The sequence below is a fragment of the Haliotis rufescens genome, unplaced genomic scaffold, assembly GCF_023055435.1.
Source record: "Haliotis rufescens isolate VD_foot unplaced genomic scaffold, xgHalRufe1.0.p SCAF_59, whole genome shotgun sequence".
Taxonomy (NCBI): Eukaryota; Metazoa; Mollusca; class Gastropoda; order Lepetellida; family Haliotidae; genus Haliotis; species Haliotis rufescens.
The window spans coordinates 1-64,650 of NW_025964323.1; the positions used below are offsets into that span (position 1 = coordinate 1).

The following is a 64,650-nucleotide window of genomic DNA, read 5'->3' on the forward strand; positions in this document are numbered from 1 at the left end:
GTAATGCCGAGCTCCAGGCAGGGAAATAACAGCTATCATATGTTAATGTCTTTTTTGTATATGTCGCGGCCGGGATCGAACACCGACCTTCCGCTCTGCAAATGTACGTACATGCATCGACAATGCTGTTGTTAAGTTATGTGCTTGTACACAGTGAATCACACCATATCATAATAACATACCACATGAAGAACAACAATAAGTTTGTCATTAAGGTCCTACCTGATATTCAGGATGTCCACAGCAGCAGGAAACCCTCCGAAGAAATATAGAACACCTTTCCTTGAAACCCATCTGTTTAAACACTCTCCGACGGGACATGTTCAACCAGATCTCCCCTGGAAAGAATAGAACATCTGCTTTCAATGACAGTTCACTGCGATATCAGTATCATGCAGTAAGTGTCCCATTCCTCGGTTACGTCAAGGGTCGCACTTCTCGGATTTACTTGAAATAGTTGTGACGTGTTACTATATATAGATACGTCGTGCATATCCTCTGTATGATCAGGCAAAAGTGTTCGACCACCCTCTAATGGTGAGGATGTGTGTCTGATAAACTGATAGTTACTTAAAATCAATCATTCATTAGCAATACTTAGTTTAAATGTATTTTCAATCGTCTGGGATTACAATTGTTAGTGTCACTGCTTATGAAAGCTTGGATGTCAACAGTTCATTGTGATATTGTTTAATATCAAACATGAACGGGATTTACTGTTTACGATGATAAGACACTACATTCATCTACGCAACGTGTTCAACACTACAAGCACATATGGACCTGATCTAGTTTATGAATGCTGTTGGGAAATACTTCCGGGTCTAATCTATTTTTACACACCTGTCCTCACGAGCTACAGCGTTGAAGAATCGATACACGCCTTTACTCCATTTAAAAGTAAATGTCTTCAATTAAATTTGTTTTTGGAATGTTCCAATGATCCATGTATCAGGAAGTGTTCAGTATTAATCTTTCAACCAATCATGACTATTCAAATTGGAAGTGAGTCGTTATTATCAACATATGTGAACGGGGATGTCAACAGTTCACTGACATATGTGTACTATCAAAATGCATGTTTCTTACTTTAATGAAGATAGGACAGCTAATAGTCCTTATTTCTTCTTCCACAAGCACTGAACGAACTTTCTATATACAATGCACGTGTGTTTAACAGTGTCACTTTTCAACCTGACCGCCTTTGTGGTCTTGTGAACAGAGCTCGACATCCAGGTGATTAAACAAGGACTGATCGGCTCGGATTATGTATACTGTGTCTGAGTGGGGTACCCATGTTAAACTGAATGTTATCAAAGTGGACTAGCACTATAAAACAGGCACCAGCAGCCGCTTTACACATCCACTTTTATGCAAATTGTGTGAGTGGCGGTTGCTAGGGCATGCTTATCCCTTTCACACATCTGATGTCATCACTGTTTTTCAGTGTTCCATTCATACAATTTTCGCCTCTATTATACTTCTTGCGCCCAAAGAAAGCGTAGTTAACTGTACTCATGCACACACACACACACACGCACGCACGCACGCACGCACCCCCCCTCCCCCCCCCCCCCCCAAACACACACCATGCGCGCCCCCTCACCTCATCTTGAAGGAGAAGGATAATGTAAGAGGACAAAACTCGTTGCTTTAAATAAGCCTTGTTATTCTCTAGTATCCCTTCCTATATCTGACATAGATCATTAGAAACACTATTACATATGTCAATATTAAAACATCACATAGCTGCAACACATACCACCACTACGCTGATAACTGACAGCACCATCGATCTGATTCACGTGTAATGAGAGTTATCTCCCTTTCATCACTAATATATAATGATGACATGGTAGATTTCATGTCGGTTAGTATCATTGACTAACATGTAATCACACTGAAATAGAAATTACTGTATTATCCTTTAACTGTATAAAATTATAAATCACTTACGTATGATACGTCATGTGCCTTACTTATCGGATCTTCAGTGATCTTCAGTGATATACTCTCTCTGCTTTGGCCACTCTACCGATACATTGACGACCGTTACATTCATGCGTGTACAGAAGGCTGACATGAAGTTGACAATGGGTTGTATTATTTGGTATTGTAATAAAGGGAAATGACAGATATATCCTATATTTAGGATTTATTGATTTTCATTCAATCACTTTTAACTCAAAAACAAGAATAATTATTTCAAGCTGCTGTACAGTAGTATGTCGGGGATGTCACACAAGCGCCTCACTATTCGGATTTCGGTCTGTAGCATTGCGCAATATACCTGTTAACAGAGACAATGTTATCACTTTCTAACATGCTTCTGCGTTGTAGCTTGACAATCCACTTTAGATATAATACGCACACGGACACAACAACGCTTTATTATATTTTCACACTGCGAGGGATGCACACGGATCATATTGAAACTGTTTAAAATGCTATTCATTCTATTCTTATCACAGGTAAGATTGTCAATATTGTTAATGTGTAATATATTGGACTGCATAACTTTTTTAACCAGAGATTGATTCACAGTAATTCAATGTATGTATCCTGTGTTTAATAGTACATATTACAGATTTGGGTGTTCTCTCTTGCTCTTGGTGTTCAATTCGTCAAAGTCGCCGCAGTGCTCCGAGTGGTGTCAGGATGTCCTGATTGTGGTTCGAATTCCAAAATCGATATGCATGTTATCCTTAGTTTGTCATCACCATACTCATGGGTTCGGTGAATGGCGGTACATCGATAACCTTTATCACTACGGCCCCATATACCTATAAATAGATCCACGTTTGCCAATATCATTGACTAACATGTTTCGACTTTGTCATGTGACTATCTACTTTAGATATAATACGCACACGGAAACGGCAACACGTCATGTTACTTTCAACCGGGAAGGTATACATACGGATAATGTGGAGACGTTTTAAAAGTGTGGTATTCATTCGAAACTATTCAAAGGTAAGATTGTCAAAATGTGTAATATTTTGGTATGCATAATACTAATAAACAGAGGTTGATGCAACAGTAATTCCATGTATATATCTGATGTTTAATTGTACATTATATACATTTGGGAGTTCTCTCTTGCTCTTACTACTGAGTGCGCCGTTAAACAAACACAGAAAACAAATCTTACTCTAACGGTCTTTTCCATTCGTCTAAGGTGCTGCAGTGCTCTATTTGGTGTCAGGATTCCCTGATTGTGTTTCGAATTCCAGAAATCGACATGCATATTATCCATAGTTTGTCATCACCATACTCGTGGGTTTCACTGAATGGCAGAACGTCAATGACCTTTATCACTAAAAAATGGGTAAATGGATTACTGTCCAATTCGACGCTATAAACAATTTAATCAATCAATATTCTCACTGTAGCTTTATTCATTCGTCATCCAAAAGTCTGTAAATTTGTTTGTCACCCAAAGTCACACTTTCATATTTGACGCGCCTGATATGCTCACTTTAATATTAATGTACAGAAGATAAGCAAATGAATGAGTAATTTCATATGCTGTGCAAAACAAAACAAGTGACAAATACTTAAAGCATCAATTCGCCTTAAACTGGTAATCTACTTTCTTCTGGTGCGTTTCCATGGGGTTTCTTGAATAGGTTTGTAACGTTTGCTTGTCGACAATAAACGATGGGATGTTCAGGTTCGGTGCCTGATCTGATTGATGTCACTCTGTCCCGAAGACGTGGATCTTTGCTCATACTACCAGTCACTGGTTTATCTGATCCAGATTCGAATATTGATAACAATGCACTGGTCGTTAAACACCATCCACTGCTTCACTCACCCCTCTGGCCGTTACACCTATTCATATATAACAAGGAAACCTAACTTTTCGGGTCTTCTTTGCGACGACCATTACATTCACATTTGTATAGAAAGGTGACATGAAATGTAAGGGGTTTCAGTAAGAATATTGCAATATACACGTACAGTTGTCAGCGGTGTGTTATAACTGTTACATGGACAGCATCGGTTTAATTTCATTATGCTTCAAGTGGCGAACCTCTTTCAAGGTGTCAACAGAGTTGTTTTAAACAAGCGCCTCACTGTTCGGATTTCAGTCGAATGCATGACGCGACATATTTATTGATAGATCCACGTTTCTCGATACCATTGACTCTCTTGCTTCGGTGTTGTCACGTGACTATCCACTTCAGATATGAAACACAAACGGACACGACAAGACATATTTTCATCCAGGGAGGTATACATACGGCTAATAATGAAACTGTCTGCCCATAGGATATTCATTCGAACGTATTAACAGGTAAGAATGTCAAAAGTGTTTATGTGTAATGTATTCGACAGTGTGGTGTTTATAACTAGAGGTTGATGCAAAGAAATGTATTGAGTATATCCAAGTCTAATTACATGTTATCCTTTTCCAACGATTTAGATCTTTGCTCATACTCCCAGTCACAGGTTCATCTGATCCAGATTGGATTATTTAAGATAATGAGAGGGGTGTTAAACAACATCCACTCATTCCCTTGCCATTAAACCTATCTATACAAAACTAGGTAATGTAAGTTTTCGGATTTTCTTTTGACAACCATTACATTTTTGCTGGTGTAGAAAGGTGACATGAAACATATGGAGTTTCACTAAGAGTCTTGCAATATGCAGTTGTCTGTAGTGTGTAACTGTTACACGGACAGCATGAGTTTAATATCAATATGGTTCAAGTACAGTACACAGCCTTTTGGCAAGCCTCTTTCATCGTGTCATCAGATTTATTTTAAACAAGCGCCTCACTGCTCGGATTTCGGTTTGTAGTATAACGCGTAAAGACTATCAATAGATCCTTGCCTGTCCATATAATTGACTAACATGCTTCGGTGTTTTCACGTGACTTGCCTCTCTGGGTATGATACGCACACGGACACAGCAACATGTTATCATATTTTCACCCAGTTAGGTATACATGCGGATAATAATGAACCTGTTTGCAACTAAGATATTCATTCAAAACTATTCACAGGTAAGAGTATCAAAAGTGTTGATGTGTAATGTCTCGAACAGTGTGATGTTTATAACCAGAGGTTGACGCACAGAAAAGTGTTGGCGAGAAGGGGTCAAGGATACATACCTATATCTCAATAAAAAACAGACACTTGATAACTAAAGAAAGCACATGTTGTGTTGAATAGGGGAGGTATCTTTCTCCGAATTAAATGTTTCACGTATTCACGAACAGTAGTAAATAAAAGGATTCCTATGGAAACATGGCAGCTTTCAAGTACATCCATTCAGTAACTACACAACCTCACTTTTCGGATTTCAATTGACGCGTATTAATATCACGTGTGCCTTTTTTTAGATCAACGTCACTCGCTTAATTATTCACATCAGCTCGTAGTCAACGAAGAGGGTTGAAATATGATCATTTACTTGGATAATATTTCAAGTGTTTTCTACTGGTAAGCAAAGTGCATATTTTGTACCAGAACACTTGGACCTGAATTAGTTTATAAATGTATGTGTGAAACACTTACGGGTATAGACTGTTCCGTCACGCCTGTTATGATCCTGTACTATGTGGTCAAATCGATACGTTACACGACCATGCTCAATTCAATCGTAACTGTGCACATTTTGATTTGTTTTTGGAACACTTTGGTCCAAGTATCATTGGGTATATTATCCTTATTCCTATTCCCATTCTTGACTCGTCTTCATTAGAGATCCGTAAAGGTTCTTATCCAATGAGCGTTCGCCATCTGGATCAGGTGATGTAAATCATATCCTGATACTGTAGTCCATGTAATACATTTTCTACAATAGTGTTGGTGGAGCTGCATGTTCTTCGAGATTTATAAAGAGGCCACGAGTGCGGGTTCGTGGAGCTTGATTGGAATCAGTATGTGAAACACAAACAAGAGCTCGTATTCAACAGATGTGAATGAACATTTTTGCATTATTTTTTATTGTAAAACAAAAGCTAGCAGATGTATCCTATATTTAGCACGTTTTGATTTTCATTTAATTCCTAATCATTAGTTACTCAAAAAAAAAGAATTAATATTTGTTTTACTTTAAGCTGCTGTAGTATGTCGGTGATGTCACACAAGCGCCTCACTGTTCGGATTTCGGTCTGTAGCATTGCCCCATATACCTATTAATAGATCCACGTTTGCCAATATCATTGACTAACATGTTTCGACTTTGTCATGTGACTATCTACTTTAGATATAATACGCACACGGAAACGGCAACACGTCATGTTACTTTCAACCGGGAAGGTATACATACGGATAATGTGGAGACGTTTTAAAAGTGTGGTATTCATTCGAAACTATTCAAAGGTAAGATTGTCAAAATGTGTAATATTTTGGTATGCATAATACTAATAAACAGAGGTTGATGCAACAGTAATTCCATGTATATATCTGATGTTTAATTGTACATTATATACATTTGGGAGTTCTCTCTTGCTCTTACTACTGAGTGCGCCGTTAAACAAACACAGAAAACAAATCTTACTCTAACGGTCTTTTCCATTCGTCTAAGGTGCTGCAGTGCTCTATTTGGTGTCAGGATTCCCTGATTGTGTTTCGAATTCCAGAAATCGACATGCTTATTATCCATAGTTTGTCATCACCATACTCGTGGGTTTCACTGAATGGCAGAACGTCAATGACCTTTATCACTAAAAAATGGGTAAATGGATTACTGTCCAATTCGACGCTATAAACAATTTAATCAATCAATATTCTCACTGTAGCTTTGTTCATTCGTCATCCAAAAGTCTGTAAAAAAAATTGTTCCCCTAAGTCACAATTTCATATTTGACGTACCTGATATGCTCACTTTGATATCAATGTTAAAAAGATGAGCAAATGAATGAGTAATTTCACATACTGGGAAAAACAAAACAAGTGACAAATACTTAAAGCATCAATTCGCCTTAAACTGGTAATCTGTTTTCTTCTGGTGCGATTCCATGGGGTTTCTTGAATAGTTTGTAACGTTTGCTTGTCGACAATAAACGATGGGATGTTCAGGTTCGATGACTGATCTGATTGATGTCACTCTGTCCCGAAGTCGTGGATCTTTGCTCATACTACCAGTCACTGGTATATCTGATCCAGATTCGAATATTGATAAAAATGCACTGGTCGTTAAACACCATCCACTGCTTCACTCACCCCTCTGGCCGTTACACCTATTCATATCTAACAAGGAAACCTAACTTTTCGGATCTTCTTTTGACGACCATTACATTCATGTTTGTATAGAAAGGTGACATGAAATATAAGGGGTTTCAGTACGAATATTGCAATATACAGTTGTTAGGGGTGTGTTATAACTGTTATACGGACAGCATGGGTTCAATTTTATCATGCTTCAAGTACAAGACATAGCGTAGTGGCGAACCTCTTTCATGTTGTCATCAGAGTTGATTTAAACAAGCGCCTCACTGTTCGGATTTCAGTCGATAGCATGACGCGACATATCTATTGATAGATCCACGTTTCTCGATACCATTGACTAACTTGCTGCGGTGTTGTCATGTGACTATCCACTTCAGATATAAAACACACACGGACACGGCAAGACATATTATCATCCAGGGAGGTATACATACGACTAATAATGAAATTGTCTGCCCATAGGATATTCATTCAAAACTATTAACAGGTAAGAATGTCAAAAGTGTTTATGTGTAATGTATTCGACTGTGTGGTGTTTATAACTAGAGGTTGATGCAAAGAAATGTATTAAGTATATCCCAGTCTGATTGCATGTTATCCTGTTCCGACGATCTGTTCCTTTGCTCATACTCCCAGTCGCTGGCTTATCTGGTCGACATTCGATTATTTAAGATTACGAGTGGGTCGTTAAACAACATCCACCCATTCACACTCACCTCTTGCCAGTATACCTGTGTATACCCTAGGAGGTAACCTACATGTCCCTTTCCGGATATTCTTTTGACGACCATTACATTCATGCTTGTATGGAAAGGTGACATGAAAAATAGGGGGTTTCAGTAAGTGCGTTGCAACATACATTAGGGCCTTAAACAACATCTAATTTCTCTCTCTCTCTCTCTCTCTCTGTGTCTCTGTCTCTCTCTCTCTCTCTCTCCCTCTCTCTCTCTCTCTCTCTCCCCCTCTCTCTCTCTCTTCTTTGGCCATTCTATGCGTATATATACCCTACGAGATAGCCTTACTTTTCGGATCTTCCTGTGACGACCGTTACATTCATGCGTGTACAGAAGGGTGACATGAAGTTGACAATGGGTTGTATTATTTTGTATTGTAATAAAGGGAAATGACAGATATATCCTATATTTAGCACTTATTGATTTCCATTCAATTCCTAATCACTTTTAACTCAAAAACAAGAATAATTATTTGAAGCTGCTGTAGTATGTCGGTGATGTCACACAAACGCCTCACTATTCGGATTTCGGTCTGTAGCATTGCGCCACATACCTGTTGATAGATCAACGTTATCACTGACTGGCATGCGTCGGCGTTGTAGCGTGACAATCCTTTTTAGATATAATACGCACACGGACACAGCAACACTTTATTCTATTTTCACCCTGCGAGGGATGCACACGGATTATATCGAAACTGTTTAAAAATGTGGTATTCATTCAAACCTATTCACAGGTAAGATTGTCAATATTGTTAGTGTGTAATATATTGGACTGCATAATGTTTATAACCAGAGATTGATTCACAGTAATTCAATGTATATATCCCGTGTTTAATAGTACATTTTATAGATTTGGGTGTTCTCTCTTGCTCTTGGTGTTCCATTCGTCAAAGTCGCCGCAGCGTTCCGAGTGGTGTCAGGATGTCCTGATTGTGGTTCGAATTCCAAAATCGATATGCATGTTATCCTTAGTTTGTCATCACCATACTCATGGGTTTCACTGAATGGCAGTACATCGATGACCTTTATCACTACGGCCTTTACAACAATAAACTCTCTCCAATTCGACGCTATAAACAATTTAATCAATCAATATTCTCACTGTAGCTTTATTCATTCGCCATCCAAAAGTCTGTAAATTTGTTTGTTCCCCTAAGTCACACTTTCATGTTTGACGCACCTTGTATAAGGGGTTTCAGTAAGAATATTGCAATATACACGTACAGTTGTCAGCGGTGTGTTATAACTGTTACATGGACAGCATCGGTTTAATTTCATTATGCTTCAAGTGGCGAACCTCTTTCAAGGTGTCAACAGAGTTGTTTTAAACAAGCGCCTCACTGTTCGGATTTCAGTCGACTGCATGACGCGACATATTTATTGATAGATCCACGTTTCTCTATACCATTGACTATCTTGCTTCGGTGTTGTCACGTGACTATCCACTTCAGATATGAAACACACACGGACACGACAAGACATATTTTCATCCAGGGAGGTATACATACGACTAATAATGAAACTGTCTGCCCATTGGATATTCATTCAAAACTATTAACAGGTAAGAATGTCAAAAGTGTTTATGTGTAATGTATTCGACAGTGTGGTGTTTATAACTAGAGGTTGATGCAAAGAAATGTATTGAGTATATCCCAGTCTTAATACATGTTATCCTTTTCCGACGATGTAGATCCTTGCTCATACTTCCAGTCACAGGTTCATTTGATCCAGATTGGATTATTTAAGATAATGAGAGGGGTGTTAAACAACATCAACTCATTCCCTTGCCATTAAACCTGTCTATACTCAACTAGGTAACATAAGTTGTCGAATTTTCTTTTGACGACCATTACATTTTTGCTGGTGTAGAAAGGTGACATGAAATATATATAGAGTTTCACTAAGAGTCTTGCAATATGCAGTTGTCAGTGGTTGTAACTGTTACACGGACAGCATGAGTCTAATTTCAATATGGTTCAAGTACAGTACACAGCCTTTTGGCGAGCCTCTTTCATCGTGTCATCAGATTTGTTTTAAACAAGCGCCTCACTGCTCGGATTTCGGTTTGTAACATAACGCGTAAAGACTATCAATAGATCCATGTCTGTCGATATAACTGACGAACATGCTTCGGTGTTGTCACGTGACTTGCCTCTCTGGGTATAATACGCACGCGGACACAGCAACATGTTATCATATTTTCACCCAGTTAGGTATACATGCGGATAATAATGAACCTGTTTGCAACTAAGATATTCATTCAAAACTATTCACAGGTAAGAGTATCAAAAGTGTTGATGTGTAATGTCTCGAACAGTGTGATGTTAATAACCAGAGGTTGACGCACAGAAAAGTGTTGGCGAGAAGGGGTCAAGGATACATACCTATATCTCAATAAAAAACAGACACTTGATAACTAAAGAAAGCACATATTGTGTTGAATAGGGGAGGTATCTTTCCTCGAATTAAATGTTTCACGTATTCACGAACAGTAGTAAATAAAGGGATTCCTATGGGAACATGGTAGCTTTCAAGTACATCCATTCAGTAACTACACAACCTCACTTTTCGGATTTCAATTGACGCGTATTAATATCACATGGCGCCTATTTTTAGATCCACGTCACTCGCCTAATTATTCACATCAGCTCGTAGTCAACGAAGAGGGTTGAAATATGATCATTTACTTGGATAATATTTCAAGTGTTTTCTACTGGTAAGAAAAGTGCATATTTTGTACCAGAACACTTGAACCTGAATTTGTTAACTTTATAAATGTGTTTGTGTGTGTAACACTTCCGGGTGTAACTGTTCCGTCACTCCTGTCACGATCCTGTACTGTGTGGAAAAAATCGATACGTTACACGTCCATGCTCAATTCAAACGTAACTCTGTACATTTTGATTTGTTTTTTAGAACACTTTGGTCCACGTATCATTGGGTATATTACCCTTATTCCTATTCCTTTTCGTGACTCGTCTTCATTAGAGATCCGTAAAGGTTCTTATCCAATGAGCGTTCGCCATTTTGGTCAGGTGATGTAAATCATATCCTGATACTGTAGTCCATGTAATACATTTTCTACAATAGTGTTGCTGGAGCTGCATGTTCCTCGAGATTTACACAGAGGCCATGAGTGTGGGTTCGTGGAACTTGATTGAAACACAAACAAGAGCTCGTATTCAACAGATGTGAATCAGATTCTTGCATTATTGTTTATTGTAAAACAGAAAATGACAGATGTATCCTATATTTAGCACGTTTTGATTTTCATTTAATTCCTAATCATTAGTTACTCAAAAAAAAGAATCAATATTTGTTTTACTTTAAGCTGCTGTAGTATGTCCGTGATGTCACACAAGCGCCTCACTGTTCGGATTTCGGTCTGTAGCATTGCCCCATATACCTATTAATAGATCCACGTTTGCCGATATCATTGACTAACATGTTTCGACTTTGTCATGTGACTATCTACTTTAGATATAATACGCACACGGAAACGGCAACACGTCATGTTACTTTCAACCGGGAAGGTATACATACGGATAATGTGGAGACGTTTTAAAAGTGTGGTATTCATTCGAAACTATTCAAAGGTAAGATTGTCAAAATGTGTAATATATTAGTATGCATAATACTAATAAACAGAGGTTGATGCAACAGTAATTCCATGTATATATCTGATGTTTAATTGTACATTATATAAATTTGGGTGTTCTCTCTTGCTCTTACTACTGAGTGCGCCGTTAAACAAACACAGAAAACAAATCTTACTCTAACGGTCTTTTCCATTCGTCTAAGGTGCTGCAGTGCTCTATTTGGTGTCAGGATTCCCTGATTGTGTTTCGAATTCCAAAAATCGACATGCATATTATCCTTAGTTTGTCATCACCATACTCGTGGGTTTCACTGAATGGCAGAACGTCAATGACCTTTATCACTAAAAAATGGGTAAATGAATCACTGTCTGATTCGACGCTACAACAACTTAATCAATCAATATTCTCACTGTAGCTTTATTCATTCCTTATCCAAAAGTCTGTAAAATTGTTTGTACCCCTAAGTCACACTTTCATATTTGACGTACCTGATATGCTCACTTTGATATCAATGTTAAAAAGATGAGCAAATGAATGAGTAATTTTACAAACAAAACAAGTGACAAATACTTAAAGCATCAATTCGCCTTAAACTGGTAATCTGTTTTCTTCTGGTGCGATTCCATGGGGTTTCTTGAATAGGTATGTAACGTTTGCTTGTCGATAATAAACGATGGGATGTTAAGGTTCGATGACTGATCTGATTGATGTCACTCTGTCCCGAAGTCGTGGATCTTTGCTCATACTTCCAGTCACTGGTATATCTGATCCAGATTCGAATATTGATAATAATGCACTGGTCGTTAAACACCATCCACTGCTTCACTCACCCCTCTGGCCGTTACACCTATTCATATCTAACAAGGAAACCTAACTTTTCGGATCTTCTTTTGACGACCATTACATTCATGTTTGTATAGAAAGGTGACATGAAATATAAGGGGTTTCAGTACGAATATTGCAATATACAGTTGTTAGGGGTGTGTTATAACTGTTATACGGACAGCATGGGTTCAATTTTATCATGCTTCAAGTACAAGACATAGCCTAGTGGCGAACCTCTTTCATGTTGTCATCAGAGTTGATTTAAACAAGCGCCTCACTGTTCGGATTTCAGTCGATAGCATGACGCGACATATCTATTGATAGATCCACGTTTCTCGATACCATTGACTAACTTGCTGCGGTGTTGTCATGTGACTATCCACTTCAGATATAAAACACACACGGACACGGCAAGACACATTATCATGCAGGGAGATATACATACGACTAATAATGAAATTGTCTGCCCATAGGATATTCATTCAAAACTATTAACAGGTAAGAATGTCAAAAGTGTTTATGTGTAATGTATTCGACTGTGTGGTGTTAATAACTAGAGGTTGATGCAAAGAAATGTATTAAGTATATCCCAGTCTGATTGCATGTTATCCTGTTCCGACGATCTGTTCCTTTGCTCATACTCCCAGTCGCTGGCTTATCTGGTCGACATTCGATAATTTAAGATTACGAGTGGGTCGTTAAACAACATCCACCCATTCACACTCACCTCTTGCCAGTATACCTGTGTATACCCTAGGAGGTAACCTACATGTCCCTTTCCGGATTTTCTTTTGACGACCATTACATTCATGCTTGTATGGAAAGGTGACATGAAATATAGGGGGTTTCAGTAAGTGCGTTGCAACATACATTAGGGCCTTAAACAACATCTAATCATTCTCTCTCTCTCTCTCTCTCTCTCTCTCTCTCTCTCTCTCTCTCTCTCTCTCTCTCTCTTTCTCTCTCTCTGTGTCTCTGTCTCTCTCTCTCTCTCTCCCTCTCTCTCTCTCTCTCTCTCTCTCTCTCCCCCCCTCTCTCTCTCTTCTTTGGCCATTCTACGCGTATATATACCCTACGAGATAGCCTTACTTTTCAGATCTTCCTGTGACGACTGTTACATTCATGCGTGTATAGAAGGGTGACATGAAGTTGACAATGGGTTGTATTATTTTGTATTGTAATAAAGGGAAATGACAGATATATCCTATATTTAGCACTTATTGATTTTAATTCAATTCCTAATCACTTTTAACTCAAAAACAAGAATAATTATTTGAAGCTGCTGTAGTATGTCGGTGATGTCACACAAGCGCCTCACTATTCGGATTTCGGGCTGTAGCATTGCGCCACATACCTGTTGATAGATCAACGTTATCACTGACTGGCATGCGTCGGCGTTGTAGCGTGACAATCCTTTTTAGATATAATACGCACACGGACACAGCAACACTTTATTCTATTTTCACCCTGCGAGGGATGCACACGGATTATATCGAAACTGTTTAAAAATGTGGTCTTCATTCAAACCTATTCACAGGTAAGATTGTCAATATTGTTAGTGTGTAATATATTGGACTGCATAATGTTTATAACCAGAGATTGATTCACAGTAATTCAATGTATATATCCCGTGTTTAATAGTACATTTTATAGATTTGGGTGTTCTCTCTTGCTCTTGGTGTTCCATTCGTCAAAGTCGTCGCAGCGTTCCGAGTGGTGTCAGGATGTCCTGATTGTGGTTCGAATTCCAAAATCGATATGCATGTTATCCTTAGTTTGTCATCACCATACTCATGGGTTTCACTGAATGGCAGTACATCGATGACCTTTATCACTACGGCCTTTACAACAATAAACTCTCTCCAATTCGACGCTATAAACAATTTAATCAATCAATATTCTCACTGTAGCTTTATTCATTCGCCATCCAAAAGTCTGTAAATTTGTTTGTTCCCCTAAGTCACACTTTCATATTTGACGCACCTTGTATAAGGGGTTTCAGTAAGAATATTGCAATATACACGTACAGTTGTCAGCGGTGTGTTATAACTGTTACATGGACAGCATCGGTTTAATTTCATTATGCTTCAAGTGGCGAACCTCTTTCAAGGTGTCAACAGAGTTGTTTTAAACAAGCGCCTCACTGTTCGGATTTCAGTCGACTGCATGACGCGACATATCTATTGATAGATCCACGTTTCTCTATACCATTGACTATCTTGCTTCGGTGTTGTCACGTGACTATCCACTTCAGATATGAAACACACACGGACACGACAAGACATATTTTCATCCAGGGAGGTATACATACGACTAATAATGAAACTGTCTGCCCATTGGATATTCATTCAAAACTATTAACAGGTAAGAATGTCAAAAGTGTTTATGTGTAATGTATTCGACAGTGTGGTGTTTATAACTAGAGGTTGATGCAAAGAAATGTATTAAGTATATCCAAGTCTTAATACATGTTATCCTTTTCCGACGATGTAGATCCTTGCTCATACTTCCAGTCACAGGTTCATTTGATCCAGATTGGATTATTTAAGATAATGAGAGGGGTGTTAAACAACATCAACTCATTCCCTTGCCATTAAACCTGTCTATACTCAACTAGGTAACATAAGTTGTCGAATTTTCTTTTGACGACCATAACATTTTTGCTGGTGTAGAAAGGTGACATGAAATATATGGAGTTTCACTAAGAGTCTTGCAATATGCAGTTGTCAGTGGTTGTAACTGTTACACGGACAGCATGAGTCTAATTTCAATATGGTTCAAGTTCAGTACACAGCCTTGTGGCGAGCCTCTTTAATCGTGTCATCAGATTTGTTTTAAACAAGCGCCTCACTGCTCGGATTTCGGTTTGTATCATAACGCGTAAAGACTATCAATAGATCCATGTCTGTCGATATAACTGACGAACATGCTTCGGTGTTGTCACGTGACTTGCCTCTCTGGGTATAATACGCACGCGGACACAGCAACATGTTATCATATTTTCACCCAGTTAGGTATACATGCGGATAATAATGAACGTGTTTGCAACTAAGATATTCATTCAAAACTATTCACAGGTAAGAGTATCAAAAGTGTTGATGTGTAATGTCTCGGACAGTGTGATGTTAATAACCAGAGGTTGACGCACAGAAAAGTGTTGGCGAGAAGGGGTCAAGGATACATAGTTACCTATATCTCAATAAAAAACAGATACTTGATAACTAAAGAAAGCACATGTTGTGTTGAATAGGTGAGGTATCTTTCCTCGAATTAAGTGTTTCACGTATTCACGAACAGTAGTAAATAAAAGGATTCCTATGGGAACATGGCAGCTTTCAAGTACATCCATTCAGTAACTACACAACCTCACGTGTGCCTATTTTTAGATCCACGTCACTCGCTTAATTATTCACATCAGCTCGTAGTCAACGAAGAGGGTTGAAATATGATCATTTACGTGGATAATATTTTATAGTGTTTTCTACTGGTAAGCAAAGTGCATATTTTGTACCAGAACACTTGGACCTGAATTAGTTTATAAATGTATGTGTGAAACACTTCCGGGTATAGACTGTTCCGTCACGCCTGTTATGATCCTGTACTATGTGGACAAATCAATACATTACACGACCATGCTCAATTCAATCGTAACTGCACATTTTGATTTGTTTTGGAACACTTTGGTCCAAGTATCATTGGGTATATTATCCTTATTCCTATTCCCATTCTTGACTCGTCTTCATTAGAGATCCATAAAGGTTCTTATCCAATGAGCGTTCGCCATCTGGGTCAGGGGATGTAAATCATATCCTGATACTGTAGTCCCTGTAATACATTTTCTACAATAGTGTTGGTGGAGCTGCATGTTCTTCGAGATTTATACAGAGGCCACGAGTGTGGGTTCGTGGAGCTTGATTGGAATCAGTATGTGAAACACAAACAAGTCCTCGCATTCAACAGATGTGAATGAACATTTTTGCATTATTTTTTATTGTAAAACAAAATATAGCAGATGTATCCTATATTTAGCAAGTTTTGATTTTTATTTAATTCCTAATCACTAGTTACTCAAAAACAAGAATCAATATTTGTTTTAATTTAAGCTGCTGTAGTATGTTTGGTGATGTCACACAAGCGCCTCACTGTTCGGATTTCGGTCTGTAGCATTGCGCCATATACCTATTAATAGATCCACGTTTGCCGATATCATTGACTAACATGTTTCGACTTTGTCATGTGACTATCTACTTTAGATATAATACGCACACGGAAATGGCAACACGTCATGTTACTTTCAACCGGGAAGGTATACATGCGGATAATGTGGAGACGTTTTAAAAGTGTGGTATTCATTCGAAACTATTCAAAGGTAAGATTGTCAAAATGTGTAATATATTGGTATGCATAATACTAATAAACAGAGGTTGATGCAACAGTAATTCCATGTATATATCTGATGTTTAATTGTACGTTATATACATTTGGGTGTTCTCTCTTGCTCTTACTACTGAGTGCGCCGTTAAACAAACACAGAAAACAAATCTTACTCTAACGGTGTTCCATTCGTCTAAGGTGCTGCAGTGCTCTTTTTGGTGTCAGGATTCCCTGATTGTGTTTCGAATTCCAGAAATCGACATGCATATTATCCATAGTTTGTCATCACCATACTCGTGGGTTTCACTGAATGGCAGAACGTCAATGACCTTTATCACTAAAAAATAGGTAAATGAATTACTGTCTGATTCGACGCTACAACAACTTAATCAATCAATATTCTCACTATAGCATTATTCATTCCTTATCCAAAAGTCTGTAAAATTGTTTGTTCCCCTAAGTCACACTTCCATATTTGACGCACCTGATATGCTCACTTTGATATCAATGTTAAAAAGATGAGCAAATGAATAAGTAATTTCACATACTGGGAAAAACAAAACAAGTGACAAATACTTAAAGCATCAATTCGCCTTAAACTGGTAATCTTCTTTCTTCTGGTGCGATTCCATGGGGTTTCTTGAATAGGTTTGTAACGTTTGCTTGTCGACAATAAACGATGGGATGTTCAGGTTCGATGACTGATCTGATTGATGTCACTCTGTCCCGAAGTCGTGGATCTTTGCTCAAACTTCCAGTCACTGGTATATCTGATCCAGATTCGAATATTGATAAAAATGCACTGGTCGTTAAACACCATCCACTGCTTCACTCACCCCTCTGGCCGTTACACCTATTCATATCTAACAAGGAAACCTAACTTTTCGGATCTTCTTTTGACGACCATTACATTCATGTTTGTATAGAAAGGTGACATGAAATATAAGGGGTTTCAGTACGAATATTGCAATATACAGTTGTTAGGGGTGTGTTATAACTGTTACACGGACGGCATGGGTTCAATTTTATCATGCTTCAAGTACAAGACATAGCCTAGTGGCGAACCTCTTTCATGTTGTCATCAGGGTTGTTTTAAACAAGCGCCTCACTGTTCGGATTTCAGTCAATAGCATGACGCTATATATCTATTGATAGATCCACGTTTCTCGATACCATTGACTAACTTGCTGCGGTGTTGTCATGTGACTATCCACTTCAGATATAAACACACACGGACACGACAAGGCATATTATCATCCAGGGAGATATACATACGGCTAATAGTGAAATTGTCTGCCCATAGGATATTCATTCAAAACTATTAACAGGTAAGAATGTCAAAGTGTTTATGTGTAATGTATTCGGCTGTGTGGTGTTAATAACTAGAGGTTGATGCAAAGAAATGTATTAAGTATATCCCAGTCTGATTGCATGTTATCCTTTTCCGACTATGTGTTTCTTTGCCCATACTTCCTGTCGCTGGCTTATCTGGTCGACATTCGATTATTTAAGATTACGAGTGGGTCGTTAAACAACATCCACCCATTCACACTCACCTCTTGCCAGTATACCTGTGTATACCCTAGGAGGTAACCTACATGTCCCTTTCCGGATTTACTTTTGACGACCATTACATTCATGCTTGTATGGTAAGGTGACATGAAATATAGGGGGTTTCAGTAAGTGCGTTGCAATATACATTAGGGCGTTAAACAACATCTAATCATTCTCTCTCTCTCTCTCTCTCTCTCTCTCTCTCTCTCTCTCTCTCTCTCTCTCTCTTTCTCTCTCTCTCTCCCCCCCCCCCTCCCCCCCCCCTCTCTCTCTCTTCTTTGGCCATTCTACGCGTATATATACCCTACGAGATAGCCTTACTTTTCGGATCTTCCTGTGACGACCGTTACATTCATGCGTGTACAGAAGGGTGACATGAAGTTGACAATGGGTTGTATTATTTTGTATTGTAATAAAGGGAAATGGCAGATATATCCTATATTTAGCACTTATTGATTTCCATTCAATTCCTAATCACTTTTAACTCAAAAACAAGAATAATTATTTGAAGCTGCTGTAGTATGTCGGTGATGTCACACAAGCGCCTCACTATTCGGATTTCGGGCTGTAGCATTGCGCCACATACCTGTTGATAGATCAACGTTATCACTGACTGGCATGCGTCGGCGTTGTAGCGTGACAATCCACTTTAGATATAATACGCACACGGACACAGCAACACTTTATTCTATTTTCACCCTGCGAGGGATGCACACGGATTATATTGAAACTGTTTAAAAATGTGGTATTCATTCAAACCTATTCACAGGTAAGATTGTCAATATTGTTAGTGTGTAATATATTGGACTGCATAATGTTTATAACCAGAGATTGATTCACAGTAATTCAATGTATATATCCCGTGTTTAATAGTACATTTTATAGATTTGGGTGTTCTCTCTTGCTCTTGGTGTTCCATTCGTCAAAGTCGCCGCAGCGTTCCGAGTGGTGTCAGGATGTCCTGATTGTGGTTCGAATTCCAAAATCGATATGCATGTTATCCTTAGTTTGTCATCACCATACTCATGGGTTTCACTGAATGGCAGTACATCGATGACCTTTATCACTACGGCCTTTACAACAATAAACTCTCTCCAATTCGACGCTATAAACAATTTAATCAATCAATATTCTCACTGTAGCTTTATTCATTCGCCATCCAAAAGTCTGTAAATTTGTTTGTTCCCCTAAGTCACACTTTCATATTTGACGCACCTTGTATAAGGGGTTTCAGTAAGAATATTGCAATATACACGTACAGTTGTCAGCGGTGTGTTAAACCTGTTACATGGACAGCATCGGTTTAATTTCATTATGCTTCAAGTGGCGAACCTCTTTCAAGGTGTCAACAGAGTTGTTTTAAACAAGCGCCTCACTGTTCGGATTTCAGTCGACTGCATGACGCGACATATCTATTGATAGATCCACGTTTCTCTATACCATTTACTATCTTGCTTCGGTGTTGTCACGTGACTATCCACTTCAGATATGAAACACACACGGACACGACAAGACATATTTTCATCCAGGGAGATATACATACGACTAATAATGAAACTGTCTGCCCATTGGATATTCATTCAAAACTATTAACAGGTAAGAATGTCAAAAGTGTTTATGTGTAATGTATTCGACTGTGTGGTGTTAATAACTAGAGGTTGATGCAAATAAATGTATTGAGTATATCCAAGTCTAATTACATGTTATCCTTTTCCGACGATGTAGATCCTTGCTCATACTTCCAGTCACAGGTTCATTTGATCCAGATTGGATTATTTAAGATAATGAGAGGGGTGTTAAACAACATCCACCCATTCCCTTGCCATTAAACCTGTCTATACTCAACTAGGTAACCTAAGTTTTCGAATTTTCTTTTGACGACCATTACATTTTTGCTGGTGTAGAAAGGTGACATGAAATATATGGAGTTTCACTAAGAGTCTTGCAATATACAGTTGTCAGTGGTGTGTAACTGTTACACGGGCAGTATGAGTTTAATATCAATATGGTTCAAGTACAGTACACAGCCTTGTGGCGAGCCTCTTTCATCGTGTCATCAGATTTGTTTTAAACAAGCGCCTCACTGCTCGGATTTCGGTTTGTATCATAACGCGTAAAGACTATCAATAGATTCATGTCTGTCGATATAATTGACGAACATGCTTCGGTGTTTTCACGTGACTTGCCTCTCTGGGTATGATACGCACACGGACACAGCAACATGTTATCATATTTTCACCCAGTTAGGTATACATGCGGATAATAATGAACGTGTTTGCAACTAAGATATTCATTCAAAACTATTCACAGGTAAGAGTATCAAAAGTGTTGATGTGTAATGTCTCGGACAGTGTGATGTTAATAACCAGAGGTTGATGCACAGAAAAGTGTTGGCGAGAAGGGGTCAAGGATACATACCTATATCTCAATAAAAAACAGACACTTGATAACTAAAGAAAGCACATATTGTGTTGAATAGGGGAGGTATCTTTCTCCGAATTAAATGTTTCACGTATTCACGAACAGTAGTAAATAAAGGGATTCCTATGGAAACATGGCAGCTTTCAAGTACATCCATTCAGTAACTACACAACCTCACTTTTTGGATTTCAATTGACGCGTATTAATATCACGTGTGCCTTTTTTTAGATCAACGTCACTCGCTTAATTATTCACATCAGCTCGTAGTCAACGAAGAGGGTTGAAATATGATCATTTACGTGGATAATATTTCAAGTGTTTTCTACTGGCAAGCAAAGTGCATATTTTGTACCAGAACACTTGGACCTGAATTAGTTTATAAATGTATGTGTGAAACACTTACGGGTATAGACTGTTCCGTCACGCCTGTTATGATCCTGTACTATGTGGACAAATCGATACGTTACACGACCATGCTCAATTCAATCGTAACTGTGCACATTTTGATTTGTTTTTGGAACACTTTGGTCCAAGTATCATTGGGTATATTATCCTTATTCCTATTCCCATTCTTGACTCGTCTTCATTAGAGATCCGTAAAGGTTCTTATCCAATGAGCGTTCGCCATCTGGATCAGGTGATGTAAATCATATCCTGATACTGTAGTCCATGTAATACATTTTCTACAATTGTGTTGGTGGAGCTGCATGTTCTTCGAGATTTATACAGAGGCCACGAGTGCGGGTTCGTGGAGCTTGATTGGAATCAGTATGTGAAACACAAACAAGTCCTCGCATTCAACAGATGTGAATGAACATTTTTCCATTATTTTTTATTGTAAAACAAAAGCTAGCAGATGTATCCTATGTTTAGCACGTTTTGATTTTCATTTAATTCCTAATCACTAGTTACTCAAAAAAAATAATCAATATTCGTTTTACTTTAAGCTGCTGTAGTATGTCGGTGATGTCACACAAGCGCCTCACTGTTCGGATTTCGGTCTGTAGCATTGCGCCATATACCTCTTAATAGATCCACGTTTGCCGATATCATTGACTAACATGTTTCGACTTTGTCATGTGACTATCTACTTTAGATATAATACGCACACGGAAACGGCAACACGTCATGTTACTTTCAACCGGGAAGGTATACATGCGGATAATGTGGAGACGTTTTAAAAGTGTGGTATTCATTCGAAACTATTCAAAGGTAAGATTGTCAAAATGTGTAATATATTGGTATGCATAATACTAATAAACAGAGGTTGATGCAACAGTAATTCCATGTATATATCTGATGTTTAATTGTACATTATATAAATTTGGGTGTTCTCTCTTGCTCTTACTGCTGAGTGCGCCGTTAAACAAACACAGAAAACAAATCTTACTCTAACGGTGTTCCATTCGTCTAAGGTGCTGCAGTGCTCTATTTGGTGTCAGGATTCCCTGATTGTGTTTCGAATTCCAAAAATCGACATGCATATTATCCTTAGTTTGTCATCACCATACTCGAGGGTTTCACTGAATGGCAGAACGTCAATGACCTTTATCACTAAAAAATGGGTAAATGAATCACTGTCTGATTCGACGCTACAACAACTTAATCAATCAATATTCTCACTATAGCTTTATTCATTCCTTATCCAAAAGTCTGTAAAATTGTTTGTTCCCCTAAGTCACACTTTCATATTTGACGCACCTGATATGCTCACTTTGATATCAATGTTAAAGAGATGAGCAAATGAATGAGTAATTTCACATACTGGGCAAAACAAAACAAGTGACAAATACTTAAAGCATCAATTCGCCTTAAACTGGTAATCTTCTTTCTTCTGGTGCGATTCCATGGGGTTTCTTGAATAGGTTTGTAACTTTTGCTTGTCGACAATAAACGATGGGATGTTCAGGTTCGATGACTGATCTGATTGATGTCACTCTGTCCCGAAGTCGTGGATCTTTGCTCAAACTTCCCGTCACTGGTATATCTGATCCAGATTCGAATATTGATAATAATGCACTGGTCGTTAAACACCATCCACTGCTTCACTCACCCCTCTGGCCGTTACACTTAATCATATCTAACAAGGAAACCTAACTTTTCGGATCTTCTTTAATTTTGACAACCATTTCATTCATGATTGTATAGAAAGGTGACATGAAATATAAGGGGTTTCAGTAAGGATATTGCAATAAACAGTTGTTAGGGGTGTGTTATAACTGTTACACGGACAGCATGGGTTCAATTTCATTATGCTTTAAGTACAAGACATAGCCTCGTGGCGAACCTCTTTCATGTTGTCATCAGAGTTGATTTAAACAAGCGCCTCACTGTTCGGATTTCAGTCGATAGCATGACGCGACATATTTATTGATAGATCCACGTTTCTCGATACCATTGACTAACTTGCTGCGGTGTTGTCATGTGACTATCCACTTCAGATATAAACACACACGGACACGACAAGGCATATTATCATCCAGGGAGATATACATACGGCTAATAATGAAACTGTCTGCCCATAGGATATTCATTCAAAACTATTAACAGGTAAGAATGTCAAAAGTGTTTATGTGTAATGTATTCGGCTGTGTGGTGTTAATAACTAGAGGTTGATGCAAATAAATGTATTGAGTATATCCAAGTCTGATTGCATGTTATCCTTTTCCGACTATGTGTTCCTTTGCTCATACTTCCAGTCGCTGGCTTATCTGGTCGAGATTCGATTATTTAAGATTACGAGTGGGTCGTTCAACAACATCCACCCATTCACACTCACCTCTTGCCAGTATACCTGTGTATACCCTAGGAGGTAACCTACATGTCCCTTTCCGGATTTTCTTTTGACGACCATTACATTCTTGCTTGTATGGTAAGGTGACATGAAATATAGGGGGTTTCAGTAAGTGCTTTGCAATATACATTAGGGCGTTAAACAACATCTTATCGCTCTCTCTCTCTCTCTCTCTCTCTCTCTCTCTCTCTCTCTCTCGCTCTCTCTCTGTGTGTGTCTATGTATCTCTCTGTGTCTATCTCTCTCTCTCTCCCTCTCTCTCTCTCTCTCTCTCTCTCTCTGCTTTGGCCATTCTACGCGTATATATACCCTACGAGGTAGTCTTACTTTTCGGATCTTCTTTTGACGACCGTTACATTCATGCGTGTATAGAAGGGTGACATGAAGTTGACAATGGGTTGTGTTTATTTTGTATTGTAATAAAGGGAAATGACAGATATATCCTATATTTAGCACTTATTGATTTTAATTCAATTCCTAATCACTTTTAACTCAAAAACAAGAATAATTATTTGAAGCTGCTGTACAGTAAACTACGGTTATAACGAACACGCATATAACGAACTGACGGATATAACGAACTTCTTTTTTGGTCCCGACTATTTGCTGTAGTTATGCTGTTTATATGCTTATAACGAACTACGGTTAAAACGAACTAAAATTAGTAGTCCCTTTGAGTTCGTTATAACCGTACTTTACTGTATTATGTCGGTAATGTCACACAAGCGCCTCACTATTCGGATTTCGGTCTGTATCATTGCGCCACATACCTGTTGATAGATCAACGTTATCACTGACTGGCATGCTTCGGCGTTGTAGCGTGACAATCCACTTTAGATATAATACGCACACGGACACAGCAACGCTTTATAATATTTTCACACTGCGAGGGATGCAAACGGATCATATTGAAACTGTTTAAAATGCGGTATTCATTCTATTCTTATCACAGGTAAGATTGTCAATATTGTGAATGTGTAATATATTTGACTGCATAACTTTTTTAACCAGAGATTGATTCACAGTAATTCAATGTATATATCCCGTGTTTAATAGTAGATTTTATAGATTTGGGTGTTCTCTCTTGCTCTTGGTGTTCCATTCGTCAAAGTGGCCGCATTGCTCCGAGTGGTGTCAGGATGTCCTGATTGCGGTTCGAATTCCAAAATCGATATGCATATTATCTTTAGTTTGTCATAACCAAACTCATGGGTTTCACTGAATGGCGGTACATCGATAACCTTTATCACTACGGCCTTTGCAACATTAAATACTGTCCAATTCGACGCTATAAACAATTTAATCAATCAATATTCTCACTGTAGCTTTATTCATTCGTCATCCAAAAGTCTGTAAAATGTTTGGTTCCCCTAAGTCACACTTCCATATTTGACGTACCTGATATGCTCACTTTAATATCAATGTTTAAAAGATGAGCAAATGAATGAGTAATTTCACATACTGGGCAAAACAAAAACAAGTGACAAATACTTCAAACATCAATTAACCTTGAACTGGTAATCAACTTTCTTCTGGTGCGATTCCCTGGGGTTTCTTGAATAGGTTTGTAACTTTTGCTTGTCGGCAATAAACGATGGGATGTTCAGGTTCGATGACTGATCTGATTGATGTCACTCTGTCCCGAAGAGGTGGATCGTTGCTCATACTTCCAGTCGCTGGTTTATCTGATCCAGATTCGTAAATTGATTCCAATGAGTAGGTAGTTAAACACCATCCACTGCTTCACTCACTCCTCTGGCAGTTACACTTATTCAACAAGGAAACCTATTACTTTTCGGATCTTCTTTCTTCAGAAAGAATATTGCGATATACAGTTGTCAGCGGTGTGTTATAACTGTTACACGGACAGCATGGGTTTAATTGCATTATGCTTCAAGTACAAGACATAGCCTATTGGCGAACCTCTTTAATGGTGTGTAAGCAGAGTTGTTTTAAACAAGCGCCTCACTGTTCGGATTTCAGTCGACTGCATGACGCGATATACCTATTAATAGATCCACGTTTCTCGATATCATTGACTAACTTGCCTCGGCTTTGTCCACGTGACTATCCACTTTAAATATAATACGCACACTCACACAGCGACATTGTTGTCATATTTTCCCAGGAAGGTATACATAAGGATAATATGGACACTGTTTAAAAGAGTGGTATTCACAGGTAAGATTGTCATGATCAAAATTGTTTATGTACCATTATATGATTGCATAATGATTATAACCAGAGATTGATGCACAGTAATTCAATGTATAGACCCGATGTTTAATAGTACATTAAATAAATTTGAGTGTCCTCTCTTGCTCTCTCTTGTTCTATTCGTCTAAGTCGCTGCAGTGCCCTGTGTGGTGACAGGATTACTTCACTGGGTTCGAATCCAAACTCGACATGCATAACATCATTGGTTTGTCAGCAACATACTCGTGGGTTTCACTGAATGGTAGTACGTCTATGACCTTTATGTAAATGAGTGAGTGAGTGAGTATGGTTTTACGCCGCTTTTAGCAATATTCCAGCAATATCACGGCGGGGGACACCAGAAATGGGCTTCACACATTGTACACATGTCGGGAATCGAACCCGGGTCTTCGGCGTGATGAGCGAACGCTTTAACCACTAGGCTACCCGACCGCCCCTCATGTAAATGAAATACTGTCCAACATTTCGTTATACTTATTTATATCCAAGGTACTCTGACTTTTCGGATCTTTTGTCGACCGTTTCATTCGACAAATAGAAAGTCGACATGAAAAATAGGGGTATCAGTTAGAGTATTGCAATATACAGTTTTCAGGGGTGAGTTATGACTGTTACACGGCATGGGTTAAATTTCATTATGCTTTAAGTACAAGACATAGCCTCGTGGCGAACCTCTTTCATGTTGTCATCAGGGTTGTTTTAAACAAGCGCCTCACTGTTCGGATTTCAGTCGATAGCATGACGCTATATATCTATTGATAGATCCACGTTTCTCGATACCATTGACTAACCTGCTGCGGTGTTGTCATGTGACTATCCACTTCAGATATAAACACACACGGACACGACAAGGCATATTATCATCCAGGGAGATATACATACGGCTAATAATGAAACTGTCTGCCAATAGGATATTCATTCAAAACTATTAACAGGTAAGAATGTCAAAAGTGTTTATGTGTAATGTATTCGGCTGTGTGGTGTTAATAACTAGAGGTTGATGCAAAGAAATGTATTAAGTATATCCCAGGCTTAATGCATGTTATCCTGTTCCGACTATGTGTTAGTTATAACTGTTACACGGCATGGGTTAAAATTCATTATGCTTTAAGTACAAGACATAGCCTTGTGGCGAACCTGTATCATCGTGTCACCAGAGTTGTTTAAACAAGCGCCTCACTGTTCGGATTTCAGTCGACTGGAGGACGCGGTATAAAGTCAAAAGTGTTTATGTGTGATGTATTATATCCACTTTAGACACAACAACACTTTGTTATATTTTCACTCAGAAAAGAAATACATATTAATATCGAAACTCTGTGAGACTGGGATATTCATGCACATTTATTCACAGGTACGATTGTCAAAAGCGGCTGATGTAAAGAAACTCATGGATCAATGATTATATTAACGCAAATTAGACTGACTGACAAACAAACAAAAACAGTGTACTCTTACATTTCTGACCCCTTTGATAATGCTTTAACACTTCCCATGATCATGATAATCACCGATCTCTATGGCCTTGTCCCATGGTATATTATTTACTGCTGATTAACATTAAATAGTGTACCTTCTATTGTCGTTGAGTTTTTCACTTTTACTGCTATTGCTTGATTAATAATAACAGAAATGTTGTTACAGAGTTTGGAACAATACAGCTAAAATCGCATCATATGGTTACTGTTTGCTGTAACCGGTTGGGGGCACCAGTCGTCTACGGCACCGCGATTCGCTGTGCAGTGTTGCGTCCCTTGGGGGCGCCAGAAACCTATAATTGTGGGTTCGCCCCGATTATGTTTCTAGGTTTGTCAGCACAATACCCGTGCTCCTGGGTTTCGCCGAAGTGGTAAACGTCTGGGGCTTGTATCACTTCGGGCTTTCCTCCCACATTAAGCTGACACGCCGTGATATAACTGGAATAAAGTGGCGTTAAACCCAACTCACTCACTCACTGTAACCCGTTGAGGCTCGTAACAGAATAATATTGCTTGATTATCCAGTGTCTTACATCTTCATTCTGCTATGAAAATACCCCGGACCCACAAAACAGGAAGCTTCGTTTTTATCTTTGATTCTGAATATATACACAACGCTTACGTTAACCACCCCGACAAAGTAGGCCCACGAGCGAGAGGACTTCTGTGTGAGGTAAGCCATAGTTATGCAAACATCAATCCAAAATGAGGCTTATGGCGAAAGGGCCCATGGAATTAATCATAACATAAAATGCAGTTCACTGAATAATCAAGAATGCGGGTAGTGTAGTTAATAGGGGAGGTAACCTCTCTTAATCAAAGGTATCATGTATTCACGGTATATATAAATAGCTACCTATGGTAAATATAAAACTCTTATATATTACTATTTAGTTTCAACACAACCTCACTATTCGGATTTCAATTGATATTCATATCACGTGACGCCTATTTTTAGATCCACGTTACTCGCTTAGTGTTATTCCATGTACGGTTCGTAGTTAACGAAGAGACGTCAATTGAGATCGATTGCGTGGATATTGACCCAAGAGTTTTTTTTAAGGTAAGCGAAGAGTTTTATGTGTTCAAGGACTCATACACATGAATATTGAATAAGTTTACAATGTAGGTGGGAAATACTTCCGGGTATAAGCTGTTGATCAAGACGTTCCGCTGTGTGAAGGAATCGATATGTTCCACGTCTGTACTTTATTCATAACTAACTGTGTACAGTTTCTTTTGTTTTAAGAACATTACAATAGTCCATGTATCATTGGGTATATTAACCTTATTCCTCCTTCGAACTCGTCTGTATTAGAGATCCTTAGAGCAAAGCTAAAGGCTCGTATCCAATGAGTGTTCGTGATCTTGGTCACGTGTAGAAGATATATATCCCGATAATGTAGCCCATGGTATACACTTGTATACAACTGTGGCGTTCGTGTTGCATGTATCTCGAGATTTACTCGAATGGCTTGAGTGACAATAGTTTATCGCCCAGTGTTCACCCAGCTCTGTATCACGATAAAAAATTGTCATTCGTCCCTATCTATTACAAAAGGACCAGGTTTCTGAATTGATTAGTAAATCTAGGTCACCGCGCACGTCATGTGTGTCGTGTGGTGGTTGCACGACTATCGGGACACATTGCTGGTGTACAAATGAATGTTTTTGGAACTAATTCCGGGTAGACGCTTCAGTCGAGCCCGGCCGAGCCAGCGACTAAAACTATAAACGGTGTGCAAAATATTCAAACGAAACGTGCATATGCGGGCAAATATATATCAAGTAGCCAAAACAAATTTCAAAGCAATTTACTCGCAAATAACTTAATTATGTTTTTTGGTTTATGGTTTGTAATTGGTAATTACAGTAATGTATATATATTGCACCAAAAACATGTACATGTAGGTACGGTCGTTGGTTATGGAATATTTTGCACATAATAACTATGACTTGTCTTGTCCTGGCCCGGAACGACTTTCTGGCATTGACCTACGCTTATCATCTGTTACTGTCAACGTTGAAGATAGGTGTTGCATTATAAGATCAAAATAACTTATCTTATTGGGAATTGGACTTACTGTGTGTGACTTGATGTAAAATATTCACATAGCAAAAAGAGTGCAAATAACTATATGGTAATAACAACAATAAACTTAAGTTACATCTGGTTTAACTAACATAAACAACTATTCGCCTGATATGAATTTCCTTTTGTTTTTGCTGGATTGTTTCAAAAAGCGGTGTAACACTCACTAACTCACTAACTGACTCACTCACTGACTCACTCACTGACTCACTCACTGACTCACTCACTGACTCACTCACTGATAAATGAGGGACGTAACCATTTTGCAACTGAAATACAATGATTGTAGTTCATGGCCTGTCCTTGAAAATACACAAAAGGCCGATATAGATCAGAGTGTGTGAAGCAAATGTAAGTTACCCTGCACATCAACGAGTATGTTCGTACGTTAATTTCGGATGCAAGAATTTGATAAAGGCAGATAATATCAAGGTAAATATTTTTTCTCGAAGACGTTTCCTACCTGTAAGAATACACTAACAATAAATCCGACACTGTCCTGAATATTTATTGATCTCGTTTATCAGGTTAAGCTGAACTTTTATCATGTGCATACCTGCTTGCGACAACCGAGAAACGTGGATCTAAATATAGATATAAGTCACGTGATGTTGATATGCAATCCGAACAGTCACACTTAGTTAGTGAATTGGTTTATTTATTGTCAATGTGAAAGGCTCTAAGTTAGCCCATATGTAGACTGGTTACATTTGACTGTATATGGAGTCTCAATATTGTGAATTGTTTCTAGTTCTGTGAATTGATGTATTCGTTGAATATTTGCTGTACACATTTGGATATGGTTATAATTGAGTATAACAACATATAGATATGCCACATCATTTTACACCGTTTTGCCAAACTGTGAAAGAGCTGTAGATATAGTCAGGGAGGACATGGTTCAATGTCAAGAAAAAAGGCAATTACCGACCAGCGTTATGTAAATTCAAGTTTAGGATAGCTCTTTGTCCATTGAGCTGTCGCTCACATCATCGTTTTTTATTGTAACTGACATACATGTGTCATATATTTACAGGCAGTCAACGTCTACAGAATTTTTAACCTTCATATTATCTGCCTTTATCAAATGCTTCCGGACATATTTTCACTCGTTCATGTGCAGGGTAACGTACATTGAACTTCATCTATACTCTCAACAGTCCAATCTATAGCGACCTTTCTGTGTATTATCAAGGACAGGTCATGAGCTACAATCATTGTATGTCAGTTGCAAAATGGTTACTTATCGTAGCGTCAGTGACCAACGATCCGTTAAAGGATTTGTTTGGTAAATTTGATACTTGATGTAAATGAGGCGACCCGCCAAAGAACGAGGGAGCTCTTTCGAGATTATGTGAGCCAGTTTGTTTCTTCAACGCCACAAATAGAAATATTACAGATATATGACGGCTTTCTGTAAATAATCGAGTCTGGACCAGACAATCCAGTCACTGTCATCGTGACTATCGATATACGCAATTGGGATACGATGATATGCGTAAACCTAGTCAGCTAGCCCGTTAGTAGCCTTTTATGACAAGCATGGGTTTTTGAACACCAACTTGGTTGATGCATGTCTTGTCCAGACTTATTTACAGACGGTCGTCAAATAGCTTGAATATTGCTGAGTGCGGCGTTAAACAACAGAATCTTAAACACGGAAGTGATAACGTCTGGATTTTGTCATCAGTATTACAAATTAGTGTTACAATGTATATTTAGTTATACCTCTCATGGTGTTTATTTAATGCCTGGATAATGATAGAAAATGTTCACCTTCTCTCATACCTTCTATTTTGAACCTCCTTTAGGGTAAGACATTTAGGCAGGAAGTAGACATCCCCATGGGCACAAATTGCGCTCCCCTTCTTGCAGATCTGTTTCTTAATGCATATGAATCGGAATTTTCTGTTCAGATTGGTAAAGTCAAAACATGGTAATTTGGTCAAGAGGTTTAACTTAAGCATCAGGTATATCGATGATCTGATATCGATCAATAACAATCAATTAGCCAATTCACTAGAAATAAAAGAGATACAGATTCAGAGTAACAAAACAATCCTCAAAAGACTGTATAACAAGAGGGACGACTTCAACTTTCCAATAGTCAACTTTCCCTTCATGTCGAGTAATATTCCAGCAGCTTCAGCCTTTGGTGTTTACATTTTTACAACTTTTGAAATACAATCGAGCATGCTTTTCCACCAAGATTTCAAAGAGCGTCACGTGACTCTTACGCAAGAGTTGCTTGATCAAGTTTACAATATTCCAGGCCTCAGTAAGGCTTTCAAAATGGTTTATGGTAGACATGTTGAGAACATTTCCCAATTTCACGCATCAGTGACAAAAATGATGTCCCATGCAAATCCCTATTTTGATTTGTACCACATGTTCCCGCGTTCTTTTTAGGTGAACAATTAACTTGCCTTTGCATGTGTTTGTGACGGGTGCCACCGGTGGTGCAGGATAAGCTCACCTATTCGCGAACACCTGGTATCATTACTATTTGATAGTGATTCATAAACACATGCTCATGATATAGTCGGAATCGGACAATCGACTCTGCTTTATGCAGAGATTTCTATTGGATATGGAAAGGGTTTGTTGCTTTTATATATATATTGAGTGCAGTAGTGTTTCTTATTTGCTATATTTGTGGAGATGATTTACGCTCATCAACTTTATTTTGCATACTTTGAGGGTCAGGTGAGAATTTTAATTTTCGTTTTAAATGTATTTACATATTTCCTTTAGATGAAAAAGATAATTTAGCATCAGTCCCTTTTGAAAATACGTATAGGTATGTCTCAACTCTAAACAAATGATATATTTATTTCCTGCAGCTTTGAGAGTGTGCAGTAGTTCCAGCGATTGCCTCTCTCGCGTTTCCTCTTTCAAACAAAATGGGTGTGTCCATTGAGATCTGGAGAGCCCGGATTGGTGGATATTGCCAACCCAACAGAGAAACAAGAACTGAAGTCACACACGAACCTACGTTACATATACGTGGCATAGCGCTGCTGCGAAGTTTGAAAATACTCGTCATAATTAGTCTTTTACTGATTCTTAGTGGAAATGTTGAACTAAATCCTGGGCCAACTTTACGTCGTCCTCAGCAAGGTCCTTCACAGTAAGTGACATTGTTTTAAGAAAATAATATGTTTGACTCTACTATAATTCATGAATCCTTTGTAATAAAAACCCAGCGGTAATAGTCGAATCCATATCTATGCTATGTTCTATGTTTAGACTCACAATCATCCGGTAGAAATGTCAAACATTAACATATTATGCACTTACGCATCAAAACTATGTACATCGTTTATGTCCTTAACCAAATATATGATGGACCCAAAATGTATTCTTCAGAACATGTTACACCTACAAGGATTCATCTTTCACGACCCAGGAGGTGCTTGACATCCTCCGCAATCCAGACATGAGCAGAACCATCACGCAGCCTCCGTTAAAACCCACGGCAGGACAGGTTTTTCTCTACCACTTCACTGACATTAACAAACGAGGTATGTCTTTGGGTTCTTTGCCGAACCTTAAGCTTTAGAAGTATTTAAGACAATTGTTTTATAGTATTTTACCCAGTGTTTAATAATGATATAGAAAGCAGTTGTACATACTTTCTGTACATTTATCTTAATACATGTATATCCATTAAAGAGGCTCTTGCTTGGTAATACCTGGTTATCAACTTTCTGTTATAACCTATTGAATAGTAGTAGCGTTGACGGTGTGACGATAACTGGCTGCAGATGGATAGTACTATGGATGAAAACACATAACATGACATGATTAATGATAATATTTTTATTGACACACCAATTCATATAGCCATTCAATGATGTACCCACGTAGTAGTAGCGTGTACTCTCAGCCCTGGGCTCCCTATCACAATAAGTATCAATTGTCTTGTTATGTTCCATGTTTTTGGTAGTGGTGTCCCTGGCGTCCAAGGTGACGTGTTTCACTGTGCGGAGCTGCATCCTTTAGGAGTGCCAGAAACTTCGAATTCCGATTCTTTTGTTTCTAGGCTGGCTAATCACCCCTATTCCCATGCTCGTGGGTTTCACCAAAATCATAAACGTCACTTTGGACTCTCCCCTCCCCCTCATAACATGCGGACTAGTCATGATCTAACTGGGATACCATTCAAAGCGTTGTAATCAAACTCATTTACTCACTCACTCACTGTTTCATTCAGATGACTGGAGATGTGACCAGTACCACTTCCACCACGATGCCACACGAGAACAACCCAAAGCAGATCCGAAGTTCAAGAAGTTGTTCTTTGTTATAAAGACCAGAGAAGGCAAGGACAAGAGATTTAAGAAGCATGCCTACATTCTTCTAGGAGAGGACAACAATCTTGTGTTATTCCAGTATATTGGGGATGAGAGGATTGCTGAAGATCTTCCTCATGGTAACTCCAAGAATACTTCTGTCCCCTACACCCGACTGTGTCCATCTGTCATCAGAGCCATCAAAGATGTTTCAAGCAATGCCACTCATGCTATGGAACAATTCAAGAATCGGGCCATTGCATTAGCAACGCCAGAGATACATCAACCGAGATCTAAAGTGCATATATGGAATACGAAATCCAGTGTAAAATATAAGCAACGCCAAAAGCAGAAAAAGAAGCACACGGTCAAATCAGGTGAAAACACAGCCACCAACCATCTCTCTGGAGAATGCAGAGATGTTCTAGTTCTTGAACATACATCCTGTGAAAATACACATATAGAGATGTGTTCCGTTGAACATCCATTGCGTTCAGAACTCGACAGATCTTGTGTAAATGTCTGTATCAAAGACGGGCAGGCATGTGAAGAAACCGTAGTGCATACAAATTCATTTGAAGGTGTAACAGAACAATCCGCAGTGGATACAGACTTATTTACAGGTGTACCAGGACAATCTGCAATGGATGCAAACTCATTTGAAGGTGTAATAGAACACTCCGCAGTGGATACAGACTTATTTACTGGTGTACCAGGACAATCCGCAGCGGATACAGACTCATTTGAAGGTGTAATAGAACAATCCGCAGTGGATACAGACTTATTTACTGGTGTACCAGAACAGTCCGCAGCGGATACAGACGCATTTGAAGGTATAATAGAACAATCCGCAGTGGATACAGATTTATTTACTGGTGTACCAGGACAATCTGCAGCGGATACAGACTCATTTGAAGGTGTAACAGAACACTCCACAGTGGATACAGACTTATTTACTGGTGTACTAGGACAATCCGCAGCGGATACAGACTCATTTGAAGGTGTAATAGAACAATCCGCAGTGGATACAGACTTATTTACTGGTGTACCAGGACAATCCGCAGCGGATACAGACTCATTTGAAGGTGTAATAGAACAATCCGCAGTGGATACAGACTTATTTACTGGTGTACCAGGACAATCCGCAGCGGATACAGACTCATTTGAAGGTGTAACAGAACACTCCACAGTGGATACAGACTTATTTACTGGTGTACTAGGACAATCTGCAGCGGATACAGACTCATTTGAAGGTGTAATAGAACAATCCGCAGTGGATACAGACTTATGTACTGGTGTACCAGGACAATCCGCAGCGGCTACGGACTCATTTGAAGGTGTAACAGAACACTCCGCAGTGGATACAGACTTATTTACTGGTGTATCAGGACAACTCACAATGGACACTTACTTATTTGGAAATGTACCAGGACAATCCGTAGTGGATGCAAATTCTTTTGCGGGTGCAACAGAACAACCCACAATGGATACAAACTCATTTCAGGGTCTAACAGGACCATCAGCTGGTGGTAATTCTGCCCATTGTTCCAACACAGGGATAAGTTCTTATCTATTGCCTCGGGATACTGACAATGGGGACGTTTCAACTCCTGCAAGTGTTTCAGACCACTTATCACAACGCCACACAGAAACCCATGTGAGTTTATCACAGCACTATGATACAGCTGGAGTAACTGGCAATCATAGTGAATGTATGTCAATGACTTCCACACAGAGAGACGATAGTATATCATGTGAAATCACCTGTGATGATAAAACAGGAACTTCGGTTCCATGCATTTACACTGCAGGGAACAGGGGTGTTAAGGCTCGAGATCCGCGCATATCGTCCACGATTTCCATGTGTTGCCAGGATATGAACACTATGTGCCTTGAGGGTCCACCGCGTGAGTCATCTCCTTGTATACCTGCGACAGTGATACAGATGAAAAAAACTTTTGGACAACCAAATTTAAAACAGCAGGGAAATGGACAATTATCTTATTTAGCTGTGTCCATAGATGAGTTTGTATCTCAAATTTATGCCTCTGGGGATTTGGTCAATGTAATAGAAGTACTGTCTGCGTTTTTAAAACCACAGTCTTACAGAAAAATGCGTTTCATGGAATGTTTATCCTTGAAGAGTAAGGAACTTCACAATGGGTCTGAACTGAGCATGTTCAGTGATGGATCTTTAAACGCCGACAGACGGTGTGACCCTTTGTTTGATGTCCTCTTAACAAAACCTGCTACCAGTCTCATCACACAGTCAGCAACTCTCTGGAAGGCTGAGTTTGATAGAACCAGAGACATACTATCTCAGTATATGACTGATATTCCTCCACGGGAACAGGTAACAGGTTGTTTTCTTCAACTGTTATCAGCCGTTGTGCTTGGCTCTTACAAGACACACTCGAGGATCACTCAATTTGTGGACACCTTATATGAACGACCAAGACATTGTCTGGATATCACAGAACCTGTCTGCTACGTTGATTCCGAGTACACATACATCATTGGAACTTACTCTGTGACAGGGAGGGAATTAACAAGACTTGAAAACTCAGCTTGGCTGGATGACAGTGTAAGCAAAGATATCCTTTTTTTTGGCAAATTGTGTGAGTGGCGGGTGCTACCGGATGCTTACCCTTTTTGCGAACACCTGCGATTTTCAGTTATCCATTCATATAATTTCACAAATATTTTACCTTTGACGCCCAATGAAATCTGTTTTGGTAGATATTCGAGACTGAAAAGTTCTAGTCCCGTGCACATTACTTTTTTTCAAAATTATGTTGTTCCACTCTACAATGTATTGAATTGCTGCATTAAAAACGAACCAGTAGTAATAGTTGTTCATGCAGCTGAATTGTATCTTCACGTCGTCCCATATGCAAGGACGTAATGACATATCCCTAATACATATTCTGTTTTTTTACTTTAGGTCATCCATGCCTACATGAGTTTGATAATGACTGAGTACAAAGGACAACGTAATGGAAAAGTGTTCATGTTTGACTGTTTTCTTGCTGAGAAATGGTTGGGCAAGTGGAACGATATCGATGATGGATGGTTATATCTCAAGGTAGGTCCATCAATGTTCACTTGGACACATTGTCACCACGACATAATAGTTCCAGATATATGCAACCAGTAGTAGATTATAAATCGGCCCGGACATCTACGGCAAAATCGTCAACCAAAGAAACTTAAACTAATTAGGGATCCTTCCTTTATTTTAAACAGAATGGATACTATCAGGTTTACCACATTTCGATCTACTTAGACAATTAAAGTCGAAAGTCATTACTTTGCTAAAATGCCCCAAGATGAATAATAGATCTATAATGTACATAACTTTTCAACTCCCTATACCAGAGATAGATGAAGCATGTTGATAAATCGTTAGGTATAACGTATTACACGTTTCAATTCAATATAAAGTTTATGTCCCGGGTGACCCGTGAAAATCCGGGGAAAAAAATAGGTCTTCGGGAACCCAGGCTTGCCGTTAAAAGCGACTATGCTTGTCGTAAGAGGCGATTAACAGGATCGGGTGGTCAGTCTCGCTGACTTAGTTCATGCATGTCATCGTATCCAAATTGGGTGAATCGATGCTCAGGATGACAATCACTCGATTGTCTGGTCCAGACTCGATTATTTACAGACCGCCGTCATATAGCTGAAATAGTGTTGAGTGTGGCTTTAAACATAAAAACAAACAAAACAAAAAAGTTGTCTTCACAAACTAATCCAGGTTCAACCTTTCTCACGGTAATGGCCGCATCAGAGTGCGGCGTAAAACAACAAATTAAAACAAGGGAAGCCAACAGATAATGAGGTTTGATAGGTGATTTGCAATGGGCAAATGAAAGGCAAAACTTAACTCATCACTAATTGGTAATAGGCAATGGACAATGGGCAAACGAGAGGCTGGGGGTAATTACCACCGATAGGTAAAAGAATGGAATTGACAATGGACAAATGGAAGCCAGCTAGATAATTAGGATCAACAATGATCAAAGCATACCTATAGGCATAATACAGAAAATCAAAACCATTTTGTGTTATACAGGAATCTCTCTTGGACTATGATTGGATCCTGATGCCTGTCTGCAGAAACCACCATTGGGTTTTGATAGCAGCTCATGTGAAGGCCAGACAACTTTCTGTCATCGACTCTTTACCTTCACGTGGTTCACAGTCACAGCACTTACTGAAGCAGTGGAGGTAAGAACAACTGTCTTTTGTGTGCTTGAATAGAAGTATTAATAAAGTTATATGAGTGGTCATACACAGACAATAAAAATAATAAGCTGACCATTCTTTTAAATCATAGAACTCGTTGAAGTGCTTGAGTACAAATCAAACAAAATAAAAAAATGCTTACATGACAGTTAATATTTGCTCTGTTTTATTGATGTTATAATGTTTTACATTAAATAACGACCAAATTTCCCGTTTTTGTATTTAAAGCGTCTCGATGTATATCCATTTAATAGAATGATAGTGTTATGTTTTGCTGCAGAAACTATATGGCTATAAGAAGCAAAAGAACTGGCGAGAACATTCCAGACTGGGAGGATAGATCATGTCCTATTTTCCCACAGACTGATGGAAACAGTTGTGGTGTAATCGTCCTTATGGTGAGAAGAACTTTTGGTTTATGAGTTTGCATGATGTGGCACACATACGATTTCTGTTGCCTAACAGAAACACATACACACCAGAAATTGTAATAGATTCTTTTTACGTCAGGCAATTTTCAAATTCGAGCTGGTAGTCTTTTCAAGACCGGCTCATGGTAACCATTGGTAACAACTTTGTGTATTCAAACTGATGTTATATAGCTAAAGAGATATTCTAATTACCAGGGATTACATAAGAAAAACTATAATGAATATATTTAGAAATAACAACAATGAAACATTCTCTTGCTGACTTGTATTTGATCGACCAATCGTCCTAAATATACTGAACAACAAAAGTTACTGTGACACTGAATAAGATTTAATGCAAAGTTATGTTTTTTACCAAATCTGAAACAATTTCGGTTTGCAACAGATAAAAGACTCCTGTAAGTGTTCAAATGGTTTAATTTGCCATACTGACTTCAGAAAATGGATGATTTCATAAAAAAACCATGAACATACCAAAATGTCAATTTACAAATCAATAGCCTGTGTGTCCATCTCTGGTTGCGATGCAAGCAACACATCTTCGTCTCATGGAATGGACCAGGCGTCCTGTGGGATATCGGTCCATATCTGCTGGAGCATGTTTCGAAGTTCCTTGAGTGTCTGTGGAACACGTGGTTGACGTCGAAGGCGCCGATCCATCTCGTCCCACATGTGATCGATTAGTGGAGGGGAGCGAGCCGGCCAGGGGATGACATTCACGTTGTTTTGTTGAAGAGAATCCTGAACAAGTCGAGCTATATGAGGCCGGGCGTTTTCATGTTGAAAGGTAATGCCTGGGCCATGACGACGCAAAAACGGTAGAACAACAGGGCCGATAATCTCGTCGTGGTAGCGCTGTCCATTGAGATTTCCCTCTACCACTATCAAACGGGTCCTCTGTCTTGTTGTTATCCCACCTCATACCATAACGCTGTCGTCCCCGAACCGATCTTCTTCCATGACACAATGATTGACGTAACGTTCACCTCGACGTCGGTACACTCGAATCATCCGTCCATCGCTGTGGCTGAGACACGTCAGTGAATAGAACTTGTCCCCACGGCATGGCCCTCCAGTGTAGACGCTGTCTGCACAGGTGGTTTCCTGTCAAAATGGGACGTCTGGTGGGTCTTCTGGTAATAATCCCTGCACATCTGATGCGGCGACGTACGGTTTGTTAAGATATTCGTCGAAGGCCAGGGATGCTTCTTGCAGTCACTGTTGCAGGCTGGAATCGATTTCGTAGGTGTGTTGTTTGAATCCAGTTGTCTTGTCGATTATTGGTTACGCGTGGCCTGCCACTCCGAGGATGGTCTCTGACTGCATTCGTCTGTTGCCAACGTTGCCATAAACACCAAATGGTGGATTTTGTGGACGTTAAATTGTCTTGCAACATCATGTTGACTCGATCCTGCTTCAAGCATACCAATGGCTCGCAGACGCTCATTTTCAGACAGGCGTGGCATTTCGTAATGTTGAATAATTGCGTAATTTTGTTGTTTTTCTGAGTGGTTGTTGTCAACACGATACTAAACAATGCATATGGAATCCCGTTTATGCACATGTGTTTATACCCATTCTTGGGTAGTGAAATGCATGGGGCTTGCATATAAGTCAACTTTTGCATGAAATGCATGCTTTTGTGTAGCTGTTGCGTTTTTGTGACTTGATTCCATACATGTACTACAATATTGAAAACCACTTTACTTGTTGGAAAATACACTAAAACATTGGTGTCACAGGAACTTTTGTTGTTGAGCATATATACAGCTACGCCTTTTGCAGCAAAATCTTGTAAACATGAAATTTGTCTCTTCGTATCTTCAAACTTAAGATAACCTAAAGGGAAACAAAACTGTATGACAAGAGGAATCACCTCAGCATTCCTACAGTCACCTTTCCCTTTATGTCGAGCAATGTTCCAACATCAAAAGGTTGTTTTATCAGGGTTACAACGTTCGAGGCATCACTTAAGCTTTCAAAAAGTGATGGGTGCTGTCGGTGGGACTACATGCGCTCACATTTTCGAGAACACATGGCATCATCACTATTTGATTGTGATTCATAAACACATGCTTATGATGTAGTCGGATTTGTTCAACAGACTGCTATTGCGTTTGGGAACTAACAAAAACGTACTGTTTATGCAAATTGTGTGAGTGACCGGTGTGCTACCGGTCCAGAAAGACATGCTTACCCTTTTCGCGGGAAACAGGTGTCATCACTGCCTTTCAGTGATCCATTCATGTAGGTTTCACCGCTATGTTGACTTTTATGCTTAAGGAATCTGTTTCGTAGAATAATCGAGACTGATTATTCGCTGGCTTTGACGTTTTATATATTATGATTATGAAAAAAGTTGTGTTACTTCTATTTCCCAGCATAAAACATTTGTTTCAAACAGGTTGCTGAAGCACTTCTGTCGGGTGTTCCTCCAGCCATAATGAGGAACTGTCACGTGAAGGACTACAGGGAATACGTCAAACAAAGACTACTTGCAGCTGCTGGTTTCAAGAGACGTGACAAACTTGAAGATGTGCCAGATCAACCAGCATACGACGCATACCAGGAGACTGACATGGATGTTACAGACGATGTTGAACTTTACAGTTCAACAAATGATAAAGATGATGGGGGAACCGGTTTTCTGAGGACCAATGGTCATATTGAAGGTGGGGAAGAAGAGGATATTATGAAAGGATCTCTTTCTATGCCACGGCCTGTGGATCATTCAATGGAGGAGGAATCGCAAGAAGCAGGTACAAGTTGCTTTCATTCATTATATCAACTAGCCTAAGCTTTAGGTTCATATGATGGCCAATGTTTGCCAGTCAAATCCTTTTCAATCCCATGCGTTGATATCGTGCACATAATGTCTGCACCGGTGTCAAAATAACATGTTCGTGACCTGATCCATCCATAATTAGGTCACCAAGGCAAAAGATAGCATGTTATGGCACGTTTCTGTTTTGGGCCTCATATGTATATAATGTTCAATAAATTCAATATCGACTGTATACATATATGTCAAATGTATATACAAAAACAGTTAGCTTATTTTCCGTATTCAAATAGGACTACATTGTGTATCGTTATGCTCATTGAGTCCTTGCCTTGGATGGGGGGTTGTGGTGTATAAAGATATCTCTCCCTTACTATTTTAAATCATTGGCTCCTTTGTTTATATTAGGTCATCTATGGGTATTTAATTAATGATTTGGCACACAATTCAGGGATGTAAGCATAAACGGACACACAAAGTTGCATAACACAATTGCATCATATCTGTCACTATTGAGCCATGATCATAACTATTGTCAAACGAAAATGACCCATCAAATAGTGATGTGAAATGGGTTTAAGTCGTTTAAGTTATTTCAAAGTCTACTGTTGAATATGTCCAATATGAAACAATTTACTTCCACTGTTTTTAGGAGTACGAGTTTGTATTTAAAAAACAACAACCTGAAAGACGCAAATACATCTTTTTGTATCCTATGAATAATTTGTAACTCCCATTGCAACTTTTACTTTTCTCTGGTAATGTGATTTCATTTGTATCAAATGTCGATTAATATATTTCTTATATATATCAAAAGCAACTAGTATACAACTGGGATAGTTCAACTGCTAGGTTGGTATACGCAATGCAATTTAAGTATACAGTATATATAATGAGTTCAAATAACTTGATAGGTCTGTCAAATATTGCTGTATCTAGTTGTTTTCTTAACTAAAATGCATACTCAAATGCCCTATTGGCATGGCTTATAAAATGATGATGTTCGATTTTCAGCTCTGGATCTAAGAAATGTAAGCACTAAGATTCGCCATCTGTTCAACAACAAACAGCATCAGTTTGTGGCATTATTAGTAGCGTGCTTACGCGATGGAGACCTTAGCTTCTCTTTCTTGAATGATACATCCGATGACCAGCCATGTCCACTCTTGCAAAGTCCCATCAGATGGGCGTGTCACATTGCAGGCATTGAGATGGTCAGCCTTGGAGAACTGAAACACAATCTCAATTTACTGTGTGCATTTTTTACAATAACTTCCAATGATGAGACAGCAACTTTCGAAAAACAAACTATTAAACACATAGTCAATGAACTTGCTACAAATCACGTTGACAATTATCTGCAATCAATTGATATCATGTTTGTGCATAAACATGTCCGTATTTCGCCTAAATGTGATGCTGAAAGGTCACAATTCATAATTGGGTTGACGCGTGGATCTCAGGAGCTTCTACTTCGAAGACTCATCCATGAACTGAACCAGTCTAACTTTGCCCTGGTGCTTACACATGAGGCATGTGAGCAGTTTCAGTTTGTTGTGTCCCTTCTCGAACTATTTCAGCAGAATCATGTACAAATGACCCAAATAGTGCTTAAAGAAGATGCCATTTACGGCGGATCTTTCCTTCATTGGGTATGCTGCAGCAGCAATGCGGAACTCTACAAACTAATCCATTCTCACATACCCTCAGAGTCCAAGTATGACTGCATAACGTCATGTTGCATATCTGGCAATGCGGATGTACTATCCATAGTTCTTGTGGAAGTAAAGAAAGAAAAGGCCCTGAATTGGATCTCAAGAAATGAACAACCGTGGTTAAACATTTATCGCAAGAAACAGATGTCCATCAAAAAAGTAACTTCATTTAAGATGCCACCTCTGCATCTCGCTTGCTATCATGGACATGTCAACATAGTTTCCTTGTTAATAGCTAGTGACTTCGACCTAAACTCTCACTTGCCTTCCCTCTTCCCACTTCTTCCAAATGGACCAACTCCAGTTATAGTCGCAACTGCAGAAGGACATGCACCTGTCCTGAAATGTCTGATAGCAGCAAACTGTGATCTTAGCCTGGGGGATGAAACTATGGACACTTCACTCCATGTAGCATGTCGGAAAGGTTTTACTTACATAGTGAACCTTCTTGTATGTCAATGCAATGTCTCCGAAAGGAATAAGGACGGGGATACGCCTATACATCTCGCGTGTGCAGCTGGATATGATGACATTGTAAACACCCTGTTGGACCACGATGCTGACATTTCGTTGTTAAACTTCAGAGACTACACCGCCATTGATATACTTTCTGAGGAGGGTCATCACCTCTTGTTACAAGATGTGCTCAAGAAACGGCCTTATCCAATTCCCTTTGACATATTAAGTACCCCTCTGCATAAAGCCTGGGAAAGTGGCCATATTGATGTTGTTGAAATATTACTGGAACATATAGCTGATAATTTTGCAAACTGTGACTATGCCTTATTGAGAGCTAGTAAGGACAACAAAGTAGATTTTGTAAAAGTTTTGACGGAAACAAATTCTGCTGCAAGCCTTATAACTACTGATCATAGTTATTTGCTTGATGTTGCTTGCAGAACAAAAAACATAGAAATTATGAAGCTTTTGATAGATAAAGGAGCTGATCTATTAGCTTGTGATGATGAAGGTGACACGTGTTTAAGGACAGCAATAGAGAATGAACATGTAGAGATGGTTAAACTGTTGTTAGATGAAGGCGCAGACGTGCAAACCACTGATGATGGTTACTTATATCTAAGGAAGGCATGCTTAAGAAAAAACGTAGAAATTGTGAAGCTTTTGTTAGATAAAGGAGCTGATCCATCATATTGTGATTATAATGGTAACACATGTTTATGGATAGCAACAGAGAATGAACATGTAGAGATGGTTAAACTGTTGTTAGATAAAGGCGCAGACGTGCAAACCATCGATGATGGTTACTCACCTCTAAGCCTGGCATGCAGAAGAAAAAACGTAGAAATTGTGAAGCTTTTGTTAGATAAAGGAGCTGATCCATCATATTGTGATGATGAAAGTGACACATGTTTATGTATAGCAATACAGACTGGACATGTAGAGATGGTTAAACTGTTGTTAGATAAAGGCGCAGACGTGCAAACCATCGATGATGGTTACTTATATCTAAGTGAGGCATGCCAAAGAAAAAACGTAGAAATTGTGAAGCTTTTGTTAGATAAAGGAGCTGATCCATCATATTTTGATGATGAAGGTGACACGCGTTTAAGGACAGCAATAGAGAATGAACATGTAGAGATGGTTAAACTGTTGTTAGATAAAGGCGCAGACGTGCAAACCACTGTTGATGGTTACTCACTTCTAATTGAGGCATGCAGAAGAAAAAACGTAGAAATTGTGAAGCTTTTGTTAGATAAAGGAGCTGATCCATCATTTTGTGATTATGAAGGTGACACGTGTTTATGGACAGCAATAGAGAATGAACATGTAGAGATGGTTAAACTGTTGTTAGATAAAGGCGCAGACTTGCAAACCACTGCTGAAGATGACCCACTTCAAATTGTGGCATGCAGAAGAAAAAACGTAGAAATTGTGAAGCTTTTGTTAGATAAAGGAGCTGATCCATCATATTGTGATGATGAAGGTGACACATGTTTATTGATAGCAACAGAGAATGAACATGTAGAGATGGTTAAACTGTTGTTAGATAAAGGCGCAGACTTGCAAACCATTGTTAGTGGTTACTTACCTCTAAGTGAGGCATGCCAAAGAAAAAACGTAGAAATTGTGAAGCTTTTGTTAGATAAAGGAGCTGATCCATCATATTGTGGTGATAATGGTGACACGTGTTTATGGATAGCAACAGAGAATGAACATGTAGAGATGGTTAAACTGTTGTTAGATAAAGGCGCAGACGTGCAAACCATCGATGATGGTTACTTATACCTAAGTGAGGCATGCCAAAGAAAAAACGTAGAAATTGTGAAGCTTTTGTTAGATAAAGGAGCTGATCCATCATATTGTGATGATGAAGGTGACACATGTTTATTGATAGCAATAGAGAATGAACATGTAGAGATGGTTAAACTGTTGTTGGATAAAGGCGCAGACGTGCAAACCACTGTTGATGGTTACTCACCTCTAAGTGAGGCATGCAAAAGAAAAAACGTAGAAATTGTGCAGCTTTTGTTAGATAAAGGAGCTGATCCATCATATTGTGGTGATAATGGTGACACGTGTTTATGGATAGCAACAGAGAATGAACATGTAGAGATGGTTAAACTGTTGTTAGATAAAGGCGCAGACGTGCAAACCATCGATGATGGTTACTCACCTCTAAGTGAGGCATGCCAAAGAAAAAACGTAGAAATTGTGAAGCTTTTGTTAGATAAAGGAGCTGATCCATCATATTTGGATGATGAAGGTGACACGTGTTTAAGGACAGCAATAGAGAATGAACATGTAGAGATGGTTAAACTGTTGTTGGATAAAGGCGCAGACGTGCAAACCACTGTTGATGGTTACTCACCTCTAAGTGAGGCATGCAAAAGAAAAAACGTAGAAATTGAGAAGCTTTTGTTAGATAAAGGAGCTGATCCATCATATTGTGATGATGAAGGTGACACGTGTTTATGGACAGCAATACAGAATGAACATGTAGAGATGGTTAAACTGTTGTTGGATAAAGGCGCAGACTTGCAAACCACTGCTGATTGTTACTCACCTCTAAGTGTGGCATGCAGAAGAAAAAACGTAGAAATTGTGAAGCTTTTGTTAGATAAAGGAGCTGATCCATCATATTGTGATGATGAAGGTGACACATGTTTATGGATAGCAACAGAGAATGAACATGAAGAGATGGTTAAACTGTTGTTAGATAAAGGCGCAGACGTGCAAACCATTGTTGGTAGTTACTTCTATCTAAGTGAGGCATGCCAAAGAAAAAACGTAGAAATTGTGAAGCTTTTGTTCGATAAAGGAGCTGATCCATCATATTGTGATGATGAAGGTGACACATGTTTATTGATAGCAACAGAGAATGAACATGTAGAGATGGTTAAACTGTTGTTAGATGAAGGTGCAGACGTGCAATCCACTGATGATGGTTACTCACCTCTAAGTGAGGCATGCCAAAGAAAAAACGTAGAAATTGTGAAGCTTTTGTCAGTTAAAGGAGCTGATCCATCATGTTGTGGTGAGAATGGTGACACGTGGTTTTGGACAGCAACAGAGAATGAACATGTAGAGATGGTTAAACTGTTGTTAGATAAAGGCGCAGACGTGCAAACCATCGATGATGGTTACTCACCTCTAAGTGTGGCATGCAGAAGAAAAAACGTAGAAATTGTAAACCTATTGTTAGATAGCGGAGCTTATCCATCAGCGTGTGATGATGAAGGTTACTCGTGTTTATGTATAGCAATACAGAAAGAACATGTAGATATGGTTAATTTGTTGTTAGATAAAGGCGCAGATATGGAGCACGGTTTTGGTGGTCACACGCCTCTAAGTGAGGCATGCAGAAGAAAAAACGTAGAAATTGTGAAGCTTTTGTTAGATAAAGGAGCTTGTCCTCCAGCTGCTGATTTTATGTGCAACTCTGCATCATGCAGGGTAGGGGACTTGGATGTTGTGAAACGTTTATTGGAGAAAGGCGCTACTGTATCAGCTATTGCCTCAGAGGATTACTCAACTCCTGAAGTGGTATTCAGAAAAGGGCATTTTGAGAATGTGAAACTGTTAAGAGATAACATTGACAAAATAATTTCTTCAGTTTTATTACGACATCACACGACTAATTTAGGAATTTTAAACAGTGGTGAAGATGAAGCTACTGGGGATAATGCTCTCTTATCACTAGCTAACAATGAAGAATATAATGAGCACAAGCAGTTAGGGGACTCGAAACCAGCAGATACAGTTAGACAAGATGATTCTGTAATATATAAATGTCATGGACGTTCACAGTGTATCGCTGTCTGCAGAAAATTGTTCGACAAAGGTATTGATGTGTGTAAATTGCTCTCGTGTCATAAAGATTTAGAGCCTGTAGTTGAAGAAATCATTGAGATTATTTCAGACAGCGATATATTCACTAACAATGAAAATTCCATCTCAGGCATCTCCCAAATATTGCTTTATGAAAGTGTGGTCAGAAGGAAAGCATATTTGGTATATATCCTAATTGCGAAATGTGGCATAAAAGTTACATCTACAATAACGAGGCAGATGTTGAACGTGGCAGGGACACGTCCCGATAATGCTATTCTTCAGATGCTGATGAAATATAGCAGTGGTGACTTGGACGATGGTTATTTGATGTCATGTGCCTGTTCTCGTGGTTTACTACAAGTCATAATGGTTTTCATAGAAAAGGGTTATAAGTTTTCACCTGACCATCTAAGACTAGCTCTCAAACATAAACATCCCATTATGACAAATTTGATTGTCAGTAACATGTCAGATCCAATGCCGACTGGTTTGGTGAAAGAATTAATGAAGCGTGGAGTCAAACTTGGACATGGAATGATACCTTTTTTAGACAGCGAGATTTTTACCTCTTTTAACAGTGACCAAATAATGTTTGAAGCATGTTTTCATGAACAGTTTGACATTTTAAAAATGTTGATTGATAAGGGTGCGGATGTACATTGTGTGAATATTGGCAAGAAAACACTGTTACATACAGCTTGTATCAATGACAATGAAACTATTGTGGACTTTCTAATACAGTCAGGTATATGTCTCAACTCATGTGACAGTCAAGGTGAAACTCCTTTACACAAAGCAGTTGAAAAGAATAACTCAAAAGTAGTTCAACTGCTCATTGAAAGAGGAGCAGATGTTAACTGTTGTTCAAGAGTAGTGTCTCCTTTACAGCTAGCATGTAGGAAGGGGTGCATTTCTGTTATTATTATATTATTAAAAGCTGGCGCCGAAGTAAACTCATTTGATACAATGCAGGTAACTCCAGTATTGCATGCTTGTAAAAATCGAAACTTCACTATTGCTAGTCTTCTTTTGAAACATGATGCTGAGGTCAATGTGGAAGACGTCCATGGAACAACACCTCTCCATGTCGCCTGTCAACACAGGGACATCTATTTAATAAAACTTCTTCTGTGTCACTCTGCCGACCCATTCAAAAGGGATAAGAACAAGACTTGCCCATTAGGATTCGTGGTAAAAGATAAAGATATTATGAGTATTATATGTGAATATACCAAAGGTTATGCACAGTCTTGTAAAGATGAAAATGGCAACACTCTCCTCCACCATGCATGCATGCTAGGTCTTCTGTGGCATGCAACTAATTTGCTTACAAGAGGCATTGATAGTTCCCAACAGAATATGAAGGGGGAATCCCCTATGCACATTGCTGTGGAAAATGAGAATATTAACCTCGTTCGTAAGTTGTTACGAAATAACTGTACACATACAGTTCCTGACAATGATGGCAAGATGCCTCTTCATATTGCTAGTGAAGAGGGATATACGGATATTGTAGAATTGCTGCTTGACCACACTGATAAGGAAAGGATTTCAGCAACAGACAATGGAGGAAACAGTGCCCTCCATTGTGCTTCAAACTTTGATAAATCGGGTATAATTGCATTACTTCTCGAAGCAGGAATAAAAGTAAATAGTTTTAACCAGAAGGGATCTACACCATTACATTTTGCTGCAGAAGGAGGGTATCTGGATGCAGTAAAACTGTTGGTGCACGCCAAGGCTGACATAAATGCCTTTGGACATAAGGGACACACACCTCTTCACCGTGCTTGTTTTCGAGGACATATATCTGTTGTGAACTTCTTATTGGATAACAATGCTGATGCAGTCATACAGAATTCTCACAAAAATACGCCAATGTATGCTGCATGTCTTGGGCAGCATATGGATGTTGTCAAACTACTCTTAGAAAAGGGAGATTATCAACAGGTAGCTGGACCAAATGGTTATCCCTGTGTTGTGGTCGCTGCATGTAGAGGCAATTTGGAGTTACTAGAGATCATGATAAGTCACAACGCACACCTGTCACCATCAAACCTCAATGTGTCATTGTTGTCGAATGAAAGCGACATACAACATATTTATTCTCTTCTGGTTGACGAGGAAGAAGGAATTTCACACATGAAAATCGATGATTATCAACAAATCGCTCAAGATGTGGACAAATCAAACATGGACTCATTAGTGCCAATTCACCTTGCTTATGATGGAAATCATATGCATGCTTTCAAACAACTTGTCGACAATGGAGCCATTTTATCTGATTTAGATGAGGAGGGAAAAACTGTTTTCCAGAAAGCCTTCAGAAATAAGGATGAAGATAATGTTGCACTGATACTGAGTAAAGGCTTTCAACCTGATATATCCTCTGATGATATCATTCAGCTCTACCCAGTCATAGAAAGATGCTACTCAAAACGGTACTTCAATGTTATAAAGATATTGTATGAATCTTGGAAAATATATTCAGTAAACAACACCGAACATTATACAGACTCACCAGTAATTCTTGCAATTAAAGTGGATAATATCAGTTTATTGAGATGCTTCTTAGACATGGACGGAGATTTTACAGAAAGAGACGAGCAAGGAAATACAATTCTGCATCTTGCTTGTTTAATGGATAATACAAAAGCTGTCAATGTAATCCTACAAAAACAACCCCATCTGCTGAAATTCACAAATCCGGATCTAAAACCACTCCATGTAGTTTGCAGACAAGGCAGTGTGGAACTTGTAAAGCTGTTTCTGCAATATAGTTTTCTCAGAGAGAACAATTATCCAGACAATTTGTCCCCCGGGGATAATGCATGCATATATGATTCCGTCGATTACCATTCTGCTATAGAAATAGCACATGAAAAGAGGTTTACATGTATTGTCAATACATTGATTTTACACAAAGAGCGTTTTCCAATTCCATCTTCCAATAGCATCGGCGAATCACCTTTCCATTGGTTGTGTGATTCCAGTGACATAGGAACGTTAGAAACGATTCTTAAGACTGACATTGATCCATCTGAACAGGATGGTAGTGGATATACCGTTCTCCATAAAGCATGTGAACGTGGAAATAAACAAATGGTTACAATGTTATTGGAAACAGGGGATCAATCGTCTGTGTTTTCCAATGCAGGAGAGGCTCCATTACATATTCTATGCCGAAAGGGGTTTGTCGACTTAATACAAATGTTCATAGATCGTGGAGCTGATATGTCCGTTAAGACTAAGGACAAGAATAATTCTGTTTTGCATGTTGCATGCATGTACAAAAGAGCAGAGGTCTGCATGTTCTTGTTGCAGAGATTTGCTTGTCTGTCTGCAGAAGTAAATGATGATGGATACAAACCTTTGGATATTGCAGTAGAAAGACGAAGTCAAAAGATCGTCAAGCTATTTGTAAGTGTCCATAACTCAAAATGTTTGTGGTACGACTATTCAGATCGAATTTGCCAGAAAGGAGGTATTCTCCTGTTGAAATTTATGATAAGGTGTGGTGTGAATATGGCTGAGCGGGACAATATGGGAAACACGTTTCTTCACGCAGCTGTTTCTCATGGGTGTGTTGATGTTGTGTTGACTTTGCAAAAACATTGTAAAGAACAATTTACCTCAATGTCACAGATGCGTGATGAGCAAGGAGCGCTTGCACTCCATTTTGCTGCAACTAAAGGTGACACGGCGATTGTGCAAACACTTATGAAATATTTCATTGATCCAAACGTTGTTGATTCCAACGACTCCACACCATTACACCACGCCAGTAGTATCGGCAGTAAAGACATAGTTTTATTGTTGTTAACAAGTGGAGCAGATCCTTTCATCGCAGATGCAAAAGGAAACACCCCACTACATTTAGCTGCTAAAGATGGACATGAAGGTTTGTGTTCTTCTCTTGTTGTTAATAACGCAAACTGTAACGCTAGAAATGCAAAAGGAAGAACATCTGTTCATGAAGCTGTTGGCAAGGGTTACCTGACCATCACACAGCTTCTGATAAGATCGGGAGCGCATGTGTCAGTTCAGGATGGACGAGGAGATACACCATTACATAAAGCGTGCTTAAATGAACACAGTGACATGGTACAGTGTTTATTGGATGCGGGAGCTGACCTGAGCATATCTAACTTGTTTGGAAATACACCATTACATATTGCATCTATGAAAGGGCATGTAGGTTTAATATGTCAGCTGTTAAGACACCAAGAGTTAGAAGCAGTAAACGTCCTAGGACAAACTGTTCTCCATTTGGCTTCTAAAAATGGACACTACAACGTGTTAGAAATAATACTAAAATACCAATATAGGCGGGAACTCCTTCGTGAACACACACGGCAAGATGTTTCAGGAAGAGATCTGGTGAATGGGGACACTGCTTTGCACTTAGCTTGTCGAACAGGTAGTGTTAAATCTGTTGAACTGCTGAAGAAGTATGGTGCTGATGTTAATGTGTGGAATAACAACGGCAACTCTCCTGTATTTGTTGCATGTGAAACTGGTCATGTTGACATTGTCAAGCAATGTCTGCACTTTGCTGCCTCTGGTATAAACCGAGATGGACGTTCTCTCCTTCATATAGCATGTCGAACAGGCCATGAAGCAATGGTCAAAACACTTCTTGAGTATGGTAATGTTAACATCACGGACAGACATGGGAGAACCCCACTGTTTGACGCTGTGGAAAATGGACATGATATAATATCAATACTGCTTATACGCATGGGAGCCAACGTAAACAGTACAAATGTGTACGACAGAACGCCTCTTCATGACGCCTGCTGGGAAGGACGTATAGGGTGTGTGACTCTCCTGACAGCATCAGGGGCACAACTGGATGCTAGGAATCATTATGGAAATACCCCCCTGCACAATGCCTGCATACACGGACACATGGCCATTGGGGATTTGTTGTTGGAGCGTGGAGCTGACTCTTGCCCAGTGAATCGTGTCCACATGACGCCACTTCACTATGCATGTCTATATGGATATACAGAAACTGCGAAGATGTTGCTGTCGAAGGGAGCTGATCCTGGTATCGAAAACAGTGAAGGCAAAACACCTCTTGAACTGTGTTCCAGCCAAGACCTGAAGGAAACATTGACATCTAGGTAAGTCTGCTACAACATTCACTGACTTAAAATATCTCCTACATATGTGTATGCCATAACATCATCATTCACGGAGTTAGAAATATTGGCATCAATCACGAGATGTACCACATATCACTTTATATTTCACTTTAACAGGGAAGAATACGCCCCCTATTCGTCACATTAGAGTCGTGAAAATAAGATTTGCAGTGTATGTCCTGGTTGGTTTGGTGTTAGCATTGGTGTTGAAGATTATTGCTCATATAGTTAATCAATAGCTTACCTGGCCATAACTGAATTATTTACAGACCACTATTCACGTTTTCTCTTCGCCTATTTCACAACTTTGATGATGCATGATCTGTGCAACTTGTACGGTTAGTATTTTTACTAACTAAATATAATAAAAGGTATCAACTAAACTGCGATTGTCTGTAAAATTGATTGTACGTTCGTGTGAATGTGTCTTTTCACATAAGGACCTTAAATACGTTGACTTAATTGAAACTGTTTACTTCCAGTTGCAGGGACACAGATCTAACATGCCGAAAGAGGGGAAGTACTGAAGTTTGTGCACTTCCTCCCAAGAAGAGGATGAGGATGAGGATTGATACAGAAGAACAGGTAATTACTATGCAAGGCACGATTAGGTCTTGTCAAAGAAATTAATGTTATCGTCACATAATGCATTTAAAACCTGATCGCAGATAAGAACAAGCTGCATGTACTTCGTAAATAGTTAAGGCATTTGGATTTGGATTTACATGTTGGTAGACACAACATATATTCGTATGGTTCATTTGGTTTCATTGGTATAAGTCTGTTGGTATATCCACATGATGCTCTGTGTGCCCTAGGTTGACGAAGTGGGTCAAATGTCGAGTGAAGATGTGAGACGTGCTTATATTTCGTGGAGGATGATCAATGGTACCCTCTGAGGCTGGGGGTCTGAAAGAATCATGGAACGGGATGAGAGACCATATGCATAAACATAACATGCTTCTTGTTCGTATACAGTTTTACCATAAGTTAACTGACATTTCTTTTTTATTCATGTGAGTTAGCGACTTTAAATAGTAACATGTTATATGTAATATGTTCACAATTAGTAACCATTTATGTACGTAACCATTTATGAAAATAATCTAAAGGAAATATTAAAGCAGATGTTTCCATGACAAACGTGCTGAACTAATCACAATGTGAATATTAAGGCTACAAAGTATCAAAATAGTCTGTTTAGTCATTCCATTGTTCCAATGAAATGTTGGACATACTATAGCTTGTCATGTACAAATGCAATGATAACGTCAACATTTAGTTCAATTCGATTAATATGTCTAGGCACATTGTACAATTTACCCATTTACATTTCCTGCACACACACACACACACGCACGCACGCACGCACGCACGCACGCACACACTAACACACACTAACACACACACTAACACACACACTAACACACACACACACACACACACACACTAACACATATATATATATATGTATATGTATGCATCTTACAACTACTCATACACTGTTGTATTTTTCCTGCTGGACATTTACTAGAAACATATATCCTAAATATATCCACATATGTATATATATCTTCTGTATTTAAATTCTTGCAAGATAGGATTATATTATTATTTGCTAAAATGCTTTGATAGAAAGATGTTGTCAGTTAATCTCCAGAAGGAATATGCATATGAATAGATAGATGTTTGATAAATGTACATAAGCCTATAGAATAAAAGTTACACGTACATGTATGTTCTAACGTGTGTATAGATTGCAGATTTTAATTACGTTTAAATACATGAGTTGTTGTAACATGCATGTTGCCTATTTTCAGATTATTTACATCAGTTTCTAAAATAATAAGTTGCGTTAAGAGACACCACGTTTCATTTGGAAATTTGCAAATTAGGTGGAATCTCATCCCATTGTCGTTTTGTTAGCAAATAAGTGAAGGAAAATCGGAAAGATAAACGTTTGCTTTTAAAATTTTGGTTTGTAAAAAAGTACAGTATATTTGACACATAACATCCTCTTAGAATAGCGAAAACATATTTTTGAATTGTCATTGAGTATATAAAGTGCTATTTTTTCCGTTTCTCGTTTGTAAAATTGGTCTGGCATTAACGAGCTTAACTGGACGTTCCATGACATGAAATATAATTATAGTCGTAATTAGATCCATGTATGTTTATTAGAATGAGTGCAATAAATGTGCTTACGAAACAACAATTAAATATAGCCTGATATCTGATTGGTTTAGATTATTAACATTTGTTGGCAAATGTGTAAACTAGAAATTATTGACGTGAATGGGTGAGTGTGTGAGTGAGTGAGTGTGTGAGTGATTGAGTGAGTGAGTGAGGGAGTGAGGAGGGAGGGAGGGAGGGAGGGAGGGAGGGAGAGCGCGCTTGCTTGCTTGCTTGAATCAGTCTATTGTTAATATCATATATCAGCTTAATGTGTGAGGAACGCCACGGGTGCTGCTGAAATCTTCGACGAAAGCCATAAGAGTCGGCCTAATGGACGCAGCTCTGCTCGGCGATTTTGGTACCTTAGACGACAGGGCCACAAATTGCCCCCAATTTTCCCATTTATGAATGTGAGGAATTTACACGTTTTTATATCACATGTTTTCTTCCATGTAGAATCCATATATGCAAAGTAAAAGATGTTCATATATATATACTATAATATTCTTACTGTTTATTACATATATACGACATAATATGTTTGTCATGTATAATATGTTTACTTATTTAAGTACATGTGTAAATTAAAACATAATTTTGTATTATAATAATCACATTACATTATATTACAACACTAATATTCAGTGCACATATCTATGTTAGTAGGGGCGGTCGGGTAGCCTAGTGGTTAAAGCGTTCGCTCGTCACGCCGAAGACCCGGAATTGCTGGAATATTGCTAAAAGCGGCGTAAAACCATACTCACTCACTCACTATGTTAGTAATGGGTTATTTTTCCATCAGACGTTCAGGACATTTCTTTTCGAGTAACAATCTCCAATATAAACTCCTCCCTTTTTGTTTCCATAGCATAGCCTAGTATGTCTTTTTATATTTATATTGTTGAATGTCCATGTCCCCGAAGTGGAATACATATTGAAACACGAAATGTGTACTATTCAAGGTGTAAAAAAGTTTTTGGTGTTGACATTATAGTACCTGCTTAGAGAGAAATAGGATTCATGATAACCATGTATCTCGCTGATGAGGAGAGAAAGTACCATCCTCGAGCCATAGGAAATAAGATAAATTGTTTCCAAATATAGAATACCACTTAAGTCAATAAAATATTTTAAATATTTTCATTAGTTATGTTGTAATTCATTGTACTGCCTTCTTCCTAATACTTGCTCGTGCGGATGTTCAAGGCGTGTGCTGATGTTCAAGGCGTGTACTGTTGTCCACGGCTTGTGCTGTTGTTCAAGGTCTGTGCTGTTGTTCAAGGTCTGTGCTGTCGTACAACGGTTTGGGCTGTTGTTCAAGAAGTGTGCTGATGTTCAAGGCGTGGTCTGTTGTTCACGGCTTGTGCTGTTGTTCAAGGTCTGTGCTGTTGTTCAAGGTCTGCACTGTTGTACAAAGGCTTGTGCTGTTGTTCCAGGGTTCGGGTTGTTGTTCAAGGATCATGTTGGTAAGAGGGAAATCATTCGGGAATACCAACAACAAAGGAGTATTGAGCGAGTGAGTGAATCCTGTTCAATGACCAGTGGTTGATAGCACGACGAACTATTCCCGTTATCGGGGTACGATGACGCACAATCAGCTAAGTACACGCAACATAGAATAATCTGTCATGTTGTATATGTAGCTAGAATACACCATGCATCATACAAGTGGTATGCTACGACTTCTGTAAAATTCTGCAAAGAAGACCCGTAGCATTCAGGGCTTATGTCGAACAATATTCCAACCGTTCCAGGTTTTGGTATTTACATTTCACAACGTTAGAGGTACAATAGAACATTCTCTTTCTAAGAAAGTTTCAGATTCCTACGCTTCTCGCTCAAAGTTGTTTTATCAGGGTTACAATATTCAAGGCATCAGCTAAGCTTTCAAAACGATTTTAGTTGACATCTTGAGATCATTTGCACGCACCAGTGACCAAAATGCTGTTCGATGGAATTCCCTATTTCGACTTTTAAAAAAGACCCGGGTTCGATTACCCACATGGTTACAATATGTCGAGCCCATTTCTGGTGTCCCCCGCCGTGATATTGCTGGAATATTCCTAAAAGCGGCGTAAAACAAAACTCACTGACTATTTAACACTGGATGTCGACATTAAATGGCAACACGACGCGCAAAGATCGACTTTCTAAAAGATGCAGCATAAAACAGTAAATGGAATTTGAAGTTATATTATTCAAGTTAATGTGTGACCTTCACTTCAACGAGAGCATCATTCCCGGAAATTATAAATCCCATAATTATAAAGAATATCCAGTGAGTATTCAGACAAATACACAAATTGTGCGTTACCGATATGTACCTTGTACTACCGCTTGATTTGAGGATATTAGAGGAATCGTACGTAAAATACTTCGTATATGTACGTGATGAATAACGGGGATCTTAGACAATAAAGACGAGCGAGAGAGTGAATGACTTTCCCATCACGACAAGCAAGTTTCTTGGTATAAGTGGCATATCAAATCAGGCCACAAATAAGGCCAGTGTGTTAACTGGGGAAGAAATCTGCCAAAGCCATGTATAGGTACTATCAATCTTTGACTCGACTCTAAAACCTGAGGGCGGTCGGGTAGCCTAGTGGTTAAAGCGTTCGCTAGTCACGCCGAAGACCCGGGTTCGATTCCCGACATGGATACTATGTGTGAAGCCCATTTCTGGTGTCCCCCGCCGTGATATTGCTGGAATATTGCTAAAAGCGGCGTAAAACCATACTCACTCACTCACTCTAAAACCTGAAGACAGGTACATTCCTCTTTTGTACTAGATTCCAAAACCAAGGCAGGCATTTCTCTATATTCACAGGAAGTATTTGAGACGAGTGGAATTAATACCACGTGGATTCTCAAAAAACTCAAAGTGTTTGCTTGACTTTTTACAATCTCAGAAAAGAACCAGGTTCAATTTTGTCAATACATTTGATTTTTCAACTTTGTAAACCACTATCCCGCAAACAAACTTACGGGAAAACTTCATTCTTTGATCCGTGTTTTTTTAGTTATAAAAAGCGCGGGGGCCATAGATATAGTTATATATCTCAGATAAAAGGGTGGTGAGGTGATCCATACAGATAAAAGGGTGGGGAGGTGATCCATCTAGCTGAAAGGGTGGGGAGGTGATCCATACAGATAAAAGGGTGGGGAGGTGATCCATACAGATAAAAGGGTGGGGAGGTGATCCATACAGATAAAAGGGTGGGGAGGTGATCCATACAGATAAAAGGGTGGGGAGGTGATCCATACAGATAAAAGGTTGGGGAGGTGATCCATCTAGCTGAAAGGGTGGGGAGGTGATCCATACAGATAAAAGGGTGGTGAGGTGATCCATACAGATAAAAGGGTTGTGAGGTGATCCATACAGATAAAAGGGTGGTGAGGTGATCCATCTAGCTGAAAGGGTGGGGAGGTGATCCATACAGATAAAAGGGTGGTGAGGTGATCCATACAGATAAAAGGGTGGGGAGGTGATCCATCTAGCTAAAAGGGTGGGGAAGTGATCCATCTAGCTGAAAGGGTGGGGAGGTGATCCATCTAGCTGAAAGGTGGGGGAGGTGATCCATACAGATAAAAGGGTGGGGAGGTGATCCATACAGATAAAAGGGTGGTGAGGTGATCCATCTAGCTGAAAGGGTGGGGAGGTGATCCATACAGATAAAAGGGTGGTGAGGTGATCCATCTAGCTGAAAGGGTGGGGAGGTGATCCATACAGATAAAAGGGTGGTGAGGTGATCCATACAGATAAAAGGGTGGGGAGGTGATCCATCTAGCTAAAAGGGTGGGGAAGTGATCCATCTAGCTGAAAGGGTGGGGAGGTGATCCATCTAGCTGAAAGGTGGGGGAGGTGATCCATACAGATAAAAGGGTGGGGAGGTGATCCATACAGATAAAAGGGTGGTGAGGTGATCCATCTAGCTGAAAGGGTGGGGAGGTGATCCATACAGATAAAAGGGTGGGGAGGTGATCCATCTAGCTGAAAGGGTGGGGAAGTGATCCATCTAGCTGAAAGGGTGGGGAGGTGATCCATCTAGCTGAAAGGTGGGGGAGGTGATCCATACAGATAAAAGGGTGGGGAGGTGATCCATACAGATAAAAGGGTGGGGAGGTGATCCATACAGATAAAAGGGTGGGGAGGTGATCCATACAGATAAAAGGGTGGGGAGGTGATCCATACAGATAAAAGGTTGGGGAGGTGATCCATCTAGCTGAAAGGGTGGGGAGGTGATCCATACAGATAAAAGGGTGGTGAGGTGATCCATACAGATAAAAGGGTGGGGAGGTGATCCATCTAGCTGAAAGGGTGGGGAGGTGATCCATCTAGCTGAAAGGTGGGGGAGGTGATCCATACAGATAAAAGGGTGGGGAGGTGATCCATACAGATAAAAGGGTGGGGAGGTGATCCATACAGATAAAAGGGTGGGGAGGTGATCCATACAGATAAAAGGTTGGGGAGGTGATCCATCTAGCTGAAAGGGTGGGGAGGTGATCCATACAGATAAAAGGGTGGTGAGGTGATCCATACAGATAAAAGGGTGGTGAGGTGATCCATACAGATAAAAGGGTGGTGAGGTGATCCATCTAGCTGAAAGGGTGGGGAGGGGATCCATACAGATAAAAGGGTGGTGAGGTGATCCATACAGATAAAAGGGTGGGGAGGTGATCCATCTAGCTAAAAGGGTGGGGAAGTGATCCATCTAGCTGAAAGGGTGGGGAGGTGATCCATCTAGCTGAAAGGTGGGGGAGGTGATCCATACAGATAAAAGGGTGGGGAGGTGATCCATACAGATAAAAGGGTGGTGAGGTGATCCATCTAGCTGAAAGGGTGGGGAGGTGATCCATACAGATAAAAGGGTGGTGAGGTGATCCATCTAGCTGAAAGGGTGGGGAGGTGATCCATACAGATAAAAGGGTGGTGAGGTGATCCATACAGATAAAAGGGTGGGGAGGTGATCCATCTAGCTAAAAGGGTGGGGAAGTGATCCATCTAGCTGAAAGGGTGGGGAGGTGATCCATCTAGCTGAAAGGTGGGGGAGGTGATCCATACAGATAAAAGGGTGGGGAGGTGATCCATACAGATAAAAGGGTGGTGAGGTGATCCATCTAGCTGAAAGGGTGGGGAGGTGATCCATACAGATAAAAGGGTGGGGAGGTGATCCATCTAGCTGAAAGGGTGGGGAAGTGATCCATCTAGCTGAAAGGGTGGGGAGGTGATCCATCTAGCTGAAAGGTGGGGGAGGTGATCCATACAGATAAAAGGGTGGGGAGGTGATCCATACAGATAAAAGGGTGGGGAGGTGATCCATACAGATAAAAGGGTGGGGAGGTGATCCATACAGATAAAAGGGTGGGGAGGTGATCCATACAGATAAAAGGTTGGGGAGGTGATCCATCTAGCTGAAAGGGTGGGGAGGTGATCCATACAGATAAAAGGGTGGGGAGGTGATCCATACAGATAAAAGGGTTAGGAGGTGATCCATACAGATAAAAGGGTGGGGAGGTGATCCAACTAGCTAAAAGGGTGGGGAGGTGATCCATCTAGATAAAAGGGTGGGGAAGTTATCCATACAGATAAAAGGGTGGGGAGGTGATCCATACAGATAAAAGGGTGGGGAGGTGATCCATACAGATAAAAGGGTGGTGAGGTGATCCATACAGATAAAAGGGTGGTGAGGTGATCCATACAGATAAAAGGGTGGTGAGGTGATCCATACAGATAAAAGGGTGGTGAGGTGATCCATACAGATAAAAGCCTGGGGAGGTGTTTCATAAAGATAAAAGGGTGGGGAAGTGATCCATCTAGCTGAAAGGGTGGGGAGGTGATCCATACAGATAAAGGGTTGGGGAGGTGATCCATACAGATAAAAGGGTGGGGAGGTGATCCATACAGATAAAAGGGTGGGGAGGTGATCCATCCAGCTGAAAGATCGGGGAGGTGATCGATACAGCTGAAAGAGTGGGCCATTCATGTTTGCAGCATACCCGTTGCACGTAGACGTTGATTTTCAGAAAACAGTTTTATTGCGTAAGTGTGATTTGCGGATAAACAAGAGTGTTGTTATGAATAACTGATAGCGAAACGATCATTATGTGCTGTTTACATAAAAACAAAACAAAAACAAAACATGTGTGTGTCATTTCCTCATATGCATGCATATACAAGTGCAACTTGTGAAAGTCTAGGAGATGTCATCATGAGTATGTATGGTGAGATTAATTATTTCATTTCAGAATAAATTTATTTTGTACGTTGGTATATATATGGCTGTATACCAGTGGCCAGCAGATATAGACAAGCAGAGACTTACACAGACTCTTCCCAAAGAAGTTAACATACATGCCTTTATTTATCTGTTTTCTTTTCATTTCTTGGTTGTTTAACACCACACTCAACAATATTCCAGCTATATGGTGGCTACCAGGACCAGAGAATCCAGTGATTGCCATCTTGAGCATCGATTTACGCAATTGGGATAGGGTGACATGTAATCAACCAAGTCATCAAGCCTCACCGCCCGATCCATGTAGTCGCCTCTTACGACGAGCATGGGTTGCTAGGGACCTACCTATGCTTCGAACATAAATGCCATCGTGTAGAAGGGGAGGGAGGCTATTTATTGAAGGTCTCCGACCCACATACAAAGGTTCAGGAGTAAACACAACAGCAACTTGAACAAATAAAAGTATTACATCAGGCAGTATTTTTCAAGATGTAATTTCTTAAGATTGTTGTATGATTTAAAGAAAGTGACAAGTGTAGAAAATCAGTATCATTTCTAGAGGTCATAAAATAAGGGAATGCCATTTCTTGTGGCTTACGTAAATACTTTTGGGGGATGAATACAACGTAAATAGACATCTTATGTAGACTTCTTAAAATTCATTGTGTGAGAAAATACCAATCCAAGATGTGGATAGGAAATAGCAACATTAATTGATTATCTATGAAAACACCATGTTTCATGCGGTCATGTTAACCCACCATTTCTTAATAATGTTTTCCCCCCCAAATTATCCTATAGTTTTCATTCATACATGTAACTGTATTTTTCCAAAATATTCAGATGTGTTTGTGATGTGATCTCAATCACCAATATTCCTCAATTTCACCTCTACTCTCACAACTTTTCTCACTTTTTGGCACGAGATAACCAAGACCATCTCAGTCGCAAAAGAATGGTTACCAGTGCCAAGAAAGACGAAACTGTCTTCCAAAATCTAGCTGAACCTTTATTAGATGGTGAAATTGACATTCCAAATTCATGCCCCGACACTAATGCCTTTATTGTTATAGCCAGTACCATCATGTCGTCCTTTTCGGTAATTCTTGAAATTACGTTCGTTAACGACTGCTCTTGCTCTTCTGACCAATGCCAGACCTATTCATTCTTTACATCCATCCAAACTACAAACAGCTCATGCCTACCACATCAAAACCCGACACCATTTCTCTACCTGATCTAACAGAGTATCACGTTTCTATACTGTTAGGAGTTCTAGCCATTCTACTTTGTCTTATCATCTTCACTCTTATATTCAAACAGAAGAAAATCCAATCAGAATTGCCTTGTCTTAGAAATCACCACCGACCCGGACTGTATTACCATTCCTATTATTGCTCTTTCTCTATGTCCATCTTACTGTACCATCAACCCCCCTACTTATATTCACAATTTCAGAGTCACTGATTACTTATTTCCTAGTCTTTCTCTGGAATGGCCCCAACTTCTGAATCAAAAACAACCTTACGGACACCTTCCTTTATCTACCAACTGAAATTCGTTTAAATATTTTTAATGAAAAGAAACTGCGAAAAATGCTAAACCAACCTGTCAACACCTATATCCTGTTAATCCATGGAGGATATATTAAAGCTTTGGATGACGATACTATAAAACCAAATAAGGCGCTGTACCCAAATCTTACCATAACGTAGTATTCCTCCTACCACCCCCAGTTGTCATAGTAGTCTTGAATAATTATTATCTGTATATCTATTTTTACCAGAAATGATTATGTCCATACTATACCATATCTATTATGACGTATCCTTGCCAATGTCCATTGTCACTTCTAAGTACACAGACCTATCCTAACCTTCGTCTTTGATGAACTTCAGTCAAATGTCATCTATTATTTTTTGCATTGTATTATCATGTCTGTATCACCATTTATCCTTACCTAACTATGTCAATTCTATTTTTTGCTTTTGAGGACAAAAGCTTCCTGTCGCAGAGGGGTATTGCCATAGCTTTCTTCTAAAACCAAATTCCTATTAGAAAATATATATTAATCAACCTATATCGGTAAACTAATATGACTATTCTTAAAGTAAATTCAGTGTAGTGAATGCACTAACTGACCGCCGCATACAAGATATTTTATGTTTCACATATGCAGCTAAACTCACTGTCACTCCAGCTGTGGGACAGTGGCCCATTATGCAAATCTGCCCAGCCAGGCTGACACAAAGGGTCACTCCCTCAAAGAACCAGTGATTAGTGGGTCCTGCACTTGTCTTTCAAATTCTTCATAAAACTATTGAACGTTGTACTCAGCTGATATGAACACACCGTCAGGAACGTCTATACAACTGACCGTGTGTCTGTGCACACAAGCCGCCGGTATGCGCAGCTTTTAACAACCCCACTGTGACCTCGTTGGATACAGTACAAGGGGGTGTCGAAGGACAGGCTTCGTTATTCAGGGGATAGAAGTTTTCCATGTAACAAGGTAAGATTTGAATACATCTACACATATATTGAAAAAGGGAAATAGTAACAGAAGTGGTTAACAGGATATTATCAGTACCTGGTAAAATGATTCATGGTTTGATATGACCATTGCATTTTGGGAGATACGTTCGCTGTTGTTTCAGAGATACACGATCACTGCCTGTTGTCTATTGTCAGTCTAGGTCAATGCGTTGTGGTTAGCGTCTCATATGTAACTCTAGGAAATAAGGTATTTATTAGATTGATCGTTAGAAAACAAATAAATGACTTGAATCAAACTTCGAAGGCTAAAACTTAATCTCGGGTCTTCTATCATGATAACAAAATGGATGTGAAACGCATTAGTTCAAAGGGGAAGCATTTCCTTCGCCAAACAAACAATAAATACTGTTATCATTTCAGTTCAGTTCGAAGGCGAGTGGCACTTGAAACTATTTACAAGCACCTGTGCAAATGTGGAGATATTTTCATACCGCTATATACCTCCAGCAAATAAAACGCTTTGAAATGAAAATATAAGCAATTTTGTGACAGAATTCAACATATATATCCAATTGGTAACTTGATATAGACATGTTCATGTTGAATATATATGTACAATACATAAAATTAATCTTAACGTAAGTGTTAGCTTAAACTGGTGGTGTCCGAGCTAAACGAGTGCAGGATCTCAATTTTATATTTTATCCAAAACGTATTTAGATTATTACAGGTACTGTTCGCATCTTTTACTTTTGACAATGAAATCGTGGGCTGGTTTAAGAATGTCCATGTTGATTTCATCACTAAATGAACAGCTACCGTATGAAAGTGTTTTCAGGTTCAGGCAAAGTTTCGGCATGTAAATAGAAAATGTAAAGCCTCTTCGAATGATACCCACATTTGCATGTATATGTATATGCGTAATTCTAGTGGTGGACACAGTTGAGTATACAATGGGCACAAGTTGTATAATTAAAGTGAAAAAAATAAAATATCCCTTTATGTTAGAGTTACAACATGTGTAGACACACTCACTATTACCCGTGAAGATTCGGGTTAGAATAAGTCTTCAGCAACTCATGCTTGTCGTAAGAGGCGACAAACGGGATCGAGTGGTCAGGGTCGGTGACTTGGTTGATGCATGTTATCGCATCTCAATTGCGCTCGTGATATCATACACTAGATTGTCTGGTCCAGACTCGATTATTTACAGACCGCCGTCGTGTAACTGAAATATTGTAACTAAAGTCTTAAGCTAAATCCCCATTGTTTTCGGGATTATCTCGGTCTTGATGACAAATATAATCTGTGAAAATATGTACTTTCCTGTACCGCCGTGGGTGGTTAGTTGGAAATAGATAAATTGAACAATACCTGTCCGCAAAATGAGAACACCCCATTTACGCATTAACCAATTCCCAGCTGAGAAACATTCATGGGCCATTACATATAGACAGGGGACAATATTTTATGCACGTCTCACGTACGTACAGGTATGATCATTTTCATAATATTAGTAACGTCAATGATAGTGAATAACCAGTCTCGAATA

General features: G+C 39.2%; 2 protein-coding genes across 5 annotated transcripts in view; both read left to right on the forward strand.

Annotated features, from left to right (window-relative positions):
• The first annotated feature begins 21,831 nt into the window (after positions 1–21,831).
• On the forward strand, positions 21,832–54,542 carry LOC124142823. Of its 4 annotated transcripts, none has more exons than XM_048385431.1 (11): positions 21,832–21,908; positions 32,121–32,407; positions 32,647–32,801; positions 33,494–36,156; positions 36,517–36,657; positions 37,648–37,802; positions 38,101–38,218; positions 40,656–41,010; positions 42,048–52,170; positions 52,674–52,776; positions 53,010–54,542. In XM_048385431.1, exons 2-11 carry the CDS (start codon positions 32,181–32,183, stop codon positions 53,088–53,090), a joined length of 14,121 nt encoding a protein of 4,706 aa, XP_048241388.1. In that variant the 5' UTR covers positions 21,832–21,908; positions 32,121–32,180; the 3' UTR covers positions 53,091–54,542. The 4 variants fall into 4 exon arrangements, with proteins under 4 accessions (XP_048241388.1, XP_046367454.2, XP_046367452.2 ...); XM_046511498.2 differs by lacking the exon at positions 21,832–21,908 and adding an exon at positions 25,624–25,671; XM_046511496.2 differs by lacking the exon at positions 21,832–21,908 and adding an exon at positions 26,532–26,642.
• An 8,259-nt stretch (positions 54,543–62,801) lies between these two features.
• The window catches only part of LOC124142822, a 16,051-nt gene continuing 14,202 nt past the window's right edge, over positions 62,802–64,650 (forward strand). The window contains exon 1 of the mRNA XM_046511495.2: positions 62,802–63,114. The gene's annotated coding sequence lies outside the window, so the exon portion shown is untranslated. The remainder of the gene's footprint in view (positions 63,115–64,650) is intronic.

Coding starts and splice junctions, on each gene's coding strand:
- LOC124142823 (XM_048385431.1), top strand. CDS start 32,181: ATGGGTGTGTCCATTGAGATCTGGAGAGCCCGGATTGGTGGATATTGC. Junction 36,658..37,647: donor ATGGATGGTTATATCTCAAG/GTAGGTCCATCA, acceptor TGTGTTATACAG/GAATCTCTCTTGGACTATGA. Junction 37,803..38,100: donor CACTTACTGAAGCAGTGGAG/GTAAGAACAACT, acceptor GTTTTGCTGCAG/AAACTATATGGCTATAAGAA.